We start from the raw sequence: 71,095 nt of genomic DNA, 5'->3' as shown, positions 1-71,095 counted from the left end.
TCCCATGCGTTGCTGGAAATTACATCAGAGTGCTGATGTGGAGAATTTGCCCCAAAGAATATGTATCTTCTGCAGACAGTTAGAATTATGAATGATGCACGCAGAACAAGTCAATCAGGTGACCATATCCCTAGAAGTAAGAATGCGCGCGTTTGCATGCATGACACGAACGTGCGCCTGGTGAGCTCGCTGTGTTTTCTGCTGAACACACAACAACTGCCAAACAATCAGAATTCCAACAACGTCCTGCTGCAACCTCCATGTCTGTTCCTGAAATCTTGCATTGTGCTTTACACATATGTGAATTTTAACCACTTTATTGACCTCAGGAACACTCCAGTCTATTTTCACCTCTCACTGACCCTTCAGGCAGAACAGGGAGTGCTGTAAAATCCCCTCAGCCACCTCAGTTAGGCTTGGCTGCGTAAAGAAGGAGAGCTCTCTTTGACTGCTCAGGCTGTGGATTACTCCTCAATATGGGATTACGCTCCAATGAATGAGTGCAGACACAATACCAGCAGTTCAGCTCTGAAATATACAACAGAGATTTAGCTATAGAGCTGCAATGGAATATCTGCTGATCGGGTATCACTTGATGTAGCTGGGCACTGCTTTCTCTCTTTTGTACCATCTCTGTTGCCTTAATCGTGGTCTCTCAAGATGCTCACTTAATGAGATGCCATGTCTCCAAAATGTATAATATGCATAATCCTGACTGACAGGTTTTTTTTCCCAGTCTCGCTCCCTCGTGAAATCATCAGTGGGTCTTTGAAATATCAGTCACAAAACGCAGTGAATAGGGATACTGACCTTAACAGCGGAGGGTCAACTTTCAAGATTATCTGTACCTGCCATCCTAAAGTGATTTTTACCAGAAGAGTGAATCTATTGCTCTTTCTGCAGCTCTGTCTTTCATTCAGCGGGTATTTCGACTGCCCTGTGGAGTGAAGAAACTGACAATTTAAGTTCACTCAAGCAATCAATAAACCATTCATATTATCCCTACATATAGGTTAGCACAGCTAGCCATATTCCGAAAGTCTTGCTGTAACTGTTAAATAAGATGTGCAGATTTTTACACCTGATAAAATGCCAGAATATGTAACGCTGCAGGCTACTACCTTTCTGTAGTACATTTTCTATAGTTTTTCTATTCTATCATCATAATTGGTCCTTATAAATCAAATGAATTAATTAGTTAACACAAGTGATGAGTGTAAAGCAACCCAAAGTTGTGCAGATGGCTCAAACCATGAATTTAAAAAAAGAAGAAGTAGAAGAAGGAAGTATCCTTCCTGGCTGAGATCATAGATGAATCACTGTGTTTTACATAGTTTCTCTAAACGAGTCTTTCCTTCATGTTTGGATCAGTGCCTTACATTTAGGTCTCAAAGATGTAACAGGGACTGTGTATGGCTGCCATGTTATTCACCACCCAGTCAGCCTGATTATATGTCATGTCGTGTTGCCAAAATCATTTAGAGATGAATTACATTTTCAAAGAACATAGCTGCTTCTGAAGGCATCATGAAAAAGTTAGGGAGAAAACTTTTTTTCCCCTAATTTGGAGTTGGTATCCAACAGCCCTGCAAAAAAAATCTGTTTTTCATGTGATAGATGTGTAAGGTCCACAGTTCATGTTAAAAATTCTCTTTTACAACATCGTCCTTGTTATGGGCATTCATGTTGATATGAGTTTAGGTTTGTTTTGAATTTCTTAAAAAGACAGAGACATTTACTTTTATTAAGACTGATAAAATGAAAGTTATAGGATTTATTTGGAACAAGGCTTGAAAACATATACAGTACCCTGTGCGTTATGGTATACAGCTTAAACTAAGTGAGCTGTTTAGTATGTTTTCATACTTGCAAAAACATTTGCACATTTTCAAATCAGCAAATTGTCTCTGAAGACATGTAAAAAGATATGTACAGTAAACACAAGTACAATGACAATCAAGGCCTTTTACACAACTCTAAAATGTAATCTTGAAGCTTCTTAAAGTATAATTTTGTTTTTCATCTCGGGCAAAATATTGTACTTTGAAGTTGTTATAAGACTTCTTTGACAGAGTTTGAGTCGCTGTTTTCATACCTTTTTATGTCTTTGTACTAAGCTAAACATGTGCCAGAGCTTTCTTTGTACTGACTGACATGAAATAGATATTGATCATCAAATCTAACTCCGGGAAAGACGGCAAAGTGGTGCATTTCACAAAATGTCAGTTTGTTCCTTTTAAGTGAAAATGCTGACTATTATTTCTGTTACAGACAAGTACTATGACAAGATTTAGTGTGAGTGCAGGTTAATGTAGATCATGTGCTGTAGATGCTTAAGCTCAGTCTTTAAGGTTATCCGGTCGTTAAGTGATGACGCGACGAATCCTACTTCCGGGCCTAAAGTAGTCTGCGTTTAATATGGCTTTTGTGTTGTTAACATGTTTAATGTTTTGTATTTTCTTCTATTTGATCTCAAAAAGCTCCTAAAACAGTCAGTGATCCCTGTTGACCTCCCTCGGCTTTTATTACCACTAATCATTTATTTAAGCTCAGTTTTTAAAACCTTAGGATGTAACTACAGCCCAGCCCACGCAGCAGTATATGAATGACTAACCTCGTATTGTGGCTGCATTATCTCAGTTGTTCTCTGGCTGAAGTTTGGTCCTTTTACAGCATCCTGCCATGCGATTACATTTGTTCCTGACCACCGAGAACACTCACGGTAACTTTTATCGAGTGGAAAAAAAGTTAGCTTGTTTATATTATGCTAACATAGCTGTGTCGCTAGCGGTCACGTAGCACATCATTATATACCAGCTAGCCCAACTTCAGTAACCCTACAAACGTCACTGCTGTTTAGTTTTCTGTCTTCATTTATGTTGGAAGTGATAGCAGAGCTGTACGTTTTAATTTGTTTCCAAAACCCCACAGTCAGGACATGCTATATTGTATTTAGATAGAAGCTAGCGAGCTAACTCCCTGCTAACTTCTAACTCCGTTAAATGTCATAAATTCCGTTTTCATGGATGCCTGGATGTTAAACTCAATTGTTACACCTGGTAGAGCAGAACGCTGATCATTTTATTAAAGATGAAAGACTTTAGACAGTTTTTCAACTCTCAGTAATGCCATAGTGATCGTTTGATATATGGACCTGCAGCGGAGTTTAGGCCCAGACATGGCTAGTGACGTCAGACTGAACGACCGGATAGTGACAAAATACAGAAAAAAAAAAACTTTTAATCACATCATCTATCCTCATTTTCTGCCATGTTGCAACATTTTTACTAAATATAATGAGACTAGATTTCATATGTTATGATATAACTTTTTTATGTGCGGGTCTGTGACATTAAATGCAGATATAATGTAATGGATGCTGACCAGGAGTAAAGCTTCAAAGTCCAAATAAAACACAAAAAACTACAGTCAGACATGTATCCTCTTTTTTTATTCCTCTCTCATTCTTTTGATGTCTCTATTTCTCATTCACCCTAGCTGTCTTAATCTTCTATCCAAATTTAAATCTGCACAGTTTATGACCCTCCCTCCCCATCCCTCAAACCACTTCAGCAGATTTCAAAACCGTTTTGCATCTGGAGTTTATCACTCGTGACATGGACTTTAAAAAGGGGGAGGGGGAAAAAAAGACCCTCTATTAATTGTCCGTATAAAGAATAATGAAGAGGTGCAGAGTTATCCGAAGAGAGCGGCTCAGGTCCTCCCTTTTTGTCGTATAAAGGATTCATCTCAAAAGCAAAAGCTTTTGTGGTGCAAATTACACCGCTTCTAAGGACACCAATTTTCTCCTTTTAACTCCTTAGGTGCAGTGTATCCCCGTTTGTACACCAGACATTCAAATATCACACACCATGAAATTTCCAAAATTCTAAACCAGTGCTCATTTTGAGCATTTCTGCCTGTTTTGCATCAGGATCATTTGCCGCGTTTGCTGCATTCCGGCTGTCCGCATCCTCACTTGCTCAGCATTAATTTTTCCTGCAACACCACATATGCACGAGTCCTCATTATCACATAATTGATACATAATTTAGCTGAAGTCATGGGAAGCTAATTGCCTGTCATTCTGTTTGCTTAACACGCCCCCGTTTTGAGCCAAGTGAGGCAGAGACAGCTAATGAAAATGTCACACAATGAGGTAAAAAAATATCACCTGACCAGTGCATATCACAGGAGTGTGATATTAAACATTTCACACCTTCCCCTGTCCTCATCAGACCTTCACTCTAAAGGACATCGAGCAGACAAGCCTAAATCTTTGTCTGCTTGTTTGTCCTTTCACTTTTTAGGACAAGATGTTTAAAAGAAGCTGACGCTAAGTTGAGCTTTAAGGTCACATGAGTGCAGTCTAACCTAACTTGAACCATTGAGAAACTACAAAGCTGCATGCCTGAGGTACTGGCCAATATTAACATCCTCTTAATATGCTTCTGTCAAGAGGAAATAACTATTATAACAGCTAAAGACAACAGGAATGTTTACAGAAGCCAAATTACTCTCCAGACTTACGCATCTAGTTAATGCATGCATCATTAATATATTTTTAATGATTCAGGATCCTCTTAGGACTATTTTTTTCATATATATATATATATATTTTTTAAAAAACTCAAAAGGCTTTCCTAGAAAGCAGTATAACTGCTGACTTGGATTATCCTGGGGAATAGAGTGAAATTGAATTGCGGTGGAACTCAGCTGACTGCATGAGAAAAGCACAGAATCTTAAAATAGCAGTCCATTTAATTTCCAAGCAATGGATTTGAAAATAGTTTTCCTATCTCCAGAAATGAATCTCCAGTGTCTCAGAAAACTTCTTGTGACATCTGGTGCTCTCTCAATATTTTTGAGCAAAGATGTAGGCGGGCAGCATACCCAATCGCGCCGTGCATTACAGCTGAAAGAACGAGATACAGATTGGTGTTTGGCATCCCTTTCTTCTGAAGCTGCCTCTGAACCCCATTAAAGCACGACAGCTAAAGTTTCCAGCACAATAATGCCACATGTTCGCTGTGCATCAGTGGCTTCAGCACAGACAGAGGATTCACAGTTTAACCTCATCATCCAGTTGTAGATATTAATGAGAGGAGGATGACTTCATCTGTCATTCCCCATTTTGTGTGTGTCAGCCTCCATCCATAAAACAATCAGTCAGGTTGGTTTTGCCCACAGAGTGACTGTGTTTTTTTAATGGCTGCCCATTATTCATTCCCTCGGATTAACACATAATTCCTTGCGTTGACACACTACCCCATTTATTTTAGATTAATCCTGGAAATGCTACAGGTCGGAGTAATGTGTGGACTGTAAATGAAGCATTGAGCAGAGGGAGCTTTTACTCATAAGACGACTGTCTCCACCCAGTGGTCGGTTTGGAAACTGAACGCAAACATAAAGGAGCTTGACTGTAGACAAGATATGTTTCCATATTGTTGCATAATATTATTCATGTAACCCTCCAAGACCACTTCTTAATTTCTCTCCCCCATCTCTCCTCTATTTTCTTTTCTTCCTCTGATTTCCCCTTGATGTCTCTAAGTCCTCTCCCTAAAATCCACTCGGGTGTGCCTAATGAATAGCATTCATCAAAGTCCCTTCCCTTTGATCAGAGCAAATCCACCATGCCATGCTTTGTGCTCGACTCCCTACTGTAATGCCACTGTGGACACTCCCTGCAAGCAGCCGTGCTCATAAGTCTTCTGTGTTGGAACAAAATAGGGGTTTGCTTATATGCAAGGTATTAGGCAACTGACCTCTGCTTTTAATGATACATGTTTAGTTTGGGGCTCGTTACTGTGTGATGCATCTCCGTAACTCTGGCTTAGTCTGAGGTGAGGCAACAAGAATCAGCCTTTTAAAACAAGTATCTGCAAGCAACTTGCACATGTAGTTGGGGTTTTTTTTTTTTGTTTTTGCCATGGACACCTAATTAGGCCAACAACACCAACAATCCACAGTCTGTTTTGACCCCCAAAGCAAATTAAACTAATGAGAACGGAAATATGATTCTGACAAAGTGTCAAGTCAGGACAGGTGCAGAAGGACGAAAGAGAGAAGATTCCTTCTGAGTGGATAAATCCATTAACTAATTTAACAGTTAACCTTCATTGCACACTACCCCTCGCCCCATCCAGCACCACAACAATTATATCTGACTCTACGATATGAGCTCTGTGCCTAACATTAGCATTCATCAAGCTTTAAAGAGGAAGTGATGGAAGGGGGGTCTGCAGCTGGAGCTGGTGTCATGTCTGGCAGGGAGACCCATCACTTGTTCAGACAAAGCTCCCAATCAGGGTGGAGATATATGACATCAAATTAAGCACTGATGAATGAAGCCTGAGAATATGAACCATTTAAAATCCATCCTCTTCACCAGTTTTACCGTATCGCATGAAAATGGCCGAACAGTCCATGAGATTATTGCCATTTTCAGAAATTACCTTGAGCGCAGCTCGGCTATATTTATTAGCAGATAATATTATTAGGTTATTTACCATTATTAGAAAACATAAATAGGATTCGTATATAGAAGCAAATAAAAATTCTGTTCTAGTTAAGAACCAGAATAAAATGTGCGCACATTGTAAATGTGTGTGTCCGTGTGTGTTTAAAGTACAGGGGCATCTAGATGTGTTTAATGACTGCATGCTCTTGTTAACCAGTATCCAAAGGGTAAAGAAATAAATCTTGCTTTTTTTTATTAGATCACATCCTAAAACCATACTGAAACTGACAGTATATCGAATAGGAACCCCGGGCGAGTCCTGCTTACACCCCCGCCATGTACTGTGATAGAAAAAACCATTAAAGTCATAAATAGAAAGTTTCTAATGAAATATCAATTAGGCCATAAGAGAAGGCCAGCACTACATTTTACGAGTACAGAGCTCATTAAGAGGACTACTAGCAAAGCTGTGAGATCATTTTTTAATTCCCCACTGATAATCCAATTAGTTCGCAGTGGATTTCTCCGGGTTTAAAAATCTTTGTTAGTGGAATAAAGTTTCACTGTACAAAGGATTTATAAATCTCAAAAGCTCCTTAAATATCAGTTATGATGAGCAAATGGAGGATAAATTCACAGCTACAGTATTCCTAATGATCGCACATTTTTAGTAAGTAATACCAATCAGTCCTGCCACACGTGTATAATTTTATCTGAAGCTCAAGCTTTCGTTTATGATCCTGTTGCTCATATTTGCTGTTTATTATTATTATTAATGGGAGATAATTTTGGTAGCGTCAACTCTAGTAATAGTCATCTCTGCAGTTGTTGATATTTCAGCACTTGGCATGGTAGACAATAAGAAAACATGTATTTTTCATCAGGCATCTTTTCCCCCCTTTCCTCACTGACCTTCAGCCCGTGAAAATTCAACTCAATAATTCAGTATGCTCTGCATTCACCCCCCCTTTGGACACATACACACTAAGCGCATACGTGCACCACACAAACACACACATACAGCTTCATGGTAATGTGATATATGGATTGTGATTGTTGCTCCTGGGGAATGTGTTTTCCTACTGACAGCTGACTTGTATCTTCACCTATATTTTGTGTTGGATTACATTCGTTTTCCTCTGTGATTTTTCTCTCCCCCTTATCGTCGCTCATCTGTTTTGCTAGCAACCAATGGCTATAAGCACATAAATCCAATTTTCCCATTTCTCTCATTTCCCACTGCTGGGATCAGTGGGTTGATCTAATTGGCTTGAAAGTGGAAACATGTTTTCCCATCTCTGTTTTTTGCTTTGGCCACACGATTTCTTATTTTACTACAATTCCCCTTTTCATCATCCTCATATGAATTTGATATGCATATATATGCATTTTATTGGGAACCATGTTTACATTAAATAAAGTAAAATATGTGTATATACTTGCACATAATCTAAAGAAAGAAATGCACCCAGGTGCTTAAACAACTTCAAATTGGCTATCCTAATTCCAAAACACAGGTGGATTATAATGGTGACCGAAGAGGTGTGGCTGAAGCCAGAGCTTATCTTATCACACACAGCATTTTTCTGTATTTGAACTCACACTCTTGAAATGTTGCATCAATTATACATGCAGTAGGCACGATCCATTTTGTACTGCGTCGTCCTCGGCTGTGTCTGCGTCCTGTTTAATTTCACACCTGACTGTCCCAGACACAAGTGTGGCAGTCTACCTCCACTTCCTGTTAATCTATCACAGACAGCGCCGCAATCCACCTCCATTTCATTTCACACATACAGTGAGATCTCCCAATGTCACTCCAATCTGATTCATCCATGACCTCCTGTAAAAACACCCATTACTGCAACTGCAGAAACAACGCTGTGTCTGATGCTTGAAAATTGAGTGTTTGGGGTAGAACTGGTAGTGCAGTAATGTGTAATCTTAGTAAGAAATGTCTTGTATATCTGAAATAGTATTTTTTGAAAGAATTTTTACACATATGGTGATGAAGAGACAAAAAAATCGATCCTTGACATTGAGAGTATAGTGTTACTATTTGACAGGGTATTAAAATTAGAAAGTAAGTTTGTCAGAACTTTTCTTTGTCTCAGAGTTTATTCTTTTAAGGCTACCAGTTGTGACTGCATTTATAGAAAGTGCACACTTGCAATTGGATCCAATTTTACATTCATCTGCCCCAGGGTTGCTTTGATATTCTTAGATGAATATGGTGAAAAGCTAATGTGTGCATTTGACATTATTACAGTGAGAGGAAAGATGATCTGTAGTGCTGTTTAGCTGCATGCCAAAGTAGATGATCTGAATAAAAATATTCATACAGAGTTACGCCAGCACTTTCACACGCCCACCACCACTTGAAGGAAATTCCGGTGTGTTGATGCGTTTTCAGGAGAATAGCTTTGTTGCATAATTGATGGTGTACGAAGAGCTTCCTGTTTATGTGAAGTATAATCCCTGTTTTGTTTCATTTCATGTCATTAGTGGACAGATACGAGTTGTTGAGTTGGATTGCAATGCAGTCAAAAGTGCTGCATCAGCAGGCGCAAAAGTGTCACTACAACAGCTGTACAACCCAAAAGTTTGCCAGTGAGTCTGTCACTAATCATTAGGTTTTTTTCCTACGGGCTGCTAAACTTTTCTGATAATGTTTACAAAGCTGGGAGCTGAGAGCAGCTCTTACAGAGTAACTGAGAAAAAACTCTAAATTAAGGTGGAGAAACGGGTTCGGAGTTTTCTTATGGGTTCCATGATTTCTTTTGGGTTTTGTGAAGGGATTGTGTTCTGCGTCTACAGATCTATCGTTTTTGGTCCATCCTGTTCCCCCTCTCCTGTCTCACACTATACGGCCCGATGCTCTGATGCGACCTGAGTGCTCACACTGTGCGTCCATAAAAATGAAGTTAACAGAAAATCTGTCGCTCGCTCTCCCTCTCTGTCTTTCACTCACACAGACACGCACACCACCATCAACTTTGCTAAATTGCTAATGAAAAACATGATCAGGCAGCTGTGATTGAGCAGCAATGTAAATCCAACTATTTTCACGGTTGTTGTGGTCGTGATCATTTTGTGAGGCCACATCGAAAAGGCTCGGATGAGCTTTCCAAAGTTCTACAAGTTGTGCCTCCATCGCTTGTGTCCAGATCACACGCTGCACTGCCGTGCTGCTCCGTCTTTTTCACCGACATTTATGTGTTTCGCGTGCGCAGTGTGAGCAGCTCCAGTGACACCCTCACGACGGACGTGAGGATTTCAAACAGGTTTGAAATCCCCCGACCAAGCGATTGATGATCGGGAGCTGGTCGTGAGGTGTTAATCGCTTCTCGTTACCCCACGTATACTACACGATGCACGACGCACGATGAAGGCCAGAATCGGGCCGATCACCAAAACGGTCGCACGACTGAAAAATCGGCTCAAAATGGGCCAAAAATGGCACAGTGTAAGCCCAGCTTAACTGTCATCGGACTCTTCCCCTTGTCACAGCTTCCCTCAATGCTATGCACCCTTGTTACATGTTTTCCCCCTAGCTTATTAGTTTTGAATTCTTGGCTTCAGCCCTGCCTTGTTTTGCCTTTTTTTTTTATTTTGAAATTCTCCAGTATTAAAGTTGTTTTGAGTTCATTTCTTGTCCCATGAGTCCTGCATCTGGGTCTTAATCCTGCCTGTCACACGCTAAATTACATAATTCAATTAAATGGAGTAAAATTTCATTAAACAGTTAAAATATCTTTTATGTTCTATTTATTTGATACATTATTTCAGACAATTCCAAAATGCCTTTTCAATAATGAAATAAAGAGATATATTACCTTTTTAATACTACTTTTTAATTTTATTTGGTGATTCTTTAATGTACATTTTATCAACTGACAACTGGTGATGCAGAGAGTGCATTTTTAGTTTGATTGTATTCTCTTTTTGCCAGAGTTGTATATAATTTTACTCTCACTGTGTTCATTTCAATTTGCTGATGAGCTGATCGTGGTTCGTGAAGTCACCAGACATCATGATATTATATTAACACTGTTTAAGACTCCAAATTTTAGCTGTGTGTCTTAGAAATTAGGTTTAAACCTGACTTTAGGCAGCTGTTCCTTCTAAGTTGTATTTTTACAATAATCCCTTTGTCAAATAAAACCTGTAAAGGGATCCTGAACCCTGAGACTTCATAAGACTTGAATATCTGCCTCCTGAGGTGTAACTGACATTTTAAAGGTCTATGAATATAAATTGCAGCTTTGGAGAAATTTACGATGTGGGTCATGATTTTGAAACTTAGAAGTTACTACCTGGGAACAACGTATCAATATATTGCTTCCATGCATGTTCTACATTATTTTAAAGGATTCCCATTGCTAAATCTGAATGTTCGAAACATTTTTAAAAGACAACAGCAGTTTCATAGAAAAGGTTTATTAAAATATTATGCAGCGGTGCCTATGTGCTAACATTAACCGCCAGTTTACTAGTCTGTAGTGCACACTCTAAATGTATGGCATTTAAAGAGCCACTTAAGCTCATCTGATCATGGATATGTTCAGCAGCATTCTAGAACTTGCAGGCCTCCTCAGTCTCTCTGTGTTGGTCTTCAGGGAGCGGAATCGCTTTCCTGACCTCAACAGAGAGAACAGTCTGTTGTTGGGATGGCTGAGGTCCTTCACGATCTTCCTGGCCTTGGTCCAGCACCGCCTGCTGTAGATTGAGTGCAGGTCAGGGAGCTCGGAGCGGATGGTGCGCTCAGCTGACCGCACAACCCTCTGTAGAGCTCGTCTGTCCTGCATGGTGCTGTTCCCGAACCAGGTTAAGATGTTTCCCGTCAGGATGCTCTCTATGGTGCAGGAGTAAAAGTTCCTGAGCACCTTGGAGGGCAGTTGGAAGTCTCTCAAGCGTCTGAGGTGGTAGAGACTTTTTCACCACGGTGTTGATGTGACAGGACCATGACAGGTCCTGCGTGATGTGAACTCCGAGGTATTTGAAGCTGTCCACTCTCTCCACTGGGCACTCGTTGATGACGGGGGTCTGGTAGTTCCTCTCCTGCTTAGTGCTGAAGTCCACTATCAGCTCCTTTGTCTTACTGACGTTTAGAAGGAGGTTGTTCCTCTGGCACCAGTTCTCCAGATTCTGTAGCAGGTGTTGTGACACCTTTTAAAGTTGTTTGATACGGTGGCCCTGAGAGGCCAAACGGACTGCAACTTAAGAAAATACCAGCAATAAGAAAAACGCTGCAAAAGCACACAAAACACAACGGAAATACGAAAACAACAACGGAAATAGGAAAAAAGAGATTTCCAAAAGCACAAGGGAAGTGTTTCTGGGGAGATAATAACCCGACGGACCAGTTGCAGGAACCCAAAACATGGTAGGTGTGTTTTATCACGATTCATATAATACTGATGACGGTTTTTTAGGCTAATAGTTAGGCTAACATACTTACCTCTCATCTTTTCTTTCCTCAGAAACTGCAACTGGTCCGTCAGGTTATTGTCTCCCCAGAAACACTTCCTGTGTGCTTTTGGATTCATCTTTTTTTTTTCCTATTTCCGTTGTCATTTTTCCTATTTCCGTTGTGTTTTGTGTGCTTTTGCAGCATTGTTCTTATTGCTGGTGTTTTCTTAAGTTGCAGTCCGTTTGGCTTCTCAGGGCCACCGTAGTTTGAGGCCTGCTACCCTTTGTCTACCAATGTCTGTTCTCAGTCAGTACAATATATGTTCTTATTATTGTTTCTCAATTAGAGCACTGCTGAGTATATTAAAAACAAAAAAACAAAGCAGCTAAAGACCAAACTAGATATACTAATTATTTCTCATCTATAAGATGACTTTCAGTCATGTAAAAGTCATACGTCAAAAATTATAGCCTGCCTACCTTAAAAAACTGGTTAGTGAAATCATATTTTGAAGCCTTGACCCTGTTATTTTGGCAACTGCCAGTGTGTGTGTGTACGTGTGTGTGTGGGGGGGGGGGGGGGGGGGGAACTTGTTTAAACATCTTTGTGAGGACTAGAAATTGGCATGCTACTATACTTGTGAGGACAGGCAGTCATCTGTGGGGACCAAACGCTGGTCCTCACAAATGTGAAAGCATTTTTGAAGCTCAAAAAGTGGTTTTAGGGATAGGGTTGTGTTTAGGGTAAGGGTCACTTCTCATTGATAGGGTTGGGTTATGGGGCTAGGAAAACTATTATGTCAATTTAAAGTCTTGGCTAAGATTTGAAAGCGTTTGTGTGTGTGTGTGTGTGTGTGTGTGTGTGTGTGTGTGTGTGTGCCAAAGTGAACTGTATGGATGTTTTATAGGTACGGACATATTATTTATGGTCTGATGTACACACACACACACACACACACATATATATATATATATATATATATATATATATATATATATATTAGGGGTGCAACGATATTCGTATCGATATTGAACCGTTCGATACAGTGCTTTCGGTTCGGTACACATATGTATGAACAATACAACATTTGTAATTTATTTTATCAACTTTCCTTCTGACGATGCTGTCTGTGTTGAGCGCTCAGTGAATCTGCGTTCGACTACTCCGCCTAGGCTGCACTGTCGAGCGCAGATCCACTGAGCGCTCAACACAGACAGCATAGTCAGAAGGAAGAGCGCAGGGCAAGCTAGCAAGACAGAAGTTAAGCTCTCCTTGCAAGACGGACCTTCCCCACCCTCATTCAGATCTGGCGTTTGGAATTATTTTGGTTTTCATGTGAGGTATGACCCTGAAGGTAAGCGCGTCATGGACTAAAGTAAAACAGTATGTTGGATGTGCCACGCAATGCTTAATTACATGGGTGGGAGCTAGTGTGTTAGCGCAGTTAGCTCGTTAACGTGTTGGCCGTCTAGCCCCATGCACGGGTAGCTCCTTAACAGAGATTTGCCGTGTTGTGGCGTTAAGGTCATTTCAACGAGATTAACCTGAAAGCACTAGTGGGAACACAACGAATATGACTGCACATTTACGCCGACATCATCCTAGTGCAAAGACAAAAACAACAAGCATGCTACTAACTTTAGCCGAGTCATTTAGACAGCTGCTAGCACATGATTCTCCTTATGCTGCTGAGAATATAGCCCAGAAGAAGCGGATAGTATAGCTTTTATTTTGGAAAGAGACATTTCTCTGTAATAAACTCTCTTTTCCAAAGATGAGTGATTCCTCAATCAGATACAGGGCTCGCAAAATCGCTAGCCCGACGTCCTGGGGCTAGCGATTTTTTTCAGACGGGCTACCCTGCCCGTCGGGCTATTGTAGGTAGGAAAAATATATGTCAATGCTTTTGCATTCTTTCAGAAATGTAGCCGGGTAATTATGTCATTGGCATCGGTGAGCCACTGTCAATATGTGACATATTGAAATCGCGTTTGAATTTGCGCTTGTTTTTTTGCTTTCACTTTGCAGTCGTGCGAACTGTGTATAGAGAGCGACAGCACTGATCTGTGAGTGATGATAATTTGTGCACCAATTCCTCTGACATCGTCTTATTAATCGTTAGCTTACTATGCAAACATGACAAGTGAAATCTTCCGCAGCTTAAACATGTGAGAGGTTGATCGCGCAGAGAATCGCTGAGCATTGTGTGAGTCCGTGTGTAAAAGCAGCAGGATATATATTTTAGTTCTGCTGAGCCAAATAAGACAGGTCAGGGTGAAGAAGTGACAGCCAAAGAAAAGCTTACCGCAAAACGGAGAAGTTATAACAAATCAGACTATAAGGCAAAAAGAAAGTGCAGCTTTATGGTTTCATGGACAAAAGAATTTCTGTGGCTGCAATATGACGAGCTAAATAACCAGGGCTGCACATAAGTGGTCCGCAGGTGCGCATTCGCTGTCAAAATAAAAAACGCGCACAAGGGTTAGGGTTAAATTTAAAAACTGTACTTTTGAGTTAAAATATATATTTATAATTTTAATAAATGACAAATTAAAAAGGCATGAACATTTTTTTTGTATCGAAAAAATATCGAACCGTGACACCAAAGTATCGAACCGAACCGTGAATTTTGTGTATCGTTGCACCCCTAATATATAAATATATAAATATATATATATATATATATATATATATATATATATATATATATATATATATTTAATATATATCAATTAAAAGTGCTTCAGAAGTAGGGATGGGAATTGATTCCAATTCCGTTATCGGATTCTCATTGGCTCCACTTTGAGAGTCACCACCATCTCTAAGCAGCCTACTAAAGACATTACATTCATGCTAATTAATTACATGCTATGTGGTCAAATATGTATGCATGTTGGAGGATTTCCCCTCTTTGTTGTGATCAGTGTTGGGGTCATTACTCAAAAAGGGTTAAGCAAAAAAAGTTTTTACACATATTACACACTTTTCTTAAAAGTAATGCAGTAGTTACTTAACTACACCCAGGAAAACGAAATTCATTACACTCCTCGTTTTGTTACTTTCATGTTAATCTGTAAAATGATCTGAAACACACCATCTCATAATTACCAATTAAAAATATAAACCTGAGGCTAGCCCCACACACCAACCCAAATCCCAAACCTAATGAGGACACGCATATCTTTCTCTTAGGATTTAGGTATGGGCACAAAGGCGACAACACAAATCAAAGAATAAAAAGTCGCACAAAGAGACTTTAAAGCGACGCGATTCTACAGGTAGAAACATGAACAGGTAGAAACGGAGATTGCAGCCAGACTGCTCGTCACTTTGTTACCTGTCGTAGTTCACCAGCGGCTGACTTCACTGCAAATGACGTCTCACTTTATTTAGCCAAGTTAAACATAACTCTGGGTGCTTGGCTAGCTTAGCATTAGCATGCTGTCTTGTTGTTGTGCAGGTGCTGCAAAAAGCCGAATTTGTGTTAGCAGTATAATACAGCTGTTTCTATCCTAGAGCAGTCTCCACTTTACTATCGCGCTTTCGTCATTTTGTGCAAAAATAAAACTAATGTCTTTACAAATACAGACAACGCCACTATTTTCCTCCTCCGACACACGAACTGAAATCAGCTGATCGCAAGAACCAATAAGAGGGAGGCAGACTAACGAATCCAAGGAATTGGGACTATTGGGAACCGGTTCTTGATTCCCATTCCTACTCAGAAGGCACCAACACACAGTCAAGAGGTCAGTGACTGGAGTTTGATGTAGTGAGGCTTAATAGACCACTGCCTACTACAGCTGCCTGTGCTGGCATTCGCCTTACTGTGGTAACATCCTTTATTATTTATAATTTTCAGCCTTAATGAAATTTAAACAGATGTATTCTGAATAAACCACCGCTGTACATTTGTCATGAAGGCCAAAATTAGATCGCACCTTCACTCTGAGTCACACCTGGGTCAACCTTTCTTTCACTGTGGTTTAGTGCAGTTCCTCACTCAGAATTTGTGTCTCTGAAAGAATGCTGGCTTCTTTCTATATCATAAGACGAGGATTTTTCTGTTACAGAGCCGTAGGCGCTGCATCCTTTCCTTGTGTTAAACCTTAAACTGCAAGTGCTTCTAGTTACTGCTGTCCTTTTATAGCTGCTATGAATCTGAGTCTTTGTAACGATGGTGTTTACACAAGAAGGCTGTGTGTATTCATTCATTTAAATTAAAGTGATGCACACGTAGCCCATAATACAGCAATAACAGTGATTTGCTTTTACACAGATAACAAATGAAACCAGGAGGAGTAATAGCGGAGTCGATGACATTGCTGAGCTTTCCTGATCTTTCAGGATGTTAGCCGGTGTGACAGCGTAAAAGCCCTACGTCATTTAGCACATTATTTCTCAGGTTCATTGCAGTACACATCTACAGTAAGCGAGCAGCTGAATGAAATGCTGGAGACAATGTTATCTGAAATTGAACTCAGTTTTCGAGCATGAAAGTTCCTATCGGGTAGAGATGGGACTGACCCTGAGAGATAAATGAGGCTGCGCAATTATGTGTCTTTATCAGGTTCAGACAGCCCTGGTGCTGGTCATTTGGGCTGTGTCCTTGTCATCATTTCATGAATGGCACGCTGGCCAGGAATTGCAGTGCCATCGTGGCTCCGTGGCACAGCGACAGGAAAGGTGCCTTTTAGGGTAGTTATTCTTTTTATAGAGCATTAAATCACTGATGCATGCTAGATGGGACAATTTAATGTTGGTGAAGGGGTTACACTTGCTTCCCTCACATCACTAAACCATATCAGAGGAGCTTTTTATGGTATGTTGTGTATATTCATATATATATATCTCATGAAATACATCTAAAGGATACCTGTTAAAATGTTGAAGCAAGTGATAAATATCATGCACGTCACTGTTGTACCTGTGCTTTCCAATTGGTCTTTTTAAGATTATGATTTAATCCATTGCTACTGACCTTTTGTGCTCAGTAACATGCTCACACACACACACACACACACAGTGGAATGGTCATCATGTAGCATGCATGTGATGCGAGCTGACAGTGAAACACTTAGTGTCCGAGAAAAATATTCGGGCCAGTGAGCTGCTCACGCTGTCAGCAGGGCAGATGCAGTGGCAACAGGATGCTCCTTCCGCAGTGTGTTAGAGCACTGTCCTGGAAAACTAGTAAATGCCACCTGCTCCCGGAAAACAGCAGGTTGTTTGCTGGAAACAAATGACATCATTGAGATGCCAGTGCGGACTGACTGACACAGACGTTTATACTCTTTTGCAAAGATTAAATCAATAATAAGCATTTCACTGCATATCGTACTGTGTATGACTGTGTTTGTGACAAATAAAATTTGAATTTTTAATAGATGAGGACGGCAGAGGATGTGGAGGAGAACCCAGAGCAAACCTGGCTTTTGCTTTCAGCTGATTTTTGATGTACTTTGTGCTGTATTTCCTCATAGTGAAGTGTTCACCTCTTGGCTGCTTTGCTAAAAGTTTTTTCTTTTTGATTTGCACTCTTTAAGCTAAGGTGACAGGCTATTTTTTTCCCCTGCCACTCATTAATTCTATACATCTGAAGGATGAGCTGTGTCAAAAATACACTTGTTCATTTTTGAAACCGTGTAAAGCAGAAAATCATTTGAGGAGCAGCGAAAAAAAACAACACAAAGGCCTATTTATACCGTGGCTCATTTTCCATCAAATGCCACAAACCACATGGGCTTTATCTTCTGCAAAGAAACACTTCTCAAATTACTAATAGATCTTGAGAAAACAAAACCATTCTGTTGGATAGATAAGCTGTGTAATAACCCCGCTTTATTCCTGAGTATCAGCCAAGTGCGTAGACACCATTGAGATACACATAAGCATGATTAGGCAATGAGCAGCTAGTCTTTTCATAACTCGTTTAAGGGCCTCATTTCACTCCAGCTTGTCTTTGAGATAATGTCCTATTTAATTAGAAATTGGAGATATCACATTGTTTTTTAATGAGAGAAGCACTTTTCCAGAGCATATGAGGCATCAGAGGATCATACACAAGAAGGATAATGGCGACATGCGAGGGCTTGAGGGAGTCAAGCGAGATGCATTTTCGCTCAGCTGCTTTTTATTCCCTATTCTCAAAATGCTTTCCTCCAATATACCTTAACATGGAAAGAGGGAGCACTTTGGGTGCAGTTCCATGCAGTGAATGTGTAAAAAGAGAGAAAGAAAACCCCCTGATTCACTCACCTATTTTAATCTCTTTCTAATATCCTTTTGTCTTACATTTACAGAAGTATACAAAAGAAAACACACAAACACACTATAATGCAGTAATTCACCATTGTAAGAACTCCTTTGTGATTTCCTGCTCATCTGCATGGTGGGAATGACATGCAAATGTATTTGTTTGCTTGGAGAGGACATGGTAGGGGAGCGGTGAGGCATGAAAGCTGGTGCTGCACTATCCTCTGCCAGCTCAGTGGCACGCTCGGGGGCTTTGACCTTTTACTGTGTCGGTGTCATGGGGTGAGGGGGTTTAGAAATATATGCTTTTCTTTGACCAGGGGCAACCAAAAATCCACCAACTGTTTTCATTTCTTCTGTGTCCAGTACCTGCTGGAGCCAATGAAAAAGGCCCTCGAGGATTTAAAGTTATATTGGAATTTGAAGGTTGCTAAATGCAACTCACACTGCCGATGCATCTCAGTTAACAAGGCCAGTTAATGACTTGTCAGCTGGCAAAGGTTAATGCATGATGTATCAGTGGAGCAAAGGGTAATTTGTAATAGATACACCTTCTTAGGGGAAGGCATGCATGAATTCATATTCGATTAGCAGGAAGAGCCAAAGTGGAAATCCTTCCAAGAACCTTAGAAAATAAGTCAGCTTCTACATGTCAAATAGGTCCTTTATAATGATTGTAATGTTGCAATCAGCCTTTAAACTCCCATTATTAGCAACATTTATACCATAAACAGGGACTCGCTTAGATTCCACATTCTCAGAAAGAAAGTACAAAGCCTGCTGCCTAAAGAGTGCTTTCCTTTTAGAGCTAAACCTAAAGTGGATATTAAGAATTAAAGCTGAGGAGAAAAGTGTTGGAAACCATAGCGCTGGTCTTCACATATGTGCTGAGATATCGATGCTGTCGACTTAATGAAAGGAATCCTGTCAACGGGTCTGCTGCTAATAAGAACTGCGCTATCATAACTGCGGTGCCCCACAGGCTGCAAAACGTCAATGACAGCATTGTTACTTGAATAAGAAATATCCCTGTGAGCAGCATGGCTTGAGCCATCAAACTGTGATCACTTGTAGTCGCAGGCAGGGAATAGATAAACCAGAGCTGCAGCCCCTGACAAAGTGCTGACAGACGCCACTGCTTTGCTTCACCACACATCCCTGTGATTTGTCACCGCTGTGTCACTGCTTAATGTGGAAAAGAATTATGATTGACACATATCCTGGACAAAAAGGAACAACAAATAATTCTGGACAATTACTGAAAACACATTCATGACAAATACCGAGACCTGACTCACATTTGTTCATTAAGTCGTCTCTTTCATTGTCTGCCGTTCATCACAGCAAGAAAATAATACAGAAACAGAAGGTCAAGGATTTCTAGCCCTAAAATCACTTTTTTTTTCTATACATCCTTTCTGAGAGTTTCCTTATCTTGATCCCTTCAGAAAAAAATCTCAAACTTGGTCCCTTCTTGTAGCTTACCTACTTAGAGACAGCGCTGGCATTGTCTCCTCCGGCCACGCGTCCCCCTCGGTAAAGTCCTTCTCTGGAGGGCTGACACTGCTGGCTCTGTTAAGATTAGATTTGAATTTATGAAGATTGCCTTACCTGGTGCACTGCCGTAATCTATGCTGGAGTAGTAATTCACGTTTAGACTCTCATTTCCAATGCAGTCAAGAAGACCCATATTTCACAGTGACAGTGTAATCACAGGTCCACATTAAAAAGTCATTATTGTTTAAAATCGTCGGCCTGACTGAGAAAACACTGACTTTACTATTGTTGTTCTTCCCATTCACTTGGGTGTTTACCCAAGAACAGAGGCCGCTGTGATTTAAATGTGCGCTTACTGCCTTATTGATCACATGAGGTCTTGAACACACACCACTGGATAAAATCATTGTCTGTTGGCTCCACTTGAGCTTTTTTTTTCCTGATTAGCAGGTAATCTCAGTAACAAGCTTTGATCCATGTAGATTAGCAAAGGGATAAGTACAAACATGTTTGTTCTGATAGCTCAAATGTGCTATAATCCGTCTCTGCTTTATTGCCAAGTGGTTTTAGATGTGAAGGTTTTTGTGTGTTTTTGTGTGTTTATCTGTAATAATACCCAGCTTTGCTTAATGCTTGAGGTTATGTTATGTGGTTTATAAAGTAATGGATCCAATTACTTGTTTTACATCCCAGACACCAAAACAGCCAGCTTATTAAAACAGGCTTTTAATTATTTTTCATCACGTTGAGACTCTGTCTTGTTTTCCAGTTAGTAACTCTCACCAGATTTCGCCTGTAACTCCTGCCTCTCGTTGCATGAGATTTCAAGGTGCTAAGCTTTTCATCTTGATTTCATTGCGTGACAGAGGGAGGAGGGAGTCATTTCTTCCCTATAAGCTGCATAAGTCCTCAGGCATAGTGTTTTACAGTTGACAGATCAACACATGAGACTGGCTTTGATCCTGATGCTGGAGGTCCTAGTCACTGACTCTCTTTCAGTAACAGGTAAAATCAAAGAACAAAGAAACGTTAGACTCGGTTTATTTGATCACGACATTATTGTTCGTCTTTTGAAATCACTCTAAGGGATGTTAACTTATAGAAATTCAGTTGTTGTTAGAAATATTAATGGTAGTCAAGCAAATTTGATTAAATTAGTGATTGTAGTGTTGTTGTTGTTGTTAAACCTCTTTCTGACCTTATCAGGATACATTCACTGGTCCACCATTATTGACCTCCTTCTCCATTCAAGCTTTAATCAGCATGACTTCAGTGAGGATCAATAACTTCTTTTCATTTTTCACACTTTTCACATTTTTTTTACAAATCAATATATGCCTGATGGGTTGTTCTGCAGTCACCCCTCCATCCTCACACCAAGGATGACTAACACTGTCTTCATTTGGCTTTTCCTGTTCGTGTCAAAAATGCAAAGTGAAGTCATTTCTTCTCTTTTTTTCCCCTCTTCAAGAAATGTATTTAATACAAACCAAGGAAATTAAGAGTTCAGATTCAGTGTTAGAACTGAAATTGCTCTGTACTTATGTACAAGAGCGTTTACTTCCTCCTTGATCCATTTAAAGCCATTTAAAAAATGACCCAAGTGCTACGCATGTGTTATTTCAACAATAGAGGGGCAATGTGGTTTCTATGAAATGCATATCCAACCCCAAATCAATGGGGATTACAGAGCCTTTGTTAGTGCTGAAGCTTTGTTTTCCTTCAGATTTATGATCGTTGTGGGGAGCTGGCAGGAGCCTGTGTGATTACTGCTTACACACTGATTTATACCTCACTTTTAATTATCTGAGGGGGTCTACAGCTTGTGTGCCAATACATCCTTTCTTTTGGGACCCGGAGGAGGAAAAGGAGCCCTCTCTGGTTTCCGCCCCCTGCTTGTTCCCTCTTTCCGTCTCTGGTACGAAACTTAACCAGAGATGTGCTGCACCTCTGGCAGCGTCCCACTCCTCCCCAGAGTCAGGCAGACTGATGTCTCTGACATTCATACACAGTGTGGGATCTGAAAAGAGGCTTAAAGGAAATATGAAGCTGCTGTCCACTGGACATGTAACTGTGAATAACACTCTCCAAAGGCCTATAAATTTTATATTGTGAGAGTCACACAAACCACTTCTGTGAGCCCATCTTCTTTGTAAAAATACAATAGCCAGGTTTTATTCCAACAACAAGCTATTGATAAGGATACTAAGGATTTTGTTTAGACATGATTTAAGAAATCTATTAGATCCTAAACCCAGAAGATGATTGAATAAGAACACAATCAGTGACTGTTTTAGTCATAATAGATGTGTTTATCGTCTAATCCTCCATGTAATATATTATTTATGATGCTGGTGAGACACAAGTGCCATTTTGGTTAGAAGATGTACATTATGATACTAGAAAAAGAGAATCCAGAGACTTGGTCAACCATCTGTTTTTGAATGACACTGGGTTAAAACCAAGTAAAAAAAATAAGTTTGCAAAAGACCAAATACTGTGTTATATATTATTAGAGTAAATTACAATGAAATCTGTGATTTAACCAGAGGTGGCAAAAGTACATACTTTCTTTAATTAAGCAGAAGTACAGATACCTGTTAAAAATAGTCCAGTAAAAGTTGAAGTACTGAAGGAACCTTTTTACTCAAGTAAAAGTGAAAAAGTACAGGCTCTGAAATGTACTCAAAGTAAGAAAGTAAAAAGTAGCTTTTTGAAGGTCGGTTCTACTCTCCATTTTTGTTCAAAGGTAACTGAACATTGTGCTATATTAATATAATACAAAATATTAGTACATGAGATCACAAATATTGTTTGAATTTAAATTTAAATTCTAGTGAATGTACTTAGTTTGAATCTGTTATAGTGGACATAAGCAGTCAAAGGTCATTTTAAAACCAACTGTTTTCTGTTGTCTTTATTGCAGAGGGTGACTTTGCTGACACAACTAAATAGTAAAATGAGCACAGTCAGGGGTTTAAATGGGATTCAGTAAGTAGGGGAACCCTCAGTGTGAGGAAAACACTAACAGCTGCAGTAGATGTTCTTTATGTAAATGCTGTGATCAGATGACCTGCTGTTCTTTGTGGATTTACACAACTGAATTCAACAAGATGTTTCACAAACTGCACTGTTTCTACTGTCTTTATACTAGACAGTACGAAGTGAGTTAATTTACAAATCAGCAGCTTAAATGCAGTTTCATCACTGCTACACTTTGCAGGATGTTTCACAATATAATAGCACAAAACGTATCAAAATCCATCATATACAAAAGCCCGTCCTGTCTTTTCTTACATCTTTCTTCATCTCTGAGTGAAGTCAGCTCTCTTTCTTTTCTCTCCCTGTGAATTCAGCAGCTCGGCCTTTAGCTAGCAACACACTGGGCGACAAACTGCACATGAACAGTTTGTGTGTTTGCTGATGTTTGTTGAGCTGATAGAAACGTTGAATTTGAAATTACCTGCCACTTAAAAAACTGTCACTCCTTTCATCCTTTGTCCTCTTCCACAACCTCCACCGACTGCACCTCCCGAGTATAAAAGATGATACTGTTAACCCAAACAGTAGAGAGTACAGATATTTGTGTTAAACTGTAGGAAGTAAAAGTCGGAAAAAACAAATACTCAAGTAAAGTACAGATACCTGAAAATGCTACTTAAGTGAAGTAACGAAGTAAACTTATTAAAAGAATATGCAACCTCTTAAGAATGGTAAATCATGCTTCAGCAATCCACGCTGAATAACACGCAGTGCCCACAACATCCTTAAAATCGGTTAATGATGTTAAACATATCTTGTGATAATCAAACCTGACCAGCTTCAGTGCAGTTCACAGAGTAACATGCATTTAAGGAGGGCTGATTTCAAGCAGGACTGCTTTGTCTTTGTTAATTATTTTTAATGTCCATCATTATGAAGTCCCTTGAGGGATGAATCCCATCGTCTCTGTTTGAACTTAATATCAGCAGCCAGGCTGACTGTCCATTAATCCCTCTGTTGTCTCAAAGACGTGCTGAGACCAGCGACAGTCACGGGGCATTAATGAGCTCGAGTTGAAGATTTTATGCACATAAAAATAATACTAATAATAATAATTAACTGGTGCTCGTTTTGTTATTGATTAATTTTCTCAACTTAGGGTCACGGGGAGGCTGGAGCCAATCCTAGCTGTTACAGGACGCAGGTTGGCGACTTAAAACAGCGTTAACACAGATCAATATTCACACCCACGCCATAGTGTCACATGGTGGGTTTTATCTCATTTAACTGCAGTTTCAGTCACAAAGGAAATCAGGAATCTGAAGTTGAAGAGCAAAGCTAAAACCAAGAACATTTAGTCCAATTAAGAAAATATAATATAAATCCATCATGGCCTCTACTTTTAAGAAAAGGTGAAATTTTTAAGGCACAGGATGATTAAAGAAAAATGCTTTCATAGTTTTTGCTGTCTTTAAGTCACTTTTCAATCCTGGCTGCTCCTACCTGAGCCCTGAGCATATGCAGATGACGGGGAGTCGTGGATCTTGCATCGTCATGCGCATCTTTCTCATTTCCTTGCATGAGCCCTTCATCCCATTTCTTTTCTTTTCTCCTGGTTCCTCACCTCAGACCACTTCAATCCTGCTTAAAATTTCATAGCTGAAAATCAATGATGGGTATATCTCCTGATTAGATCTGTGTTCAAGGCTGTGTTCTGTGTGGGCAGGTGAGTCATTCAGGGGTCTCCTCCATATGGGGGGGTCTGTGATGAGATTTTTAAACAGGTGGCGCCCTGATTAGAGGAAAAGAACGTTATACCTCAGCAGAAATCTTTTGCACGTTCTGACCTTGAAAATTGGTTCAGATCACGTATCTTGGTGTCACTGTTCCTTGATGTCCACTCCTGTAGGTGTGTGTAAGAGGTTTGTGGTGAAGGTGTTGGGCAAAGGGGAATAGATGATGTCACATTGATGGATTATTCCTCTCATTGCTAGCTCCAGCGATTAGGTCAGCAGCCCAAGAGACAGCAACACGTCTTTGTGAAATGCTGATGCTAGACTTACTTACTGATTATAAGTCACTGCATCACTGCCAAGCAGATCTGTACACACTCACTGAGTTGCAGTGAATAATAGAATGACTCCACTCAGAGCAGGGGGGCAGCAGACCTCAGAGACCCAGGGTGGGGTTTTTTTTCAGTCAAATCTGAAGATGGCTCTGCGTGCTCAAAGCCCCTATTCTCTCAGCACATGCCTGACTCCTTTTTGTTTCCCTTTGTGAATGAGGAAGTGCGAGTGGCAACAAAGATGCACAAACCGCTCACACAATGTCATCCCTTTTCACAATAATGCTATTCCCCTCTTCCCAGCAGCCCGCTTTCATTTGTTCAGTAGTGAATTCTCTGGCTGTTAAACTGAGGGATTGACTGTGGTGCTTGTCAGGCTTTTATCTTTTGCCCTGATTCATTTTCATTCCCACTATGAAAGGGAGTACAGAGCGGCATCCGGTGCTATTATTTAGTCCGAGACAAGACGATCTTGCATCACAACCCCAACACGTATCATCTCATGTGAGTCATACCATTGTTTATCAAAGACGTTGCAACATTACTGTACTAAGAGAGATGATTGCACTAGAATTTTATGGACTATTATAGTGAGAGCGATGGAGCTGGTGACCACAGAGTAATGACATCCATCTACCCCCGCCGCTGGATTTAACAATACATAAATGTGATTACAGTAGGAAAATGGTTTATTCTTGTCGTATTACTGTAGGAGAATTGCACTATATTTTTCCTGTAATAATGTTTCTCCTACAAAAACAATTTTCTATAAAAAGACCATTTCATAAGTTAAGGGAGGGTTTTTCTTTGATGATGGTCATTTCCTGTTTCTGCTGTTTCCAGCAAGTTTTTATTGAAAGACCCAGTAGGATTTCCTGAAATGGCCACTTGACTTCTTAAATTGTTGTCATCAGCAAAATCGGTAGTTCCTTAGCAGTGCATCCTAGAAATGGTTTGCTTCCAGTGGTACATTTCTAAGCCGCAAAGTCGATCCCAGTATGAATGTGACTTTTCTGTTCCCGTAGCATTCTCGTGAAATGAACTATGACTCATCCAGGAGGTCATAAAATAACCCAGAACAACGTCTGAGGTACTGCAGGCCTCACTTGCCTCAGTCAAGGTCAAAGTTCATGATTCAACAATAATAAAGAGACTGGGCAAAAATGGCATCCATAGGAGAGTCGAACCACAAATGATCCAAAATAACGCAAAGGCTCATCTTGCATTTACCAAAAAAACATCCTGATGATCCCCAGGATTTTTGGGAATTCTGCTCTCAACCAGAAAATCCTGAAGGAATGTGTCCAGCCATCAGTTCATCCCCTATTGCTCAAGAACACTTAGACTATGCAGCAAGATTTTGATCTGAAAAAACACATTAGCAAGTCCACCTCTGAATGGCTCAAAACAAATTAAATTTAAGGTTGAATTGGCTGAATCAAAGCCCAGAGTTTAATCTAATGGAGATGTTTTTGGCAGACCAAAAACTAAAATCCTCCACTGTGGCTGAATTAAAACAGTTCTGCAAAGAAAAGTAAGCCAAAATTCCTCCTCAGTGATGTGAAATAGTTTTTCACAGCACTCCAACTTTTCTGAACAGAAAATAAAAGGATGCAGCGGAGAGGAACTGCGACTGTAGTAAAAGCCTCGTGTGTAGCACTGGGGCTGCGGCATCATAAAGATAAGAGACAGGTGTTTTCTTTGCTCTCCAGCCATGTGCCACAGTGTTGCCTTTTGTCTACACACACACACACACACATAGACTTCTTTGGATGGATGCATTTTATAGCTTACATCGCAGAGAAATACACTTCTATTTCGCCTGATTGCTGTTGCCTGCTGGGCAGTTATCATGCTATTGTCACTGTTACATTGGTGGAACTAATGGATCTGATAGAAGCGTGTTTGCCGAGCCCGGGACGATGCAGTTATGCATAGGTTTATGTGGCTTTGGTGCAGAGCTACACGTGTTCAATTTTCTAAATAAGTTATGACAAATTGTATAGCTGTTTTTTTTTTTCATAGAGCTGGGAAAAGGAAACAAGTTCATCATATATCTCCGTCATCGTGACACTGGTTCTATTTTATAATAAATATTGTATAAATTGACAAATCTCTGCAGTCACATGTGAAGGAAAGACACTGAGGATTTAATAAAGACTCTGCCACCCTCCGTGTTTAAAAGAAGGCACGTCTGCCCTCTTCAGGCTTGGAAAATAATTTGGAAATTAAAAAAATAACTGGGTAATGTAGATGATCCGATTCAACAATGTGTTCCCTGCAAATATCACAAAATCCAATTAACCCAACAGGTGTGGCAGGTGCAGCACTGGGTGTATCACAGCAGGTGTAGCTTTTTACCCCCATGTCTTATTTTTTCTTCCGTGGAAGCCCTGAAGGAGAATATCTAACTGAACTCACCAGGTAACTTATTTGCAATTAGATTTGTTTTATTTGCCCCATTTCTCCCAACCAGCATCTGTGGCTGCTGCTGGAGCCAATTACTACCACTAAAAAAAAAAAAAAAAAGTGCAAAGTAGAAATCTGGTTGTGTCGGGGTGTGAGTGTGTGAAGGAGAGAGAGAGACAGTGCATTTACAATTTGTGACAATTCCCATCCAGAGGCCAAGATTCTCTGGGGGACTCCCAGGAAATTACACCTTGCTCTCATATCATTCCATCTTTCCTGAGCCTGTTGAGCCACCCACTTCCTCACCACTTCCCCCCACCACCGCTACACCTGACACAGTTACTCCACTGCTATATGCCGGCAAAATGTTACAGCGGCCCAGTTTTTGAAAAGCCATTTCATTTTTCACTCTTGTCTGGGTCTTGCTGTAATGGGCTCCTCTCATTCCACATGGTTTCATCAGTAATACACATTCAGAGCAATACTTGCTGGCCTTCTGCGACCTCGGACAGTGGATGCAATTATGACAGGCCTAATGCCCTACCAAACTGCACTTCCAGTCTGCTTTTAGCAGAGCCCTGTGCTGTGCTGCATGTGCACTGTTCAGTTAACCAGCACGTGCAAGATCAAATTTAAAAATGACATCATTGTTGATCCAAATGAAAATTGAACATATGAATCCTTGCCAAATCTGAAATACATTCTTCATGATTTCCTACGGGCACGATTAGCAATAGTGAAAATGTTGCATTATTTTATTAATACACTTCAAAAAAGAATATGGGATGGATTTTGCACTTCTTCAATCTTTAGTGCACAATCAGGACAGAGATGTTTGTGTACGATACAGTTTCAAGAGGATGGATGCCAGGATCAGAAATGGGGACTTGCAAGATATTGTTCCCCACAGAGGGTTAAGCATAGGTTGTACTGAGCTTTCCCTTCTTTTTTCTAGTGCCAATGGGGACTAAAACAAGAGGCATGTTAAAGCCTAAAGCCCAGCAGGTGACCTGAAAGACAGATGTTTGGCTTTAGTGAACTGATCAAGTGAGAGGGACACCATGTTTTCCCAAGCCTGGTAATCCTTTGTAAAAAGGTAGAAAAGTGCTCCATCCTTCTCTGCATTACCGTATGACTTTTAGAAGCTTCCAACATTCGTTTTCTCCACTTGAGAGTGCATCATACATTGTCCCTTTATTCTAAAATTCCACTCATATATATGTACACTGTGGGGATGGACATGGGCAGCAACAACACAGGCTGTGGCATTTAAACCCTAAGTGTCCCACCAGCAGCCTGAACTGTTGATAGAAGGCAGGATTAATAATATGATGTTTTCTACAATAAATTCTGACCCGACCATCTGAATGTTACAGCAGAAATTGAGTCTTATCAGACTGGGCATGTTTTTCAATCTTCCCTTGTTCAAAAGTGTGAAGTTAGCCTCAGCTTTGTGTTCTTAGCTGACAGGAGTGCCACCTGGTGTGGTTTCCTGCTTTAGCCCATTTGCTTCAAGGTTCGACGTATTGTGTTTTCAGAGATTCTCTTCTGCATACCTTGGTTGCAATGAGCAGTTATGTGAGTTTATGATGTCTTCTCATCAGCTTGAAGATGACTGGTTATTCTCTTCTAACACCAACAAGGCATTTCCACCCATAAAACTCTGGATATTTTTTTTTTCAGACCATTCCCCTTAAAATGGCTGTATGGGAAATTTTCAGTAGATCAGTATTTTTTAAAATGCATAAATCAGCCTATCTTCAAAGCCAATTATATCACATTTTCTTCCCCATTCTGATGCTCAGTTTGAATGTCAGCTGCTTGTCTTGACTGTGTCTACATCCCTAAATGCACTAAGTTGATTTAATGTGATTGGCTGATTAGAATATTGCATTAATGAGCAGTTGAACAGGTGTACCTAACAAAGGGACCAGTGCGTGTATGTTTTCTGCTTCGGCTTTCCCATCAGCTTTGTTTGTACTTTGTATTCAGCTCTAATTAGCGACATGCTAAACACTTGCTAATTATCAGCCTGTTAACATTGTCTCTGGGAGTATGTCAGAATGAGCTCAAATCATCAGCATGCCCAAATAGCCTGTAGTTTCTGAAAGCTTAGCTGTGATTCTTTGCTTTTTCTTTTCCAGGAAAACCAAATACATCAGGCTGGATTAAAGGGTAATACGTATAAAAGATGCATGCTAACAACTTTGCAGCAAAATTGATTTATTGAGTTTGAACACTGGTGACCGTTTCAGCTGAGCTTTAAAAGTGATACACTGATGGAAAATAATGATGCAAACTTTACAGTTTAGAATAAAATTGACAATAAAACAGGGATGTAGAAATGCATGTAGGGTATGTATGTCACATCAGTGTTTAAATAATTAATGTGAGTTCATGGCTTCCTACATAGTATATCAACACATGGCATACAGGCTGACTCTTTCATTGGTTGTTCTGGATTCTCCATGACTATATGCTTCTACTGTGCCCTTCACCGTACAGCAGCAAGGCATTCGATTTATAGAAAGCAGCATGTGGTTGGGATACATCCTGTAGCGATAAAACCAATATTGCTACATAATTATCATAGATTTTTTTTTACAGTATAACCACTGCACTTCTCCTTGAGGGGAAACTGTCAGGATGTAGATGAATTAGGATTTTATTAAGCTACAGTAATACATTTCTCATATCTACTATTTTATTGTAGGTTGCCTCTATTGTCAAGAGAGCCTACAATAAAACACTAAACGCATCAGTGGTTGCATACTAATTTTATGTGAAACACAAAGCATGTTGTCATGTTGTTTAGCATTAGCATTTTGCTTTATATTTGAGACTTCCAATAATCCAGACCTGCTGGAAAAATATAAGTAAGACGTTATATCTTCTGTGAATATAATATGTTTGTAAAGAAACAAAATATGGTATTAGATGAAAAGTTAAACTAAATTAACCCTTTAAAGCCAGTTGGAGCAGGCACGCTCCGTTTTGCGTAACTATTTTTAAATCCCGGTAGTTAGCGCAATTTTTTTTTTTTGTTGCATACGAAACCGGAAAAGTTGTACTTACATCTTATGCCATCAGCTAACCCTAACCCTAGGTCACGGTTTCCTTCCACATATGGCTTTGCAAAAATTGCATACAAAGCATTTGCAGCAACAAAAACACAATAATCCAGAAACACGCTTTGCCAATCCGATCAGCTGTTTGTAATACTTCCTACGTTGGAATAGACGTCAGCGCGAACTATCGCATGTCCGCCATTACCTGCGGACATGCGATAGTTCGAAACCGGGCAGGTAATGGCCTGGTTTTACCTTCAGGGCCTTATAAGCCTATACTGGTGTTTTTAAAAGTTATATTCTACTTTATGACTTTCTGTGTCGTTTCTGGGATGCTTAGAACTCATATTGCACTGCTGGAAATAGTTTATTTTGATGCATATGCTGTTTTTTTGCATTATAAAAATTATTTTTCGTTTTTCCTGCAGTATATAAAAATTGGTGTATTTCAGAAAAAAACTATGAAGACACTCAAAATAAATTTCCTGTGGTGGGAAACTATTTTTTGCAACTTTTTTGTATTTACAGTTTTGAGGGATAAACCTCTTAAATTTCTCTAACTAGAAATATATGTTAAAAAAACAAAAACAATTTTCAATTTTTTTGTAGTTTATTGCACTTTTTTGCAATTTATGTAATTACTATGCACTTAATGCATACATATCATTAAAATTTGGGCTATAATGGTTGTATTGATGTATAGTAACTTGAAATGCTCCCAAAAATGGCACTACAGCATGGGAAAAAAATATAATATAAGTTCTGGCGGACTTAGTTCTATGGTAGGTCTTAAAGGGTTAAAGTTGTACTCTGTTTGGATACCTTTACATAATTCGTTATGTTAGTTTCCTGATGTAAATACTTCCCTTTGCAACTGAAGTCATCAGTTTCCTTGAGCTCCCCTAAAATGTGTAATAGAAATGTTACAGTATACTTATGTTTGATAAATGATTATTTATCTTTCTACAGAAAGAGTGGTTCATAAATAGATGGGTACACTTCATCAGCTGGTCATTAAAACAAATATCAAATCAACTAAACAAACAGCAGCAGTTCAATGCATTTAGGCTTGTAGACAGGTCAAGATGAACTGCTGAAGTTCAAAACAAGCATCAAAATCTGGAAGAAAAGTGATTTAAGGGATTTTGAATGCAGCATGGTTGTTGTATATGTATATAATAATATTAGCACTTCAGAAACTTCTGATTTATTGTTCAAATATGGAGCAAACTCTCTGAGGAATGTTCCCAGCACCTTGCTAAATCTATGCCACAAAGAATTAATGCAGTTGTACCTGAGGAAAGAAGGGAACAATTAAGATTCCTAAATTGCTTCAAAGCCAATTACTGCTATGGCCAACTGAACTAGGTAATGGCTTACTTTTTAACCTGAGGAATTCCCCCAAAAATAAATGTTACACAAATTAAAAGGCTGCTCTGGATATTTATTTCAACTTTTATAGCTGGCACAAATCCACTACCAGCTGTTTCCAGCTAGCCATATGTTTTTCCTCGGCCGAATTTACTGCATGGAAGGTAATTCTGCAGTTTTAGTACATTTTACCTCTGCATTGTATAACACAAGCTCAGCAGTACATCGCAGCACTCACAGGCACAGCAGGTTAGTCTCTATGACTGCCTCTTTGCGGCCTGTCAGAATGAGCCATGGCAGAGAAGGTGGGATTGTCCCACCAGAGATGTATGCATCGGGAAGCTGTAAATCCTCCCCTGCCTTCCATTTGTTTACACCTTCTGTTTCCTGCCAAACAAACTACTAGATTTCCCGTGAGAGTTCCAGACCCACACGCAATGTCTTTAGTGGACACGGTTTTTACAGGCGTCACAGCCAGATGAAAACAGTTAAAACATCATTTTTTTAAAGGTCTGTTTGTTTGGAGCAGGGAGCATGGCTTCAGCTCAGTTAAGATATAGGAGGTGCTTTAAAATCGACATGTCGATGATTGCTGTCATTCCCCTTTGAGTAAACGACCTGATTCATTTCAACAACAAGCAATTATGTTCAGCTTTTATTCTAATCCATCTCCTTATCCGTACATCAAAACCTACAACACAGTGCAGGGAGTAGCTTTGAGACAGGGAAAAGAAATTACTGGGGAAATTTCGAGCTTAGAGGTAGCTTTGTTTCATAAAATCAAGTCCTTATTTATTGTCTGCTCCTCTGTTTTTTCTACTACTTTTTACTTTTTTTCATGTGGTTTTAGTTTGACAGTTTTTTGTAGCTTTTTTCTCTTCTATTTTTTAAATTATTTACTGTGTACTGTGTGCACACTTCCAATTTTTTATCATTTAACCAAGAATCCAAATTATGTCAAATCCCAACTGGATTCTGTTAATTAAGTGCCCTGAAATTTCACCCCAAGCTCCTTTCCCTATTATTTTGCAGTGGTTTGAAATTGTTTAACTGGAGCCACCACTAGACTAAACAGTGCTGGTGTGTGAGTCTGCACCTAATATTTGAGTTTTATGTCTCTGTGCCAGAATGTTTTATTAACGTGGTACCTCACAGAGGAGTTGACGTATTTCACCAGTGAAGGACGTGACCCTGGCTGTTTATTTCCCATGATGAAATTGTCCAGAGGTTGATGACTCTGTAAATAAGCAGTTCGTGGAGCGGCAGCTCTTGGCTTTCGGTGACCAATTTAATTATTATTGTTTAATCAACACAGGGCAGATCAGGTGTAGATCTCCCACAATTTTTTTTAATGTTACAGTTCAAAGAGACATGAGCACTGCCTCTGTGCCTTGGTTGTCTTATATGCTCTTGGTTCCCAAGCTTGGAAGTACCTCCAATGACTCTTGGCTGCTGAGTGGGCGCTTGTGAATTTTCCCATGATCCACAATTAATATACACTTCCATTTTAGTGTACAAATAGTAAAGTGAATTAAGGCAACTTTTTGTTTCGAGCATAATGTTTTTTTATACTAATGTGCAAAATGAGCTACCCCTCATTTCTTTATGTTTTCCTTCCAAGGAGCCAGACTCTTGTTACTCTTTTTAATCAGTTTTTACTAACAGTTCTCCGGCTTTTGAAAGTTTTTCTTTGTACTTTCTTTGTCTGCTTTTTCTCTCATTTCAATTCAGTCCTTGTACCTGACCATTTACAGAAATTTCTTTTATTAAGCCACTTTACACTGACCTGTGAATGATTCAAGACTAAAAAAGGCACCTAACTAAAGGGATGAACCAGTGTTGTGTCCACACATAAGAGAATACAAAGAACCAATTTTCCATCCATCCATTCGCTTCCGCTTATCCTTCTCAGTGTTGCGGGGGGCGCTGGAGCCTATCCCAGCAGTCATAGGGCGAGAGGTGGGGTACACCCTGGACAGGTTGCCAGTCTGTCGCAGGGCCAACACACAGGGACAGACAACCATTCACACTCACATTCACTCCCGCATTCACACCTATGGGCAATTTAGATTTTTCAATTAACCTATCCCCACAAATCGGGGACCAATTTTACATTGTATCTTAAATGTATTTATTACTAGAGGCCTGTTGGAAAAAAAACACACTATTTGTTTCTGTATTTTTAGTTGAATCAACAAAAAAATGACAAAGATAACGATTTTACAGGCATATTTTGAAGGTGATTCCCACAAAAGAGTTAGCTAAAACGTGATGTGCAGTTTATTCTTAAAAATCTGAGGAAACCGAGCAAGTGAAGGACAAAATGGGCAGATGAACAGTAACTGAAAGTCATGTCTTTATGAATCTAAAAAGTCTGGCCCTTCACTTTCTCCATCTGCTTACTGAAGCCTCATCAGAAATGGCCTCAGTGAAAGGATGGTTTTCAAGAAGTTATTCTTAAGGAAGGAACGAAGGAGAAAGTGAGGTCAGTATGCACAGAGGAGCTCAGGAGAGAGTTACAACAGAGAGGGTCTAAAGGCTCTGTTATGGTTTGGGGCTTTGCTGGCACGGTCATTGGAATTATAAATGCAGAAAAGTGCCATCTGATTTGCAACAGCTTCGTTTCTCAGCATGACAATGATCCCAGTGATCCTCTGCTTATATTAACACCACTGCAGAGGTTGTTGGTTCACTTGTATATCAAAGCATATTATTTTTGATCATAATCCTGTCTCAAAGTTGTCAAGTCTGCACGTCTGCACCCAAATAAAAAAATTCTGCTCTCTCCATTCCATTAAAAGATCATGTCATCAGTGTCTTGCAAACCCAATTAACCTCCATAAGGAGAGCTGGCCATTGAGAATTTAATCAAATACTGCCAATTAATGGACATCTTGTGGTAGGAGCTGTCTGTTAATACCAGAACAGCTGAAAACTGGGCAATAACACAGTAACAGGAAGCCTGGTTTCAATAGCTTTCATTAGTGATTTTCTTCTTGTTCCTCCATACATTTAGAAAATCCATTTTTATGATCATCTCATCATTTCAGTGTCATTATCTGAAAATATCTTCATGAGCACATTCAGTGGCAGGTTTAAGAGTGCAAGAATATAAACTCTTTTATTCTCTGGGGTTCTGTTACTATAACACTGCATGTTCATAGTTGACTATATCAGCCATATCACAATGCTGTGTCAGCACTGCCTATAGATTCACTGTATGGTCAATCTATAAAGTCCTCTGTCCTCCCGCACATGCAGCTGTTAGGAATTGTGTTGCAAAGGGAGAAATTAAAGGGCCAAGAAAATGGGAATCTATAAACGTATTATACCCTGTTGTTAATGGAAATGTCATCAGCAGAAATCTCACAGCTCTACTGAGTGATGAGCCAATTTCCCCGAGTCTTTCTAAACCACTCGCATGTAAAATGGCTGGAAATGACCAGGATTAACTATGTACAGTAGCACCAGTTTGCCACCAAAAACAAAACGACCAAATTTTCCAACCAATTAAATTTAAAGGCCTTTTATCCCAGTTTTGAATGGACTACAATAAAAAAGGGAAGTCTGGAATGAAAGTGGAGCGCTTCTCTTGAAGGATGGATAATGACACATAAACATTTACTGTGTTTGGTCACTCCCTGCTGGTCACTCGCCTTCTCTGCCCTTCCATAACAACCCCTTATTCCAGATGAAGTGGGGAGTGTTTCTCTGGAGCTGCCTGCATCAGTGGTTGATTGACCATGACACTGAGCTCCTCTTGTGGCAGAGGATAAGATAAATCGTACACGAGGAGCTCACTACATTAAAGTTTCCTCAGCGCTATATTAAAACAGGATTAAAACAGTTGATGTTCCCTTTTTTTATGCAAAAAAAGTTCAAATGCACATAAAAATTTTGCAAAGGTTTTGCATGGACTTTTTTTACTGCCTGGCCAACTTTCAGAAATCTAAGTGGAGAAGTGGAACAAAAACAACCCATTCATTTTTTGCGTTTTGGGATCATAAATCAGCCCTCTCCGAGGGCCTTTTTAGTTCCTTTGTAACCGACTTTATATAATATGCAAAAAGAAAGTGATCCTTCAATCAGGATGTTCATAATGTAGTATCACACACAAGTTTTGGTTTCACTATTAAGTCATTCTCTCTGACTCAGTTTCTAATAGAGAAAACTGAACACAGTACAGCCATCACCACTCTGTAGTATCCCTATTAGGTTCCCAGATTCATGTTTAGACTCTTGTCTGTGCTCAAGTGCTCTTCTCACATGTCTCATATTGAGAAAATTGTTAGATTAAAGTGTTGCTATGAAAGCCTCCCAGACCTCACCATTATTTTTTCCCCTTAAGTGGAGAAAACATCTATTTGCAAGCACTTGATGGACTAACCCACACCTGCATGATTATGCGGGAAGAAAGGGGGAACATGGGACACTGATAAATGATTAAATGGCAAGCAGAAACAAAATCAGCGAGGCTGCAGGTGACTTCTTAACACAGGTGGCAGGTAGGCTGTTTTCAATCACCTGTTTCACGACACCACAAAACCTTTAAAAGGATTGCTACCATTATGCTCATGTCAGCTGATGCAGAGTAAATGTGGCATTCACATTCTAAAATAAGTCCATGAGTCCAATATCACAGTATTTCTAACTGCATCTTAGCTGATTTGCATCTGTAGCATGCCCAGCGCAGCTCTGAATTGTGCTGGTGTAGCTAACAGAAAAAGAAAATGCTTTAAGTGCTTGTTGGTTGAGACACTGTAAACAGCATGACTATGCAGCCTCAAACAGTTGGTTTGAATTAAAGCTACAGTGGGGCAAAAAAGTATTTAGTCAGCCACCGATTGTGCAAGTTCCCCCACTTAAAATGATGACAGAGGTCAGTAATTTGCACCAGAGGTACACTTCAACTGTGAGAGACAGAATGTGAAAAACAAATCCATGAATCCACATGGTAGGATTTGTAAAGAATTTATTCGTAAATCAGGGTGGAAAATAAGTATTTGGTCAATAACAAAAATACAACTCAATACTTTGTAACATAACCTTTGTTGGCAATAACAGAGGTCAAACGTTTACTATAGGTCTTTACCAGGTTTGCACACACAGTAGCTGGTATTTTGGCCCATTCCTCCATGCAGATCTTCTCGAGAGCAGTGATGTTTTGGGGCTGTCGCCGAGCAACACGGACTTTCAACTCCCGCCACAGATTTTCTATGGAGTTGAGGTCTGGAGACTGGCTAGGCCACTCCAGGACTTTCAAATGCTTCTTACGGAGCCACTCCTTTGTTGCCCGGGCGGTGTGTTTTGGATCATTGTCATGTTGGAAGACCCAGCCTCGTTTCATCTTCAAAGTTCTCACTGATGGAAGGAGGTTTTGGCTCAAAATCTCACGATACATGGCCCCATTCATTCTGTCCTTAACACGGATCAGTCGTCCTGTCCCCTTGGCAGAAAAACAGCCCCATAGCATGATGTTTCCACCCCCATGCTTCACAGTAGGTATGGTGTTCTTGGGATGCAACTCGGTATTCTTCTTCCTCCAAACACGACGAGTTGAGTTTATACCAAAAAGTTCTACTTTGGTTTCATCTGACCACATGACATTCTCCCAATCCTCTGCTGTATCATCCATGTGCTCTCTGGCAAACTTCAGACGGGCCTGGACATGCACTGGCTTCAGCAGCGGAACACGTCTGGCACTGCGGGATTTGATTCCCTGCCGTTGTAGTGTGTTACTGATGGTGACCTTTGTTACTTTGGTCCCAGCTCTCTGCAGGTCATTCACCAGGTCCCCCCGTGTGGTTCTGGGATCTTTGCTCACCGTTCTCATGATCATTTTGACCCCACGGGATGAGATCTTGCGTGGAGCCCCAGATCGAGGGAGATTATCAGTGGTCTTGTATGTCTTCCATTTTCTGATGATTGCTCCCACAGTTGATTTTTTCACACCAAGCTGCTTGCCTATTGTAGATTCACTCTTCCCAGTCTGGTGCAGGTCTACAATACTTTTCCTGGTGTCCTTCGAAAGCTCTTTGGTCTTGGCCATGGCGGAGTTTGGAGTCTGACTGTTTGAGGCTGTGGACAGGTGTCTTTTATACAGATGATGAGTTCAAACAGGTGCCATTCATACAGGTAACGAGTGGGGGACAGAAAAGCTTCTTACAGAAGACGTTACAGGTCTGTGAGAGCCAGAGATTTTCCTTGTTTGGGGTGACCAAATACTTATTTTCCACCCTAATTTACGAATAAATTCTTTACAAATCCTACCATGTGGATTCATGGATTTTTTTTCACATTCTGTCTCTCACAGTTGAAGTGTACCTCTGGTGCAAATTACTGACCTCTGTCATCATTTTAAGTGGGGGAACTTGCACAATCAATCGGTGGCTGACTAAATACTTTTTTGCCCCACTGTATGTTAATGAAGTGTGGCAGAGATCCCGTGATTGTCTGCATCATCGTATCCCAGATAAAATGAGTAAGCTGTGAGTGTCGTTAGTCCTGTCTCATCCTCTGACATCATGTTTTGTAAGCATTTAATTGAGACCTAAGACAAAAGCTAACAGAAAAAAAGAGGAGACAGCTTTGAGGAAAGCCACGTTCCTATATGTGATAAATCAAGAGGCCTTATTAGACTGAACAAGTGGGAGTCGACGACATCTCAAACAGCCAGCAGTCACATCATAGCTGTTGTCACATGTGAATTGCAGTGTCACTTAAATTTATTAAGAAGTCAATGTAGTCTTCTGTCGCTGGCTGTTGTCAGTAATTTACCTCCCACACAGACAAAACAAGCCTTCACTTTTTCTTTTTGCAGACAGATGCTGTGGGCTGTGAATAAGCAAGGAGGGCCAGGAGACATGTGTGCCTTCAGATGATTGCACACATGTCTCCTGGCCCAGATTTTTGTTTTCTATCTTGACTGGTGTTGTAAAAAGATTGATGAATAAAGACATCACTCTAATATTTGAATGTTCTTTGTTTGTCTCAAAAGATCAGAGACGGACAGCAGGGATCACTCACACTGTAAAAATATATGTAGATTTGAGCAGATTTGGTCACCCTTTTCTGCAAAGCTTCATCAGAAGTGTGTGTTGAGTGTGTGAGATTCCTTTACATCTGTGGATTGTCCACTAGGGGTTGCAAGAGTAGAGCAAAAGATAATGAGCTCACCAGAGATGCCATATAAGGCGATTCCTTTTAATCAAGAATTCTTAATGAAGTGATTTTAATACACTGTGACAGAGACGAGTCATTACAAACCAAGTTAAGAGGTTCCTTTCATTAAGATTTTAAGATAAGCTATGTTATTAGTCTTGACTGAATGTGTAACATGTGTGACTTTTTCACAGTAACCAGTTATGATCGTTTAGGCGATAATATCGCAGCCATACTTCCTAGTTTTCTTCTCCTAAATGAATGTTGCCCTTTGTTGCAAGGCACAGTTGGAGCGAGACCTGATCAAAAAGAAATCTGTGTTAAATGATGTATAGATGTGTCAGAATCTTAGCAGGGGGATTTGCGTTACTTTGTTTACCTGGACAGTGTTTGTCAGTAAAAGTCACTGGGTCAGATAATTGAGTAAAAAGAGACAGATGGTGGCAGCGTTTACTGCTGATTACATGGAGGTCATAAACTGCCTTTCAGTAGCTGGGGGTGTCAGGACCAAGCCTATTAAACTGCCAGAGCCTGAGTCTTTGAGGGATGCTGGTGCACCAGTGGGAAAGTGGATGGGTTTAAACAGACCACAGGAATCAAGAACAGAGCATAATATTTATATCTTTAAAAAGGGATGCAAGGTTTCATATTGGATGTGGTGTTTTGTGCAAGCTTGCAGTCCTGCAGGATATCTTGGTGGCCTCATGTCAAGAAGAATACTTAGTGTTGGCTTCATATCTTTGGACTTGGCATACCGTAGCTTGGGATGTAGCTGCTGTCACTCATACAGAGGAATATATTCCATATCAGAGACCTCTAGGCTATAGCAAAATTGCATAGAGTAGCTGTATGTGCACAATGCGGGAAATATAAATAGTATATGCTGATGTAGGGTCATGCGCAGTGTTGAGAAATGACGGGAGGACACAAGAGCAGCAATGTTCCCCTGCAAACCTGCTGGACAAAGCAAAATGTGTTAATCTAGCAAATACTCTTTTTAATAGCGAAAGATTTTCTCATTACATTAAGTCGTGCAGAGAAAAGTTCAAGTATGCATGAGGCAGAGAAACTAAGACTAAGGTTTCCAGTATTAAAGTAAAGGATGCATTGATTTTAATCTGCTGATAATTAACAGTAAAGTTCATCATTTCATACCAAATTGCACACTTGTGTACTGAGGGAGTGCGGTGATATATAAACCAGTCCAACCTGCAAAACACTGCAAATGTGCATTACACAAACCATTAACACTAATTTAATATACCAAAGTTTACTGCTCTGCAATAACCTGCAGAAGTTAAATTTATATCTGTGAATGACAGTTTCATTCCACTCTGCAGTCTGCTGCTCGCTATCTCTTTACATTAGTGTGGTGTATTGGTGTCCCTGGGCAGTGGGGGCTGTGTTTGCTGATCATACTGATGTATAGGTCTACCAACTCCACGGGACAGGCAATCAATATTCCAATAACAGGTAGATTTCCATTCTCACCCTGCGGACTAGTGACCATCAATCTATATCTATGTCAAAACAATTGTAAATAAAAGATCTGTGTTTCTGCGTTGGGAGCAAGTCAAAAGAGTTAATTGTCCAACAGCATCCCAGCCAACATGCAAAATGCAAGACAGCAGTTGTACAGACATCACATGCATGGTATATAGAAGTGTGAGTTTTTTATGATGTCAACTTTGCATATCAGTTTTATGGTGATTTATATTTTATAACTACTGTTTTATGACGTATTTGCAAGAGCATCAACTGTTTAAATATTGTTTCTCTCATCAGTTGATTTCAGTGTAGTGGGCATTACCCAGGCTGAGGGCTTCCAGATCATTTAACGATGATGGAGTTTTTTCATGGTTGGAAAAACACAGTATTTTTGAAAGGATTGTTCTCTATGTTTTGGGTGGGCTTCCAGTTGCATAGTTGCCCCAATAGATAAAGATCCAGTCCCTTCACAGTTCAGTGTGTCGTTTCAGTTTGGCTGGCCTGCAGTTTTGAAATGGAGATCCACACTCTCTGCCAGTGGCCTTCCAACTCACTCATATCAGAAGCTTTGCTTACTGTCTAACTGCATTATGGCTGTGCAGCAGGATGGTAGAGCAAGCACAATTACGTGTCTGTTTTATCCAGGTCTCTGGGCAGGAAGGAGATAAGTTGGCCTGCATCAGCATAATGTCACCTCACAGCTTATAGATAAATTTGCGCTGTTCACAGTTCGACACCTGACCCGAAGTGCGAGTTTAATGCCTTCTCATCTCCCATTCCCCAGCTTTACTAACCATTAAAATCCCATCTTGCTTAGCAAGGTGCATTGGACACTAATGGAGACTGACTCTGCCCATTTGCCTTGTTGTACACCATTCATTTCCTCCTCCTGCCAAGCTTATGACCAAATGGACTGACAGTAGGGATGCTGCTCTCAGAGTCATGATCTTCTATATGATCCAGCAATCAAGATATGGCCATATCACTCATCTCTACATCCCGTCCATTCCTGTTGGCACAGGTTTGCCTCGGATTAGTGTTGAGTGTTAAGGTAAGTGAGCAAACATCCGCAGGAGGCGCTCCTCCTGAATAAATATTTGTTGTCCTTGTTTGGATAGTGAGTCTTTTCTCTTATATGGCTATTTCTAATGATCCTGTGTTTTTCTCTGCGGTTTTCTTTCCGTTACAGAATTGTGCTTGGTTGCACTGTATTCCAAAAACATGCTAACACAGCATTTGGTGAATAATTCTTATGTATGTCTCATTTATAAATCATGAGCAGGGCAGTAAGAATCAAAATTTCCTCATACTGTTAATATGCATAATGTACTGCACACAGCACAGTATCAGAGGAAAAAAAGGGGTTCTCACAAAAGTGAATCGAATTATATGCAATATTTAAAGCTGTAGTAGATAATATACATGTGCCACTATGTTTGCTTTTCATCATCAAAACATAAACCTTTGCAGTTTCCCTGTTCGAGGATTGGAGAGAGACTCAATGTGCTCAGCAGACTCTGGAGGAGCTACTGTACATGTTTAGAGCAGGGATTGGCTGAGAGCGCTGTCACTCAAACAGCAAATACTCTCCAACTTCCTCTGTCCTCCTTTCCTGGTGCAGCCTAGGAGGAGGGAGGGGAATGAATCTTTTCTGTGTGAGTCGCCAGTGCTCCCTCAGACTGCTCCTTACAACCTGTCCTTGACTTACTGTGCACAGACGAGACTGAGAGGAAGCTGCACTGCTCCCTCCTCCTCCTGTCACATTCCTGTTTTGATTCATGTGAGCGGCAGCGGTCTGAAAACATTTCACTGTGTGGCTGCTTCTTTCTACCTGTGGTGCTTCAGCAGACTGGTGAAGGGAGGAACGCTCGTCCTCGGCCGGTGGAGCTCTGATGGGAGGCAGCGCTGACTCTGGCTGGGACTGGGGATGCTGAACGGAGGGAGGGAGGGCCTGTTTGAGCTGGGACAGCAGCTCCAGCAGCAGGGGGAGTACCAGGCCGCCCTCCACTGCTTCCTCAGCTGCCTGCTGGGACTGACTCATGTGCAGAACTTCACCTCTCTGCCCAACTGCTTACACCAGGTGAGCCAGATGGGAACTGGATATACTCACACCCACAAAATGTCACACAGCCATAGATTCTGTCTTTCTGTGTGTCTTTCTCTTCCACATGTGCCAGCATGAATTCACGTGTGTGTTACCTACATCTACACATTTTTTGCCCTACCATGTATTTGCACAGCTGTCCAAACACATGTGCATCACTTCTCCTTTTGAGCGTCATAAATTAGCAAACATCACAACACAAAGGACACATTCAGTATATTCAATGTCAAACCTGACAGCACAGTTCATCATGGGTCTCTGTGTTGACACTGTAAAATCATTCGGTCTCGTAGAACTGATGATGTGCATGCTGCTATTAGCGGTGCTGAGTTCAAGCCTAATGTATTCCATAGAAACAGTGGCACTGTTTATGGTAATAGCGTAGTATCCCGTTAATATTTCCCCCATGGTGTGTGGGCTATGCGTGAGATCAGAGGCATTATGTTTGGGCTCTGTGCAGCCAAGGCCAAAGTCTTAGCAGATTAAACACTGGGGTTGCTTTAGAAGACCCTCCCACAAAGGTAGAGCTACAGTTTTAACCGTCTTTGCTTGTGCCTGAAGGAATGTCCCTGATGTCAAAACATAGCCTTTACTCCACAACTTTGGAATGCATGGCATGATGTTGACCAGCCCAACAGTGCTGTGAGGAGAGCACAATTATTTGTTTTGACAGCTCGTGACATCATGCATACGCCTACCCGTCTGTGATGTTGGAAGTGAATTATTTAATATTTAACTACGTCCCTTGGTTGTTTTTTATGCTTTACAGATTGCAGAACTCTTCATCACTGAAAAGAATTGTATCCTTTACTAACAAAAGAGGAAAAGCTGATCTGACACTTTTTCTGCCCCTGTCCTTTAAGCCTCTAGCAAGCAGCTAACTATAAAACTAGCTCTTCGACTCTGTAAACCTGTTGTGTAAAGGCTTGTCACTGAGGCAAGCTTGGCAAATTCCACCACAATGAACCGTGTAGACCCTTTATAGAAAGCAATGTAAAGCAGAGAGGATGAGGGGATGTCTTTGAGGCATTTGTCCCCAAATGCCTCATGTTTTGTGTGGAGCCCAGGTTGTGTGTCTGTCTCTTAAGAGGATTTGTAGGCTCTTATCTCCACACAACAGAGTGGGAAAGCACTAATTAACCCGTATCTGCGCTGACTAGCCTGTGCATTGCCACTTCACTGCTTCTATAAACTATAGCTGTAAAGGACAGAGAGATAATAGAGAGGTGTTATGTTTCAGGATATATTACCTCCATGGCTCCTCTCTCTGTTACTGAGACACTCCAACACTTTACTTGCCAGCTCAGGTTATCTACCTCAGCAGGGCTCTAGCGCTCACTGTCCATTTTCCAAAATAGGTCAATTTGCTGAGCTTCATTTTGTCAATAGCCATTACAGTTCGCCCCTCTCAGCATGGAAAGGTATCTACTTACAAGGGTCATCTTCCAAGATGGGGTTAAATTTTTTTAGCATACGATACACTCTTTCCTGAAGTCAGTAAGAGTAGCGTGTGGTGTCATGTCAGATTTGGCTATTTTATTATGCAACGCATATTGTTTTGGTTTAATGTGAAATTACAAGCATTGCAGGTCAGATACAGACTGAAATAGTTTGCATAAGAATGAAAAAGGGTTATTGCAGTCACGAAAACAACGCTTCGAGATTGACCCATTTTTGCCGTTTAACTTGCTTCCAACCTTTCAGTTCTTTTAGTATTTTTCATGATAATCACAGAAGCTGAAGCAGTGATGTTTTGGTGCATTTGTGAATACCCTCTGGGGAGGTGAGGTGAGGGGTCAGTCTGCTCAAACTGGGAGCAGGATGTGGGAACTTTTTAGTGTCACGCAAATGCTGTATGAGAACAGGATTGGCAGCGTCTTCTCATGTGTTATTTCTAACCAAAAGCATGATAAGAAAACCAATGAGTCCAGACAAATAAACTATATTAGTTGCACTTGATAGTCATAGTACCAGTGCAATGACTGCTTAAGGCTTGATGTGTTGTTATCAGAGCTGGAACCGTCCACAAATGACCTTTATTCAAAGCCAAAAGCTGTTTTAGCTCATGAGTGTTACTGATATGTGTTTCATGGAAAGAAAACTGCGTGGCACACGCGGACTTTAACTTCCAATAAAGGTGGATTTCGGATAAAGATGCAGTTATATCCCGATTTCAGATTTCTGAAGTACAATTAGTTAAGTTATATCTAATTAAGTCACGTTTCAAGTTTCTTAGGTGTACTATTCCACAGCAAATTCCAATTTCCTCCCTACTAAAATAGGTTGTACACTTGAGGTGAGCACACGTGTGATCAGATGCCTTTGAAGGTTCCAGAGTTTTGGAGTGTAGTCCAATTACAGTTTCAGAGAGGGTGTGGATGAGAGAATGGAGGTCATTCCCAGGAGAGCATTGTGTGAGGTTCCTGTTGTTGCATTGTTATAGTCCAGGCTGACTAAAAATAGCAGACAGAAGTAGCGCTGTGACCTTTGGTGACGGCTGTTCCCCTCATCCTCCCTCACAGATGGTCTGGCTAAACAGGTGACTCCCAGGAGCGGTGACAGGTATTTCTAACCATCTTGTAATAGAGCTCTAAGCTTGCTCAAAAATGTGATCAAAGCAAAAGCAGTACAACAGTCATCCTTTTCCAGTGACTTATAAAAGTGCTCAGTTTTTCTTCTGTACAGCACATTAAATTATTTAAAAGCACTTCCTCTAAAAGCATTTCAACATTCATCCATCACCATTCCTCATCCTGTTACTAATCAGCTCAGGAGTACACGTTTTCTTGCATTTCTTACATCTTAGATCTTGTTTTGTTTTAATTGTAGTGGGTCTTTGTCTCTCGGGCAAATACGGTACTGTGCAGAAGTCTTGAGCCACACCATGTTTCTTTATATTTTGCCAGGAAAATGGGAATTAGTTGCACAAGTTCATTGAAACATGTGCAAACGTGTTTCCCGATGGATCTGCGTTGTGTCTAAATCTGTCTGTATTATCTGTGTTCATACTTTCATCAGTTTTGACAAGATCCCCAACACAACTGACTTAAAGATACAATTTAAAATTGCTCCTTTGCTAATCTGTCTGTTCTGTGTAGACACGACACTGTTTTATCCCCCGAATGAGTCATACTTCAGTGTTAAGTGGGTTAACAAAGAAACAAGGAAAAAAACTGGACAGGAAATGAGTGAAAAACAGCCAATGTCCAAAGATGAACTTTGTGAAGATTTTTCAGAAAGACTGGGGCACTGTGCTCATATATATTATGAAAAGCATTATAGGATTTATTGGCATGTAGCGTCACAGCAGAGCTGAAAAGAGGCACACATGAGAAATCTGGTGTTAAGTCGGACATTTAAACAAGCACGCCTGAGTTTATTTTAAGCCTTCTCCGTCCCAATTGGTCTTTAAACTCACCTGACAAACATCAACGGTGTCGTTTTACAGTGGAACAAAAACCAAGTGCATGGAATGTTTCAAGCGAGCTATTTTTAGGACGCTTAAAATAGAGTCTTTTCATGGAAACAAAAACCTGCCAAATCAGATCAGTCCAAAACATCATGTACAAAAAATATACACAAAAACGACAAAGGAAGGCAATACAACAGAGATATGAGTCGTTATGTGGCATGTCTATATTATCAGACTGAATGTCTGACATGTTTTGGCTCACAAAACCACAAAAACAGCAGGCAGAGTGACTGACCTCTAATCTAATGTGTCCTGGAGTACTGTATGCTGTGTTTGCCCGTGAGGTGAAAAAAGTGTGTTGTCTATGAGCTGTGCAGCAGAGACTGTTTTTAACTTAAGCAGCTGCCTGTAATCCCTCTGATATCCGAGACTGATCCTTCACCCATATAAATAGATGGGAAGGCCCTCCAGTTCATACAGGCTGAAAAAATGTTCTATGAAGTGGCATTGATCGAGCTCACCGCTCTTCAGGGGAGCACAGGCAAGTACTTTTCATGTTATGCTATCAAGGAGTACTTCTGGGAATATGTGTGAAAACACATAGCATGTCCTATAGAGCGTGCACTTTGAATCCGTGTGGTTTTGGCATGTCCTCGTGATTTCTTAGAATTTCGATTTCTCCGAAAACCACGACATCTGGCAGTACTCTGGTGTAAAATAAATACACAACTCTTTCAGCGAATTGCTGAACGTTTTCCGAGAGTCTTGTGTTCACTGCACAAAATTTGTCATCAGGTTTGTCCGTAGCTCAGTATAACTGCGGTTTCACTTGGATTTGAGTGGATCAGTTACTTTTAAAGGCATTTTTCTGGTGATTAAAACAGTTAATCAACACATTGTTATTTTTCTTCATCAATTTTACTTTTGTAAAAATGAAGGAATACTTTTTTCTTGTTGTTGTTCAGGCAATATGACATCGCATTTTACCCAACTCCATCTTTGTTTACAATATACCCGGTCGAGCTTTATGCGAGCATTCACAGCAAGGCTGCTCATTCATCACCTGCTGCTGCCGCTGCTCCAGACGCCTGCCTCTCTGTCTGCTGCTGAGGCAGCAGCGCAGTGTAGCATGGGCACAGTGGAGATCAGGGATGGAGTAGAAGACAAATGGCCACAGTTTCTCATTACGAGCTGTGTGTCACTACAGAATACTGAAGCCCCTGATTCAGCACTCATTCAGATTGGATGCTGGACTTCTCTGGGGGCAGAGCTGGCACTATAGCTACAGCTTACAGCTTTCTTTTCCTCCCCAGTGCTTTCAAAATGTGCCCTTTCCTCTTTTCTCTGTTTCCCCCAATGTAATTGTCATTTTGTCGGTTTTGTAATGCAGACTAATGTCTTTACCTCTTACAATGATTTATTTGCATTTAGATGTGGCGTGGATTGCAAGCCAAGCATCTTCTATGTGTGTGCTCTGTGTGTTCAGTACTTGCATGATGTTTGTGGTGTGTCACTCTGCGTGCGTCTCAATGCTCCAGGGGGTGTGGCGAGTGTGTTGTTTGACTCCCTTATCTGCTCCCTCCTGCCCTTATCTCTTGTGTCTCCAGTCCTCAGTTGGCTCCTCTTTATTGTTCCGGCTTCAAGTCCACAGCAGTGCCAGACAAGTTGATACAGACAGATACCCGGCTTTCGGGGAGATTAATTTTTTGTTAAACTCTTCAGTGGAAGAGGAGGGTAGCGAGGAGCAAGGTTAGCTCAAAAGAGCGTTGTCGGGTCGTGATTCCATGCCCTGTGTTTGTGTAACAGGGCCTCAAGAGGAGGCTCCGCTGGGCTCCGCGGGATGGACAACCCCAGAGGAACTTTCAGAGCAGGCCTCCCAGGCACAGCACCTCGAACGGCTGGCTCAGCTTTGCATCATGAGCAAACAGTAGGTAAAACTGTGTCCTCTCAAAGCCTCCGTTACGCTGTAATTAATGGGGTGTTACATGTTCCGCTACTTTCAGGTCTCTCTGTATTAAATAAACTGACTTTTAGTGCTTGCTTTAACTTATTTATCATTTATGCATGATGTAGGCATTGCTGTGTGTGTGCTTTTGTATATTCTGCTGTATTTTGCCCATCATCGTCTAAGAGAGATGAAAAAAATGTTGCTGGCTTAAATATGACAAGGCAAACTGTAAGTTTTGCCTTTGTTGCTGTTAAAGATTTTAATCATTTTGATTATGAATAACCCATTGTTTATAAAGTGAAGTCATCATCTTATTAATAATAATGTCAAGATGAGTTAAAAAGGAATAAATTACTGTCACCTAACTTCTTCGAATTTTCTGTTTTCTAAAGGTTTGATGACCTTTTCTGTTGCTATCTCTTAATCTTTATTAATTATCCAAAACTATAAGCGCAGCCATCGCTATTACACATGCAGTTTTCCCATTCTGGAAATTTCTGCAAATTCCTTCAACCAAACAAACCACAGCTTCAAGCCTTTTCAGCCATGGTCAAATTTTCATGCAGATGTAGAAAAAGAGACACCACGCTCTATGCGAGCGTTACAGAAGGAACACCTTAACTGGATCTGGTGTCTCCTGTTGCAGGGGTACTTTGTTAGGCCACAGAATGCACCCATTTTCTGTGCCTCTGTTTTCATTGTTGGGATTAGGCCATTTAACCTGATTGCCTGAGAGGGTGACAGAGGGTGGAAGGTGTGCTCGGTGGAGGGCTGGTTACACTGCTTCATTAATGCAAGCAGCATGCAGTAGTTAAAGTTAAATGAGATGGTACTGATTGTGCATGGCTGTGGAGGATTGCGTTTCTGCTCTTTGGTGGTTTCTTTCCAGACTTCGCAAACTTACTCTGAAAGGATTATACAGACTGAACAAAATAATCAAAAACTGCACACAAACTGACTCTGGTTTCTTTAAATAATGACCAATCTCTTACTGCGCCCGCTATAAGCGGTGGTTTTAGAGCTTCCTCCTTACAGACAGGAAGTTGTAATTGTTACTAAATCTTTTAACAATGTCATAGGAAGTCCTTTGAGCTAGTGAAGGGCTTTTCTGCCTTTGCTGATCACGTATCCTCTGAGAAAGACCTTCTAAAGCATTGCAAACTGACACCTGACCATTACTAATTGAAGGAAAGTACGGGTTTGGAACAGCGAAGCTGACATCTGTCACACTAAACAGAGCTTGCTCTACATCTATAGGCACACGTGAGGGTGTTAGGGTGATGAATGTCCTTGGCAGACTTTTCAGTGCCAATATGACTGGAACAGCTGGCAGATCTTCAATGAAACCCATCGTGTTCACCTAGCTTAACACTAAGCAGGAGTGAGGCAGAGGGGCCGGAGATAGTAAACCAACCTGTGAGCGCCATGCCCTTTGTAATTCACCCTGAGAATAGACAGTGGATGGCAGCGCTGGCAGAAAAAGAAGGTTTCCACTTCCTCCATAAAGTACCTGAGCATCCGCAGCCCTGCTGTCCGTGTCCAATCACAGCACACGTGTGTTTAGATTTGTCATGCTGATGTGCCCCGAACACAGAAACTGATATGCTCCCCTGACAATGAAGCGCGTGCCTTTTCTGCTTCATTGTGGTCTGGAATTATTATCGTCACTGGAAATATTTGCCCGTAACATGTTTATGTTTTCAAACGGAAGAAAAATGTCGGCTAGATGATGTTTGATAATTCAAAGTCATCCATTATTAACATACTGTAACACATTTATTGTCAGCAAATATTTGTTCCAGAAAAACAAAGTGGCGTTGCCTTTAGTTTATTCGTTTCATTTGTCTTTCCTTTTCCTTTTAGACCTCATCTTGCCCTAGAATACAGCGGTAAGGTATGTAAAAATCGGATATTTGAACCAATAGAATATTATAACTCTTCTGTAAGCTTTAAAATAATACATCTCTGCTTCTTTCAGGCTACAAAGATTCACCAGAGGGCCTTTGGAAATGACCATCCAATTACAGCTAGAAGCCTTGAGCTCATGGCAACCGTATATGCTGAAATTGGCAAGACTGAATATTCAGGTAAAGGATAGTTGAATAATACAGACTAAACACTTATGACACAGGGATTTACTGTACGCACATAAATATACAGTGAAAACAAACATGGGTGTATGATTCAGAGAGTAGTATATAGAATAAGGGTGGAGACCTCCGTGTCTTATGATGTTAATCCCTGTTGTAGAGCGCACACAACACAGTCTCATGCCATGAAAATGTTAAATTAATTCACATTTGTGGTGATGTTGGACACAGGAACGTGCAGAGTGACAGTTTAAGGTTGTGGATTTGTTGCACAGTGTGCATGCTTTGCTTACCTGACTCTGAACTGTGCATTTTGTTAAGACGTAGAAACAGTTTAGTGTTGAGTCAGCTTACAGAGACACCCGTGCAGAACAAGAGCAGCTGCACCAAGACATGAATATAGACCATTAAAAAGGGGAAAAATACTTGTTGTTCACCTCAGTTTGTCTTAAAATGTTTGGTGAAACGCTGGAAAAATTAAGGCTCTGTGCATTGTTTTGTTTCATTTTGCACTGAGCAGAAAGGGCTCCTTTTTGGCCTGCACCATGATGGCAGGTTTAAGTGTTTACACCCCATGTCCCTCACATACCCTTGACCATTAAGTAGGTCAGTCAGCCCCTCCCTCTGCTAGAACATTGCCTGCATGTATTTTCAAGCTGATGTAGACTTAACTGTAACTGTATGTGATATGTTGAAATTATAATTGCATATGTGTCCCAAAATATCTGAGCCTTCACTTCATTTCAAGTCATCTTTGATTCAAGTCTGCACCTATTAAAAAGCCAAAGTTCTCCCCAGAAGTAAAAACATGGACTAAATAACTGACCTAAGATATTATTGTAACTAGCATGTTTTTATTAATAACTGAAGTCATCTGAGAGAGAATTTATCCAGCAATGCTGACACATACACAATAGTAGGCAACTTTAGGCAATGTGTGTGTAGTCTGTAGTGGCTAATTTTTATTTCTATTTATTTCTTTTTTATAAACTGTGATGAGATCCAGATTTTTTTAGAGGGCCTGATATAATTGATAGCTTTTTCACACAGTGAGCACTGTGCAGTTGTGCTGAACTCCCACGGCGCAGACGGAGTTAACACACTTCCGTCTTGCCTCCTGTACATTTGCATGTTGAGCTTAAGTTCTGCTCTGTCTTGACTGGAGACTCCGATGTTAAGCTGCTCGTCTCATGTTCTGTATGGTCATGGTTCTCTTCCTAGACTCTCTGGGTCAATGTGTGTCTGCACTGTCCAAACGTTTCGCTGCTGCAGAGTCTCTCAGAGACTCGGTCAGCTGTCTTCCTCATTCCCACCGGGAGAAACACTCAGAGGTACGCCACAGAAAGGATACCCACCACCATCAGGAAGACACACTTAAACCTAAGGTAGGTAAAACACCTGAGGGTATCTGGTTGGTGTTATTCTGATTTATTTCTGTGTTATATGAGGCAGCTTCTTTGGAATAGATCTGTTCCAGCTGTTTGCTGCTGGCCTTTAATGCAATAAATGTGCTCAATGTGAATTTTATCTAATGTAGTTAACCAACAGCAAAGTCCCCACCTCCATCCTAAAGAAGCCAAGTTCCAACTACAGACTAGACACAGAACTCAACCACAAACGTAAAGGCGAGCGCAGAGTTCGATTCAGGGAGCCTGAGACCACAGTGCACGGTGAGAAAGCATGCACGCAAACAATTTGTAATGAGTCCATCCTGCTCGGTTTTAGGCTGCAAGATGTGTTTGCACAGAGAACATGTTGCCCTCTGGTGCTTTTCATTGGTATTTTTATTCTTAAAAATGTGTTGCTATCCCAGCTTAGATAGGAACCCTCAGCCCAAAGCTGCACATGCCTTCGAATTTACATTAAAGAGGAAACCCAGCTAGTATTAAAACACCCAGAAATTGCATCATAAACTACTGTCATTTGGGGGTTCTGTGCTACTTAAAAATAACGTAATGCCAAGAGGTGTCCACACATGAGCAAGAGATTTATTCTTTTTAATTAATTATGCATGCAAATGAGGCACTGTGGAGTCTGTTCAAGAGAGACAGTGGCGACTGAAAGGGTACAGCAGCTGGTTTGTAGCTGCTGCACATCATGAGGTCAGCTTTCAGTGACTGACTGACCTCTTTTCTTTTGGCTTTGCAGACATTCCTTATTGTGACTGTTTAGGTGGTAAGTCTGTCTGAAAAATAACGTTACTAATGAGCACACGAGAGTTTCAAAAGTGCACTCATAAAGAGGAAAGAGGCTGTCAGGCTTGTAGCAGCATTAGCATTAGAATTGTTAGGACTCCACGTGGCACACATGCTATGGGGAGTTTAGCACGCCACTGTCACGTCTTGTTTGACAATGCCTGGAACAGCAAATATTAATGTAAGCTTAACTAATCTACAAAAACATCCTCTGAAACCTGACACTTGAGGCCTCGCCTCAAACGACAAAAGAAATGTGCAATTCAAATGCTCGTCATTTACAAATCAAAACTCTGAAAAACCGGTCTGGTTTTTTCCCCCTGTGCAGCCTATGAGACTACACCATCCCGCCCCCACCTTGCCCTGTTCACCTGCCTCTTCCTGCTGATGTCATTCCTGGGCGTTGCCATGTACTGCACAGACCGTCGGCGTCCACAGAGAGTGTGCGAGGAGCTGGAGGCAGCTTTGGCAGTCTACCTGCTGCACATGAAACAGCTTCTGTGGGGCTGCTGGATATGGTTGACAATGCAGTGACTGTTATCAACCACAGGTGGAGACATGGAGCCTCTTTTAATTTATTATTAATTTTTTGTTTTTTAGATCCCTCTTTTTCCTATCTTTGAAGGTGCCCGGGCCTACAAACACCTCAGCCATTTGGCGAGGCTCTACACACTGTCTGTGGTTTTATTCCACTCTCACCATGAAAAAGGGAAAATGTGTAATCCCAGAAATATGTAGCTTCCATGTCTGTATGTATATATGTACTAAGGTGGTGGGCATGCCACTCCATATTTAAGTTGTAACGGCATTCTGCACATCTGCACCGTTGACGCTGACATGTAACACTCGCATAATCTCCACAACAGTTCATTTTTTTCTTCTATTCATGTCACAGTCTGCTGTCTGTGAGTGAATGTTTCCGTGGAATGCAAATTTATTTTGTTACGGTACATGATTTGTGTATACCAGATATTACACAGAAATGAATGTGTATATATGGCTCAATATACTAAGGACTATCACAGTATTTAGCCTTGTAATTGCACATAAATGAATGTAGAGAGGTCTGGGAAACGACTTTGATTGGCACTTCTGATTGGCACACTGAGACGAGGCAGACAGAAGCATGAATGTGTAAACTGTTTAATGATGGTCTGAAAAAAGAAAACACAGGGCCGCATCACTTCACGGAATGACTTGGACATGAAAAACACCTTGTTCTTTTCCAACTGTCTGGTCGCCTGTCAGCTGAATGCTAGTTTCACGGAGGATAATAATCTGCAGCACAATATTACCTATCATGAAAGAGAATATACTCAATCCAAACGAATGCTTGTGCTTCTGACAGTGTTCCTCTTTATAACCGCCTGAATCCCACAAAAATACTTTATGCTAAATGTTATTTATTCTTCTATATTGTATATCTGCTTCTACGCAACTATCGGACTTCTGGTTATATGGATTTTTTTTTACTTTTTGTTATCTGTAGCATTTATATTCAAATGAAACGTTCAGGTTTTAATTCTGATGTCAAGTGTATGGAAGTGCGTGGGTTGAATTTGCAATACATAACAGAAAAAAAAAAAAAAAGGTAATTGCTATTTTAGAGGCCAAAAACAGAAATTTAACAGAGCCAGACGTTATTGTATGAGTCCCTTTATCAAACAAGGCAAGTCAAATTCAAACAGCCAAATCACCACATAAATGGATTATAGGAATCAAAGGGCACAGTGATGCACATCCCACATATCTCTCATTATGAGCAATAACACACATCACATATATTCCATTAAAACACTTTATACAACAGGTTTCAGGGAACTCAAAATAAAACGAGTTTGTTTGTCTTTTATTTTGGAGATCTCACGTTTGACTGTAGACTGCAGATGTACCGGAGAAAAGGAATACTCTCGACGCTGTACTGTCAAACGAAATCGTCATTAGCAATAAAACAATACCCAGTGAGCTTATGTCCTGTAGATGCACATTTAGCTTAAAGCTGCATTTCACTGCTGTTCAAACATCTACGGTCACTTTGAAAGAAGTGCCTTTATGGAGGGTTTTCTTAGTTCCTACCGTTTTTTGCTTTTTTTTTTATTTCAGTTGTTTTTGAAATAAAAACTGTCATTGCCTATCAAAGTGAAGCGGCCGACTTTCCTTTCTTCCCGTAACCTCTGTCAATAAGTGAGCGTGGGATTTAACAGGGAGAGGGAGAAGTGCATGCAGGTATACTTGTGTGTCTAGTCACAGTAATATAGAGTATATTGGTTTGTAGCCTATAAAGTGTGCAGAAGAAGCCTGAGTTGCTAAATGGCACAAGATAGGATCTGTTTTCTTATCTCACACAGATTGCTAAAAGCCTTTTAGACTGCCTGCCAAATGCACGAATGTGTAGAGCTGCAATTTGTCTTTTTTTTTTCTACTTTTTTTTGTTATAAAACACCTTTTGTAGCTGCTGATAAATGTGTAAAGATGCTGCAAACGCACACACTGTTTATGCTGGAGCATGCAGTTCTCACGTTGCAGAGACGCACTGTGGATACTGGCAGGAAAAAAAGAAGCCTAAGTTAGGAACACATTTATTGGTGAAGAAAAAAAAACTCCTTTATGTCTAAAAAGCACCTGAGAAATTTTACATGCTTTAGATCCATGCAGAAATTTCACAAGGACAAGATCCACCGGCCAAACTGGCCAAACCATTAATACCGTTTTTTACTAATCAACAACGTATATTTGATAAAAGATGTATTTTTTTGTTTAAAAGAAAAAAGTTTTAATACTATCAAATCTGGGTTGGGGTTGAATAAGGGATGGATTATCTCAATATAGCACAGGAAAGGTTAACAACCATCTGTAGCTTTTATTCTCAGTTACTTCTGGAAAACAGCTAAAACTGTCGATTTGATTCAATTCATCTTCGTGGGAGCAAAAGCCAACCGATTCTGATTGTCTACACAGGCGAATACTGGTGTTGGTCACGGCAGGCAAGAGGACTACATGGTTCTATATGGTTAACTGTGAATGAACGTGTATGTTTGTGCGTCTTGCTGATTTCTAAATCAGGCCGGTCTTGAGGTCAGAGCCGCGGCGTGAAGAGCGGCCGAGCAGCAATTCCTTCTCGTGGATCAAGGTGTCGAGCAGGTCCTCTTGTCTGTAGTTGTGGTAGACCTTCAGAAAAGCCATCACAGTGATCCCGAGCCAGGTGAGCCAGGCGGCCCACAGCCCAAACTGAAAGAGTAAAAGCAGTCATTGCATTTACTACGACTGTTAAATTCGTTACACTGTCTGTATGTTAATTTTAAAAGATTTTTACCTGAGCTATAGCAAACTGGTCATAGAAAGCAGAGTTGTCCAGACCCAGTTCTAGATCAGTATCCTGCATGTCTTCACAGCTAAACAGAAAGTGGCATTTAGAGGGACTATACCACAGCATCATCCGGAAAAAGTAGAACACCTGCGCTTCTCTCTCACCTGTTGGGCATAGTCCCACCTTCGGTGATGGCGTCACACCACAGGTTAAAACCCACACTAACGATGGTGCTGGACAGAAAGACTGTGAACACCACCAGGGAGCTAATGAGCAGGTTGAGGAAGGCATTGAAGATGGAGCTGCAGGCAGACAGAACAGAAATACAAAACAAACTGGGTTAGGGCAGGCAAAAACCCTCAACATCTCTGGAGTATGTTACAAAACTGACACAGAGGCCTATTACTCTGCATGACGTATGCAACTCTGATGATTAAGTCTTTCAATCACACATCAACATAATGACACATAAGTTGCTTTGATGTCACAAAAATAGTAGGTGAAGCATAGGCTTTGATTTCTAGTTTAAAATGAGTATTCCCCCATCTTTGGGAGATGGCAGTGACTTGACATTTTACAGGATGCTTCCGTGCCCATTTCCATCCGCTATAAAATAGAGTATAATACATGCAGGCTATGAAATATACAAGACAGTGCACGAACAAGGGCGTGGGAGATGGACAGGAATGGCACATTTACACTCAGACCGCTGGAGTGGTATTGCTTCATAAGCTTCTATTTAAGGAAGAGGCACAAGTGAACGGTCACTCACTCGTCGTGTCCTTTGCACAGAAAGAACAGCAGCCTCCAAGCCTGCACTGCGGACAGGATGAGGGACGCTATCCCGACAAAAGTGATGAAGCTGCAGGAGGACTCGGGTCCCCACTCCTCCACGATGAAGCGCTGCTTCATCACAGTGATGTTTTCATTTTGCCACATACCCCGCGTGAACAGCAGGCATTTCCCCCCGAAATCCTCCGTGTTTTCAGACAGAGGCACCACGGCGATAAAACCGAAAACGAAAGCTAAAAAATAAAGGATGCACTGGGCGAAAATCAAATTGTCGAGGGCCATTTTTCTGTCTTCCCTGCTCTGCACTCAGCGTCCTGGAGCAACTGCGGCTGCGCAGTGGAGACTGACGAGCGGAGGCGCAGCATCCGACGTTGCTTTGCTGCAAATTAATGAGCAGGCAGAGGCCTTCAGGGCTCTCCATCTTATCTACGTACAAGCTGTGGAGACATTCCTCTTCACTAATATACCCGTTCGCAGTGGCTTACGTATATTACAGTTAGTTATGATATTTTTAGTGACCAAGATAATAATTTTCTCTCCGCCGTAGGTAGAAATAATAATATAAAAGTTCTTGTATTGACACCCCTTTCCTTTTTTACAATCTCCAGTATTTTTACTGAAGCTAGATACAGTTAAAAATGCCCCTTGATGGCACTATTTTAGTTTTTTCTACACATTTCCCCAATATTATAAACTCTGTGACCTCCACAACATAAACTAAAGTTCTACATCATTTGCTGCACAGCACGATTTCCAGAGACTTACATTGAACTGCTAAAACTGTAAAATATATAACTATATATACTAAAATATATACCAAAAACTTACTGATAATAATACTACTATGAACATTTTCCTGTATAGGAAAGATATTAAAGGTGCAACTCTAAAAAGGTTCAGCATAATCATCTCCTTGGGCACAAGCACACATTTTGCACACACATAAGTGTATACTCACAAATTAGAGTAATGGTTTGTTTATACATGGTGACAGTCCTTAAGGAAGGGCAGGTAGCTGTCACAGCCACCTGACACGCTTCAGTGAGCCCATCTGGTGAGCTGGCCAAGGTGTCTCACCCTTTTCTTGGCCACCTAGCTTTTGCACTGCTCACAGTGCCCTCCAGTGGGCAAGACACCTGCTGCCATGTTGCACCAAGGTCTGAATGTTTCATGTTGACAGTATGATCACTGGCCTTCACGCAAGGCCAAACCTGGTGAATGTGAATGTGATGTTGTAGAATACAGAGATGAAAAATGTGGAATAGCTTTTACACTCAAGAACATTAAAAATTCCAAACATCGAAGTGTGTTTGGAAAATCCACTGTGGGTTGTGTATTCTGGGTGCACAGCATCACCATCAGAGGTTCCTATTAAGATGTTTAGGAGATTAATAATCATGCATTTTTCACCACAACAGTCCTCGCAACACAATGACAAGTATTTATATGAGAGTTTTCCACACATCATGTGGCTATTTGTATCCATCTTGCAAACCGCAGGGTTTTTTTTGCATCATCTGCCGGCACATGATTTATGTGTCATTTTCGCCACCGCACTCTGATTTCCACGATGGTATCAGCTTTTAGATTAGCTTGAGTTAGTGTGTGTGTGTGTGTGTGTGTGTGTGTGTGTGTGTGTGTGTGTGTGTGTGTGTGTGTGTGTGTTGAGCTGAAAGCTGATTTCACTCCAAGACTTTGAGACAGTTTGCTTTTTAGCGTCATTAGGCATTATTTATTATCCTCCTTGTGCATTTTTGCTGCGTTCGATTTTTATTCTTGTGCTCATGATATATTGTCCGGATTTCTATTTCCTGTAATCCATCATTTTGTACTGTACACCATTTTTGCTATGATACAGACTGTGCTGTTTGTGAGATGTGTTTTTCTTCTTTTACAAAAAAAAATAAAGCTTATATTGCCAAAAAACATAACTGTGCTGGTATGCTTCTCGTGTCTTTTGGCTACACTTGAAATATCATCTAGTCACAAATACAAGGTCATAAGGAAAAGCCGAACAACTTCATAAGGCAGTCCCCCGGCCCTTACACAAAGAGGAGATTACACGCACAGAACTCCAAACCCCACTTTTAAATAATACAGCATGTGTGGGCTCGTGAACTGGGCACCCAGGGGAAACCCAGAGCAGAAGTGTGTCAAGCTGAAATATGTGTTAAGTTATTCACCCCGCGAACAAACCACAGAGGGAGAGAAAGAAGGAGGGAGGATGGAGGGAGGGAGGATGCTAACCCAAATGCAGTCCCTGGGCTTTGTGCAAATATGAAGAGCAATGGGCAGAAGAAAGCCTTGGGAGGTCATCCATTTTTCATGAGATGCAATGGCAGCAAAGCAAACATCCCTTTTTTTCCAAGAGGAGGAAACCAGTGAAGAATCTAAAGTGCACAATCATTTTCAAGGACATCACAAGTGCATTTTAAATGTAGTGCATCTATACTTGAATCGAAACACGCAACGTTGTTATGTTCATCAGAGGAAAGTCAAAAAAGACATAATGTAACTCAGACTTACTACTCTTTACTCGAGTCATAGTTCATAGCAATATTTAAGAATTCATGTCTCATCATTTACTGAGTATTGCTGACACGAGACATTACAGCAGAAGATTAAGGGTGAGGTGGGACAGTACCACTGGGCGGGAACAAAGGCTGTCAAAAGTATCTGACCAGGTGATTGGAGGATGAATCTGGTGGAGGTTAACACTCTTTGTGGTAAACTTTAACATTGGAGTGATTTTTTTTCCCTTTAGATTTTAATTTAAATATATTTAAAATGCATCACATAAGAGGCTGTTCTTTGTCTTGCAGATGATCATGCCCTCTTCACTCGTTTGCCTTTTCTCGATCCTGCTCTGCCACTCCTTATGGCTCCTTGGGAAACCTTCCCCGAACTGCTCCAACCTGCGGGCTCATCTTTCTCCGCCTGCAACACGAAACAACAGCAAAAACAGACACAATTACAGCCTCATATCCTGAGCAGTGATGTGGAGGACCTGATGAAATATCCTGTACCCATTAATCTTTCCCCAGGGGGTGCAGGAGACTGGGAGCACTGGGCCAGCTACTGATTAAATGCTCCTAATAGAGGCCATTCATCTCCCCTTGAATCATGAACGTTTCAACATGCAACATCACCCCACACAAACGTTCCCCGCCTCTCTCTGTGCAAATATTGGTGTTTTCATAAAGACAGCAAAGTCGATAGTATTTAATTTTGTGATATCTTTTTAAGCGGCCGTGATTTCTTAGTGGGCTCCTAAGATTTGATGGATGACTTTGTTTGCTCCACATGGTGAAAATCTCATCTATAACTGTGCCAGTAATCATCACGAACAGTCATGCTTGAGGTCATGTGGGGCCAAATCCAAATTTATAGTTTGAACTAATAACTGCTTAATATCTCGATTTTATTATTATCTTTAGTCGCACTGGCACAAAGAACATGATAGTTTGATCAGTCGTTAAGTGTTTGCCTTCAACTAATTTCACTCATTAGTGATTAATCTCTCTATCTGCCAATTAAGCAAATCCTACAAGTATTGTTTCTGGCCTCGGTGAACAATTAGGTAACACTAACAGCCCTTCCTACTAAACAACCCCCTGGAAACCCACGCTTACACAGAAACTGCAGGGTAATGAATGCAATGCCATCACTCCAAACATGCACTCTACAACTAAAATAGATTGGCCCTGATAGACACATTTTTGTACAGTATAGGCTGTTCAGTCATGCTCAGGTATAATCATCATAAATTAGCATGGCCTAATTGCGTTTCACCTGCCAAGCGCCATATGGTCCCTAGTTCAGAGCAAAATAATTAGGTGACTACATCCCAATTAAACAATTATCCAATGAAACCTCTGTAAAATAATTATGTGGTCATATCTGCACAGTGCTATTAGAAGTGTAACACTCAGGTCAACGCACAAGCAGCATTTAAATGGAAGGAAATGTGTTACAGAGCAGTGGCCACTTTGTTTTTGACAAATAAATGGTAACCATGTTCCTGGCATCTTATGGATGTTTCACCTGTGCTCCAAGATACTCCAGAAAAATTCCCCATAAAAATCACGTGACTTTGGACAATGACATCATTGTAGGCGGAGGTCTTAAAAGCAGTGATGTTTATGCAGAGGGACGGGAGAAATGTGGATGAAAGGTACTAAAGAGGGGACCTGCCAGGCTGTGATGTGATGAAGTGAAATCCTCCGGGACTAAAAATGAGATCATCCAAATATTACTGAGCATCTTAACTGGAACAATAGTGACCCCTATTGACAATTTTGTGATGAATGCATAATAGACTCATCATAACACATGTTGTACATTTTACAGTGTGTGTCAGAACAAAGTACCTGATTTCCATCTCTGTTTTCTCCTTTTTGCTTTGCAGTGAAGTCCAAAAAATTGACGAGTCCACAGGAATAAGGCTGACCTAGAACAAGAGAAAGTCCCTTGTCATCTGCAAATGAACAGAAATGTTATCAATATTGTTTTCTGTTGGAATTTCCTTAGAAGTCATAATCCAGTGATGAACACATCACATAAATGGGGATCTTGGTAACAACAAGTCTGACACTATTATCTTTTATGCAACACTGCTCCACTGTTACGTCTTTAACCGCTGTCTCTGCGACAAGGTTGGGGCATCAGTACGGGCCAACAGGCCATCGCTCCCTGAGGCTCAACGGTGATCAGCAGATGGAGGGAGGTCTGCCTGCGGTGGTAGACGGTACACCCTTTGACAGAAAACGTGGGGGAGGGAGGGGATGCTGTTTAATGGATCACTGAATGTTGCAGCAAGGTTAAGGGAACCAATCTCTGACACCTCACTTCCTCTCCAATCTCCCTCTCCTAGCAGCCAAGCCCCCCTGCTTTTGGTGCCTGCATCTTGCACCCCTGCAGTTCCTCTGACAAACAATTAGTTCTGACCCTTAACACACACACACACACACACACACACACACACACACACACACACACACACACACACACACACACGCACACATGCATACACACACACTGCAAAAGATAGAATTGTTTCCAGAGCTCTAAAGGTTGAGCAGGCAACATGTCTTGTTATCTCTGCTGATCACTGAGCACCAAATGGCTGCATAGATTCGTGCATACTTTTAGAGGTATATTATTATTTGTTTAGACTTTTTGTGATCCAAAATGCACCGGCTGTAATAGCTTAGCTCTGTAGCAGACACCTGGAAACACTACATCCAGTCTCAGCATCCTGTTTCCAGCATTTGCCCGTTTTGCAATGATCGAGCCAGGCTGAGTGAGAGGATTCATTAGTTCTTAACATGGATTCAAGGAGGCGCTCATTCTTTGTGCCCAAATAAACCGAGGTGGTTTCAGTGTTGCAGGTTGGGCTGGGGTTGACAGATGTGTAAAGAAAGGTGGAGCTACACACAGAGAAGAGGAGGGAGCTGTCCTGCTTACCCATCCCTGGCGAGCCCCTGGGTATAGACCAATTCAAAACAAAGCTCTGATGAAGATCTGTCAGCATGTCGTGGGTTGTTTCAGCTGAGGTACATGGGAGGTGTTGGCTGGAGCATCCCTGTGGTTCGTCTTGCTGGTGGCATACAGTATACAGTGTAAACACACTCACAGAGAACACAGCTGCTAATTAGATACTGAACCAATAGAGTCACTATGTACTTTAAAATTAAAATTATTACCTACCTGATGAGGTTTCTTTTTCTGGACGCAGTGAGTTGGGGCTACCTCAGTGAAACTGAAAATCAGTGAGAGGAGAAGGTTGGCTGAGTGACATTTGAGGGGCCAGGACTGATATATTCATGAGCTCGTGTAGCAGCTAGTTATGTGATCACTCAGTGGATGACAATTAAGCCAGATATAATTATCAGGCAGCCCTGATTGTTGTCAAATTCATACTGGAAATTCAACTTGCACCAAATATCAACCAGTTTTAATAATTTACTTTATCATAAGCATTGTGAGATTTATGATGACCTCTGACCTTGTGTCTGAAAGAAGGCTTTCATATGTGGAAGGTCTTGAAAGCCCGTCAACCCCGATAGTATCTTCTTCCAGAAAAACATCTGCTTCATCACCTTCTCCCACTTGTAAAACGTAAGAAAGTGCTTCCATTTCTTGGGAATCTCTCAATATGTATGGTGTGTGCAGAGAATCCAAGACAAAGCTTACCATCTGCAGAAAGCATCAGCTCTACCATGCTGTCTTTGTTCAAGCTGCTGAAGGAAACAGGCTCTGTAGCGCCATCTGGTGTCAGCACCAGCTCAGGGATATTTAGGAAAACACCAGCTGATGAGTGGGGTCTGTGTTCTTCTTCTTGTCCCCTGCTTTGGCTACTTCTATCTGTCAGCAGAGAGGAAATCATCTGCAGGGTCAGAGTGCTTTTATATGTGTGAAGCGGGTCCCACTTCATAAGAGGCAAGGGTGAAGCTGAGGTAGAGGATGAGGCAGACAAGGATCTTAGATCCTCCTCAGAAGAAAAAATGTTCTCTTGAGTCTCCAGCTGCTGCTGCTGCTGCGAATACAAAATAAAATCTAAGGGTTGCCATTACTTAAAATCCCTTTGCAATTGTATATTGCAACCAGTATTACCAAAGACAATGAAAATATATACATTGTAAATGACAGGATCTTCTTCTTCTGGGTCGGCTGTATGTGCTGTTTGCTGTGTTTCTATTGCCATGTGCACTGGCGAAGAGCTGCATGTGAGTAGACGCAGAGCCTCGGTGGGCAGAAGCATTTGCTTGCTGTTGGGCATTCTCTCTGTGTGCTCTGGCCACACTACCTCCCTGAAATGAGAGTGCACGTCATAAATCTGGTGTCTAATGCATATTGTGTTTTAACATAATTCAAGCAGTTGCTCCAAGTGTGACATCTACAACCTCAGTACCTCAACTTGGAATCTGGTTTCCTCACTTCCTTCACAGCCTTTCTGACCAATTTCACCTGCTCATCTGTTGATACTTTGCCAACTTTCTGAGCCCGGTACAGCTTGGCAGACAGCGGACATGGTGGCATTTCTGCAAAACAATGTGATTAGATGACATCTCAGTTATATCCTAATACTGTTTAATAATATCTTTCATACCTTTCTTCATCTGTGTCATCTCTGTGGTCTCAGCTCCATCTTCTTCATTCTGATAAAGATTTTTAGGGAGAGTTAAAAGTCCTTTCTAGGCTGTCTTGGTATGTACATTTTGTCTTGATGTAAATGAGTGATTCACCCACATTGTTTTCAAAAAGAATGTACTTTAAAGCCTCTGTGCACAGGCCAACTCCTTTACAAGTCTGGAGGAAGTATTTGCTCATATCTTCAGTCTCTGTGTGGCCTCTCTTCAACAGAGCCCAAGCATCAGAGTTACAACTGGGGGTTGAAAGCACAAATTGAGTCTGCAAGTGAGCTTTTATTTAGTAACATTATATTATCAAACATGTAGTACCTGCTTTGAATAAGTACATCTGCAAACAGCTTGGCATCATCAGTGGTCTCTACTGCAGGCCTGGCCCACTGGAGGTACCGTAATGCCTCTTGAGGCTGTTTCCTTGTCAGGAGACAATGGATGATGCAACGATGCTGCCAGGAGAGGGCAGGAACAGAGGCCTTTGGGCTCAGTAACAGCTCCATGGAGGCCTGGGATTGGTTGTAAGATAGCGCACAGCACTTTGTTAAGTAAATTTCTTATCAATTAAAAGAAAAAATGTTGTAGCTCCATTCATTACTTATTATTTGCAAATTATTAAATCACTTTAAAGTATGCACATATCTCATTTGAGTCACCTGCATGCCATTTTGGCCGTTTCAACACTTATCTTTTTAATGTTTCGTTTTCAGCTGCATACCTCAGTGTGTCCATGATCAAGCATCCAGAAGGCTCTGATTTGTTGGGAAAAGGTGGATGGAATTGTGAACGCATGACAAAAAGCCTGAAGGAGGTCATCTTTGCACTGTAGGAAATTTGCCACATCCAGGATGAAGTACATGAGCTTGTGTCATAAAAGTTAAGACACATTTAACCTTAAGTAAGTGCACATAGAGAAGCAACAAATCAGTATGTTTCACAGAAAAGCTTTGCTGATTTGGATGGATACAATGGCCTGGACTGACATGTTGTCAATATGAGGGATCAGCACGAGCTTCAACAGCGCCTGCAGATTAGGGGGAGGATAACGTGGATCTGTGCAATCTCCAGACATCCAAATGCACCCGTGTTGTTTGCATAGCTGTGTCACCATGCTCTGTATCAAAGACTTGAATCTTCCCATTTCTCCCTCCTCCCGTCTAATAAAAGGTAAGGAAGTTAAAGGGGAAAAAACAGGTAGGAAATTGATAAAGTATGTTCAGAGAGAGACTTGCTCTAAAATGAAACCCTTTCAGAGTTACCCCTGTGTTTCAAGACCAGCTTTTCGGTGGCTGTGATCCATTTCCTTCCACATCTGAGTGATACGCTTCACTTCTTGGGTCTCTGACAGAAACAACAGAGAACCAAACATTAAGAACAAAAGGATTTAGAGGTATAATAACAGTTCTTCATCCCAGTTTATTGGGATGTGATGATATCTATACCAGGAAACTTTGGCAGAAGCCCCATGATGCCCCACCACTGAACCAGCTGTCCCAGCCAGATGTGTTGCATCAGCATCCTCTGCTCTCTGTTCCAGCAGCCATGTCGGATGTGTGAGGAGCTGTATGTGTCCTTGCAGACCACACATGGGACTCCCACTCCTGCATAAAGAAGACATTGCATTTCAGAAAGGCTTTTATCATGTCACAGCATTAAAGATTAGGATATCTTTAGCACAAACCATGCCAGAGGTGGGCTGAGCAGAGATGTTTTCTTCCCCACTGGGCCAATGTAAGTAGGTTCCTTAATTTTTGGAGTAACGTGTGCACTCTAGTGAAGGAGCCGCGGTCCAGGAACATCCACAGACCCTGGCAACAGCTGAAGCCTGAGGGAATAATTAAGACACAATAGATCCAAAGATCCAAAGTATATGTTACTCAAAGTAACTTCAACTTCAAATTTAAGTTTGCACATTTAGAAAGACTGAAAATATGATGTAATATGTACTTACATAAGGTTAATAACTCCTTTTTAGCAAACTCTGCTGTCCGCTGTACCCAGCAGCTAAATGCTGGTGCGATTTCCCCCACATCAGTATAACCTTGTTGAAGATACAGTGTTAAAGGAAACAACAAACAACTGTGGAATTAAAGGGTCTTTGCAAAAATTGTACAGAGCACTGGTTTCATGATGAGTGGATGTTCCTTTTCTACCTTCAGCTGTAAGCTTCCTCAACCAGCAGATGATGGCTTTTATGTTATTGCTGGCCAATGCCTCAGACCACTGACCCTCTTTGTCCAGCATCACGCTGAGCTTTTGGTATCGAAACCAAGACAAGGGAGATCACACACAAAAAAGTGGGTATACTGAAAACATCTAACAACTACTTTACCTACTGCATTGCACAGGTCTTTCAACTGTAGCCCATGTAATGTGCTTAAGTGGTTAAATAGCACGTACACTTAAAGCTAGAAAATCCATTTATATAAGTGTTTCCACACTTACATCAGGAAGACCAGACTGAAGCATGAGGACTTTAGTAAGTTTTGCATTTGTTGGGTCTTCACATACTTACTCGGTGGAACGACTGTGGTCTAGTTTTCTGCTGTGGGTCAGTGAAACTTCCCTCTTGGTCTCTGTAGTGGTGACTGCTGTGAGTTCTGTCTGCCCTGTGGATTTGCTGACTGGCCCGCTAGTAACATTCTCTTCTTACACAAGCTACTTTCGTCCACGTTAATCCTCTAAGCTCACTCTCAGTTAACATTTCATTGGCTGATTTGCAGAGTAGTCGTGACTGCATCGGTGTGTTTGCATGTGTGTTACAGGTGGGGAACAAAATAGGTAAGAATATCAGGGGTTAAAGTGAACGTCTTAAGTAAAAGAGAGAAGAAAACTCCCATTTTTTCTTCCAGTTTAAATCTTGTTTTTGTCATTTATGACCAGTGAAGTGTTTTTATTAACTGGCAAAGTGGTAAAAGTACCACATGCTTTTCAGATCACTGCATAGTTTTGTCATTGTCTTTTGCACTTGTCTTCATTTTGGATTGCCAGCTGGTAAAAAACAAAATATTTCAAAGAATTTTATAGAAAAATCAAATCAAAATGAAATAATAAAAGTAGCTGGAGCCTGACTGCAAAGTTTCTACCACTAGAGAGCACTGCAACTACAATGTGCTTCAGTTTTAAACTTTTTTTTTAAAGCATTTATTATTAATGTAGTCTTCAATACAAACCCCCCACCAAAGACTGCATGTTTATTTTTCTGCATCATTAAAAGATGGCTTAAACTTTGCAGTTAGGGCAATACTGCTGATGCAAAGATGATTTTTTTTAAACTTTATCCTTTTGTAAAACTTTTACTGGTAACACACACACTCACACACACAGAGAGAGAAAGAGAAAGGCAATCGGCCACTGCTTTCACAGTGTCGAGACAGTCAGATTTGCATAGGTGGCAGAAGGTGGGTCCAAATCCCTTATGGGGCCCATGACTGATTAATGACTAAAGGGGATTAGGAGGTTCAGGACTTGGCTGCTAGTCTCACTCTGATGCTGCTGTGGCTGCATTCACGCTATCTGTGTCACTACAACTACTCGCCGCTCTGGACTAAATCTGACGATGTTTGTAAGAAAACAACCTGAAAATCAGAAGTGCAGTGTTATCAAATGTTCATCATGATCACACTTAGGTGAGTGCCGTGGATTTATTCGGGATTTTAGAGGGAGGGAAGAGTTGTTTCAGTTTCTTCAATATATTTTGGTTATATATAAATCATACTATTTCTGGTTGTATATACAGATGATCACATTTCAGCGCAGTGTTTCTTAACAGTGTTTCTGTTTTCTAGAAATTGTCCAGTTATATGAGTTTTTTTATCTACTCTCACTGCTACAGGCTTACAGACCACCTACAGTACAACCATAATGCAGCATCCACACGATATCAATCTCGGCTACCAGGCTAAGCTGCTTATGAAAGGACCTTCAGAGAACTGTACAACCAAACCCCCTCTATTTGTCCCTCCACATCCCCTGGAAGATAACCTGTTCCTCTTTCCAGCTCTATCTGTGTCCTACCCTTAATCCCACCTTGGACTTGAATGAAAACTCAGGGAAGTGTTACGGGCAATGGCAGTCTTAAGAGTTAAGTTTACCAAGACCAAAAGAGACAAGCTGGCCCAGGTGCTCTGGATCCTAAACTGGATCTCGGTAGTTACGGGGGCCATCCTGTTCAGCCTAGGCCTCTTCCTCAAGGTGGAGCTCCATAAACAAGGAGAGGTGATGGCTGAGAGGGACATCCAGTATGTTCCCAACACGCTTATAGCTGTGGGTCTCATCGCTTGTGCCATAAACTTCCTGGGTGGGAAAATCTGCTACGACTGTGTGGACACCACCAAGTTTTTGCGCTGGAAGTTGATCATGCTGCCCTACATCATATGCACCTTCTTCTTCACCTTTTGTGTGCTGGTAGGGGCTCTGATGTGTTACTGCATGCACTGGGAACTGGAAGAGTCTCTGAACCTGGGACTGACAGAGGCCATGAGGTTTTATAAGGACACAGACACACCAGGACGCTGCTTCCTAAAGCGCACCGTGGACATGCTGCAGATGCAGTTCCAGTGCTGTGGAAACAACGGTTATAAGGACTGGTTTCAAATTCAGTGGATAAGCAACCGTTACCTGGATATGTCCCAAAAAGAGGTGGTGGAGTAAGTACAAACTGCAGAAACAGGGTGCTATTTTGGTAAAGTGCATTCGTATTTAAGAGGCTGTGTTCAAATGGCAAACAGAGAAAGAAACAACAGAGTTGTTGTAGTTCTGTATTTTCTCATTTTAATTCAGTTTAGCATCAGCGTTTTGATAGGGGTTGACTCACAATCTTGTAGACACCTAAAGTCTAAATAAATGCGTCCTTTAAAACTTCACAAAACAAATTTTGACAATTTTTTTTTACCAAGCTAACATATATTAAAACTAAGGATAGTTCATCTTTGTTTTTTCATTTCATTTTAGTTAGTTTTGCAAGTTCACAATCATTTCACTTAGTTTTTATCGTTATTTTAGTCAAATAAAATGTTTTTTCCCTTCTAGTTTGAATTTTTAGTTGAGTTTTAGTTCATTATAATTTCCCTGCATCATATTTGATAATGATATATAATTTCTTACACTGTGCTATAGATATTCAGTAACACTGAAAATGGGCAGAAAAAATGGGCATGGCAGGAAGCACAGATCAGCACAGTATAATAATAAAATACTGTCTAAATATATAAAAAATATACTCCCAAACAATCATCACATTTAAAATCTGATCACAGAAGCACTGATCTATTAAGGGAAATTCTAAACTTTGTTTTTCTGGCTTTAGCCGAATCAGGAGTAACGTGGATGGAAAGTTCCTACTGAATGGAGTCCCATTCAGCTGCTGCAACATCAACTCCCCCCGGCCCTGCATCCAGCAGCAGATCACCAACAACTCTGCACACTTCAACTACGAGCACCAGACGGAGGAGCTAAACCTTTGGATGAAAGGGTGTCGACAGGCGCTGCTGGAGTACTACATACACATTATGCAGTCCATCGGCCTCACAGTCCTCATCACCTGGTTATTTGAGGTGAGGAAACACAAGTCGGAGTTGGTAGGTTTAAAGGGAAACTACACAAAATCTGATTAACTTTTTCAGCCACTTTAACATCTTTGCATCATGCTTTGTGTTTATTTCTATGAGCGAGCCGGTCAATAGGGGTCTCTTGTCGTTTCAGCTATCAGTGTTGACCGGGGTTCGTTACCTCCAGACTTCTCTGGAAAATGTCCTGAGACAGGGAGACCCCAACTCCGAATCAGATGGCTGGCTGCTGGAAAACAGCTTCATGGAAACTGCCCGCATGAACCTGAATATCATCAAGAGCCTTGGCAAGGGTAACCAGATAGACACAGCCACTAATGGAGACCCCAACATTAACGTCCCCTCCACCTCAAAAGCACACTATGGTCCTGACAATGTTCCACCAAAGCAAATAACTGAAGACAGTTGAACTTTTTCACTCAAAAGACTTCAATGGACGACATTCCTGAAGCCCACAAAGGGCCTTGAAACGCATACACATTACATTGGTGAATTCTTATCTCTGTACCTGTGGCGAAGGAATGGGCATTTTGTTTGTGGAAAATATATATGAACCCTAAATGATAGAATTTTAATATCAACACCATAATTTAAGTCAAGTCAATTTGTGTTTCGATGATCATATGATGGTCATATAAAAAAATTGATAGAGGCCTGGTGACATAATTTCCACCCAAATTAATCCATTCACTGAGCCCTCATATAATGTGGACTGAGCCAAAACCATCCTCATAACTTTTCTGAAGGGTTCACAGGACCCACACCATGCTAACCAAATGTTCTCCTCAGTATAACAAAGCCACCACATTTCCTCACTTTAAATTCCTTTAATTTGTCACCAGTCTGCATACATTTCTATTATTTTTCTGTAAGATTACTTGTGCTTTAATCTACTGTTTACAAATGACATCTGTTGCCTGTGTAACATGTGGTTTTTGCAAAAAAAGACTCTGTACACCCGTCAGTTGCAACACTGGAATCAAAATGTACTTATATTTATTATTTGATGAAGACAACTATGGGTTAGAAGTTCAAGCACCTGTTCTTGTTTCCCATGATTTCATCTGAGCATGCCAGAAAACCCACTCAGAAGTTTGATTTACAGCAAGAAAAGCAAAAGCTCACAAATTACATTTCACAATTAAAGATCTGTAGTGACTAGTTTGTGTTTAGACTAGTAGTACCAATATTGGATCTTTTGTGTGCCCTTTTCCCTGAGTTGCCTAACTGCATTAGCAAAGTTGTTACAAGGATAGCGAATATTAAACAGTACTTTGTTTTCACATAAGTAGCTCAGCAGACAGAAATCCATGAGAAATTCTTAACTACTTTTTTTTTTTTTTTAGAATATTTAAGCCACTGCTACGATTCTCTCGTGCCTCAGCAATGTCACCAGGTTTTAATGCTCAAATATAAACTTTGCTGGGATGAGCTACAAAAAGTTTGACAATAAACTGTCCACTTGAGGACTTTGAATTCTGAAAAGAAGCCTTGCTGATGTGATCTGCTCTTCCTTCCTTTCTCCAACAACAAAACTGGGAAGTCACTTATTATAGCAAGAATACGTTTTTGTTGTCCTTTTCTTAAAAGAATGAACAGTTCGAGTGCAACTTCAGAATAACCGTTTAAAGCAGTTAACTTTAATCGAGAGCACATTCCTTTTTACAATGATTTATTCTAATCTTGGACACTACTGTTGTTGTTTTTAAACCCCATTCAGAGCTATGGAACAGACTACCTACAGATTGTCTTGTGTCTTTATTTCCACAGCCTGGAAATCATGAAGTCAAACAACACAACAACAAAAAAGGAAGAAATTATATATTCACACATTTGCTAAGTGAAATGACAGAAATAAAATGGAGTACCTGAAACCATACACTGGGATTTAAAAAAAGATTTTTTTCCTCTTAAATAAAACACTGCAATTGATCATTGACAACTAAAACTCAGATAATGTAGAGTCAACATCAAATGATAAAGGTTGACAATGTGTCGCACAACAGGTCATCCAATTATTTTTGATTACAAGCTTAATAAAGCTTAATAAAACTTTTTTTCTAAAAGCAATCTTGCAATATCATATTGTATTTGAATTCCCTCTATATAATTAATTTCACAATTCTGAAGGTAAGTAAGCACAGATGTGAGAGTTATGTAACTATAAGAATGGCTGAAATTCAGAAAACTGGTGCATCTAAGGACAGGATATGAGGAAGTCACTGAGACAGATTCCCGTATACTTTTCTGAGAATACTCAATCTGTTTGAAGCAATCTTGAAAATGATGTTTATTCTATATACGTTTTGCCCATTATACATGTGTCTATTTATAAGTAAAGGTGTCAGTAGGTTAAGGTT

General features: G+C 40.7%; 4 protein-coding genes across 7 annotated transcripts; 2 read left to right on the top strand and 2 right to left on the bottom strand.

The window, feature by feature from the left end:
• The first annotated feature begins 41,210 nt into the window (after positions 1-41,210).
• lg19h14orf180 (linkage group 19 C14orf180 homolog) lies at positions 41,211-53,092 on the top strand. 3 transcript variants are annotated; one of them, XM_085256484.1, is made up of 11 exons: positions 41,211-41,226; positions 42,024-42,255; positions 43,049-43,079; positions 46,146-46,232; positions 47,498-47,618; positions 49,503-49,533; positions 49,618-49,726; positions 50,951-51,114; positions 51,267-51,399; positions 51,878-51,904; positions 52,253-53,092. In XM_085256484.1, the coding sequence occupies exons 2-11, from the start codon at positions 42,103-42,105 to the stop codon at positions 52,456-52,458; spliced, it is 1,062 nt and encodes a 353-aa protein (XP_085112610.1). In that variant the 5' UTR covers positions 41,211-41,226; positions 42,024-42,102; the 3' UTR covers positions 52,459-53,092. The 3 variants fall into 3 exon arrangements, with proteins under 3 accessions (XP_085112610.1, XP_085112609.1, XP_085112611.1); XM_085256483.1 differs by lacking the exon at positions 41,211-41,226 and having other exon boundaries at positions 41,807-42,255; XM_085256485.1 differs by lacking the exons at positions 41,211-41,226; positions 51,878-51,904 and having other exon boundaries at positions 41,812-42,255.
• A 472-nt stretch (positions 53,093-53,564) lies between these two features.
• Positions 53,565-56,367, bottom strand: tmem179ab (transmembrane protein 179a, genome duplicate B). The gene is made up of 4 exons (XM_085256486.1): positions 56,004-56,367; positions 55,396-55,533; positions 55,238-55,316; positions 53,565-55,152 (listed from the first exon to the last, which is right to left on the bottom strand). Exons 1-4 carry the CDS (start codon positions 56,303-56,305, stop codon positions 54,979-54,981), a joined length of 693 nt encoding a protein of 230 aa, XP_085112612.1. The 5' UTR covers positions 56,306-56,367; the 3' UTR covers positions 53,565-54,978.
• Positions 56,368-57,234: 867 nt separating this feature from the next.
• On the bottom strand, positions 57,235-65,788 carry LOC146552549 (uncharacterized). 2 transcript variants are annotated; one of them, XM_085256482.1, is made up of 19 exons: positions 65,684-65,788; positions 65,322-65,421; positions 65,120-65,209; positions 64,850-64,993; positions 64,611-64,769; positions 64,428-64,509; positions 64,136-64,325; positions 63,887-64,030; positions 63,487-63,677; positions 63,275-63,410; positions 63,135-63,183; positions 62,937-63,066; positions 62,661-62,835; positions 62,219-62,561; positions 62,031-62,133; positions 61,733-61,784; positions 61,490-61,622; positions 60,394-60,473; positions 57,235-58,960 (listed from the first exon to the last, which is right to left on the bottom strand). In XM_085256482.1, exons 2-19 carry the CDS (start codon positions 65,410-65,412, stop codon positions 58,850-58,852), a joined length of 2,403 nt encoding a protein of 800 aa, XP_085112608.1. In that variant the 5' UTR covers positions 65,413-65,421; positions 65,684-65,788; the 3' UTR covers positions 57,235-58,849. The 2 variants fall into 2 exon arrangements, with proteins under 2 accessions (XP_085112608.1, XP_085112607.1); XM_085256481.1 differs by having other exon boundaries at positions 60,394-60,500; positions 62,219-62,558.
• Positions 65,789-66,598: 810 nt separating this feature from the next.
• prph2la (peripherin 2-like a) lies at positions 66,599-69,715 on the top strand. Its single transcript, XM_085258292.1, has 4 exons — positions 66,599-66,797; positions 67,004-67,817; positions 68,477-68,723; positions 68,872-69,715. The coding sequence occupies exons 2-4, from the start codon at positions 67,237-67,239 to the stop codon at positions 69,142-69,144; spliced, it is 1,101 nt and encodes a 366-aa protein (XP_085114418.1). The 5' UTR covers positions 66,599-66,797; positions 67,004-67,236; the 3' UTR covers positions 69,145-69,715.
• The last annotated feature ends 1,380 nt before the right edge of the window (positions 69,716-71,095 follow it).

This window comes from Mchenga conophoros, linkage group LG19 (assembly GCF_057382185.1).
Source record: "Mchenga conophoros isolate Kocher_MC1m ecotype Shallow Benthic linkage group LG19, M_conophoros_male_GT1.1, whole genome shotgun sequence".
Taxonomy (NCBI): domain Eukaryota; kingdom Metazoa; phylum Chordata; class Actinopteri; order Cichliformes; family Cichlidae; genus Mchenga; species Mchenga conophoros.
Note: the sequence above shows the minus strand (reverse complement) of the source record. Positions and strands in the feature narration are given on the sequence as shown.

Bases quoted from the DNA above. Each gene is read 5' to 3' on its own strand.
- lg19h14orf180 (XM_085256484.1), top strand. From the start codon at position 42,103: ATGCTGAACGGAGGGAGGGAGGGCCTGTTTGAGCTGGGACAGCAGCTC. The intron at 47,619-49,502 runs GTAGGTAAAACT...TTTTCCTTTTAG, and splicing joins CTTTGCATCATGAGCAAACA to ACCTCATCTTGCCCTAGAAT. The intron at 51,905-52,252 runs GTAAGTCTGTCT...CCCCCTGTGCAG, and splicing joins TTATTGTGACTGTTTAGGTG to CCTATGAGACTACACCATCC.
- tmem179ab (XM_085256486.1), bottom strand. From the start codon at position 56,305: ATGGCCCTCGACAATTTGATTTTCGCCCAGTGCATCCTTTATTTTTTA. The intron at 55,317-55,395 runs GTGAGAGAGAAG...CTTTCTGTTTAG, and splicing joins GGTGGGACTATGCCCAACAG to CTGTGAAGACATGCAGGATA. The intron at 55,153-55,237 runs GTAAAAATCTTT...TTACTCTTTCAG, and splicing joins ACCAGTTTGCTATAGCTCAG to TTTGGGCTGTGGGCCGCCTG.
- LOC146552549 (XM_085256481.1), bottom strand. From the start codon at position 65,412: ATGCTGGACAAAGAGGGTCAGTGGTCTGAGGCATTGGCCAGCAATAAC. The intron at 63,678-63,886 runs GTATGCAGCTGA...AACCAATCCCAG, and splicing joins TTGATCATGGACACACTGAG to GCCTCCATGGAGCTGTTACT. The intron at 61,623-61,732 runs GTAGGTAATAAT...GTATGCCACCAG, and splicing joins AGAAAAAGAAACCTCATCAG to CAAGACGAACCACAGGGATG.
- prph2la (XM_085258292.1), top strand. From the start codon at position 67,237: ATGGCAGTCTTAAGAGTTAAGTTTACCAAGACCAAAAGAGACAAGCTG. The intron at 67,818-68,476 runs GTAAGTACAAAC...TTCTGGCTTTAG, and splicing joins TCCCAAAAAGAGGTGGTGGA to CCGAATCAGGAGTAACGTGG. The intron at 68,724-68,871 runs GTGAGGAAACAC...TTGTCGTTTCAG, and splicing joins TCATCACCTGGTTATTTGAG to CTATCAGTGTTGACCGGGGT.